A 72,089-nucleotide genomic window follows, 5' to 3' on the forward strand; every position below is an offset into this window, starting at 1 on the left:
TCTGGAGCTTTAAAAATTCATAACTTCTAAAAAAATTGAGATAAAGTCTCGTTCTTGGTCTCATTTTCAACCTCAGACCTTCCACTACAATTTTTGTTTGTGTTTGATAGAGTTCCGATCAAAAATTTCCAAGATATCGTTCTATATAGACAGAAGGAGATTTTTTGGGAAATTCAATTTTTGAATCTGGAGCTTTAAAAATTCATAACTTCTAGAAAAATTGAGATAAAGTCTCGTTCTTGGTCTCATTTTCAACCTCAGACCTTCCGCTACAATTTTTGTTTGTGTTCGATAGAGTTCCGATCAACAGTTTCCAAGATATCGTTCCATATAGACAGAGGGAGATTTTTGGGAAATTCAATTTTTGAATCTGGAGCTTTAAAAATTCATAACTTCTAAAAAAATTGAGATAAAGTCTCGTTCTTGGTCTCATTTTCAACCTCAGACCTACCGCTACAATTTTTGTTTGTGTTTCATAGAGTTCCGATCAAAAATTTCCAAGATATCGTTCTATATAGACAGAAGGAGATTTTTGGGAAATTCAATTTTTGAATCTGGAGCTTTAAAAATTCATAACTTCTAAAAAAATTGAGATAAAGTCTCGTTCTTGGTCTCATTTTCAACCTCAGACCTTCCGCTACAATTTTTGTTTGTGTTCGATAGAGTTCCGATCAACAGTTTCCAAGATATCGTTCCATATAGACAGAGGGAGATTTTTGGGAAATTCAATTTTTGAATCTGGAGCTTTAAAAATTCATAACTTCTAGAAAAATTGAGATAAAGTCTCGTTCTTGGTCTCATTTTCAACCTCAGACCTTCTGCTACAATTTTTGTTTGTGTTCAATAGAGTTCCGATCAACAGTTTCCAAGATATCGCTCCTGAAACTCCAAATCATCAAAAATCGCATAAAACCTGCATCATTATGAAATTTTCCCACAACTGACTAAGCAACAAGTTCAATAATAATAAACAAGCTGCACTCAACATCAGCCGACCCTGACGCAATATTAAAGAGGCTTGAACTTGGGCCGAGGTCACAACAAACCGTTTTTATTAAAACTCCTTTTCAATCCCCATGCCAGCAAAATAAAGGGTCTTAAACTTAACTGTGATTTTAAAACGCCATTACCCAATACAACCTCGGCAACGCCGTTACAGCATATGTGGAACTTGTTAGAGAGAACAAAGGTACCTAACCTAAGCCAATGTCTCCAGAGTCTGCAGAGCGTGTCGTCGTCGTTCCCGTTCGCGGAAACTTTAAACTCTTCCTCTTACTTTTGCTTCTGCTTCTGCTTCTGCTTCTGCTTCTGATTTTTACTTCTCCTGGTTATGCCTTCTGCTTTCTGCCTTCTGTCTTATGCTCACTGCCGGATTCTAATACAAGAGATCATGGACCGGTTGTACTGAGTAGATATTTCCTTTACAACTCCCCCTACTCGAACATGAACTTGATTCCAATTCTCAGCTCAACAACTCAAACTTGTTTACAATCATTTCCTCATTCCGATTACAACTCGGCGTTTTATCTTAATCCAGTTATTGTCGGTCTTTATTTCGTGGTGGGACAGTTTCTAGATATATTGGAACTGAGTCTGGACCTTGAATGACCTTGCGATATTTTTATAACGATTATTTTAAACTCAAATTTTTAAATACTGATTCCGCGACTTCGTAGACGTGTCGATATCTCGGAAACTATGGATCGGAACTCAATCAAACATAAATGAAAATTGATCCTCAAACCTCCAGCTTTAATTTGAGCCCGATAACGAGCCTTTGTCTAAATTTTTATAGAAGTTATGAATTTTTTAAGTTTCAATTCACCCGTGTAAAAAAAACTCGTTCCAAAAAAGTTCCGCATATGGAACTTCTAAACATGAGACAGATTAGAACTTCGAATGGAACTTTTTTGGAACATTAGTAATTTTGATGGTAAAAAAAAAGTTGTTATGAGCAAATTTAGAGTCCAAAAAGGACGTTCTTGGAACTTTTTTGGAATTTTTTATGGACGTTTTTTTTAGTTCTATAAAAAATTCAAAAGTAGTGATTTTTGAACTATTTTGGCTTGTTTCTGGAACGTCTTTATTCTACAAAAGATGCAAAAGAAGTGATTTTTGAAAGTTTTTGGAACGCCTTTTTTAGTCCATAAAAAGTCAAAAGTGGTGATTCTGGAACTTTTTTGGAATGTTTTTGGAACATCTACTTTAGTTCTATATTAGGTTGTAAAGTAATGATTTTTGAACCATTTTTGAATGTTTTTGGAACGTCTTTTTTAGCTTTCGAAAAAGGCCAAAAGTGGTGATTATGGAACTTTTTTTGAATGTCCATTTAAAATTCCAAAAATTTCTAAGAACGTTCTTTTTTTACTCTAAATTCACTCATAAAAACTTTTTATTTATCATCAAAATGACTAACGTTCCAAAAAAGTTCCATTCGAAGTTCTAATCTGTCTCATGTTTAGAAGTTCCACATGCAGAACTCTTTTGGAATCTTTTTGGAACAAATTTTTTTTACACGGGCAATAAAAAATGAAATTTCCCAAAAATCTTCCTCTATCTTTATGAATCGATATCTCGAAAACTATTGATCGGAACTCTATCAACCAAAAACAAAAATTGTTCCTTGAACCTTCTCCTTAAATTTGAGCCCAACAACGAGCCTTAATCTCAATTTTCCTAGAAGTTATGAATTTTGAAAGCTTTCATTCCGGATTCAAAAATTGCATTTCCCAAAAAAATGTCTCTTTCTATATGAATCTATATAGATTGATTTCTCGAAAACTATCGATTGGCTTGATCGAACATAAACCAAAGTCGATCCTTGAACCTTCGACTTTGAAATGAGCCCAATAACGAGCCTTTATCTTAATTTTTCTAGAAGTTATAAATTTTTAAAGTTTGATCGAAAATAAAATTGGAATTTTTCCAAAAATCATCCACTATCTATATGAATTGATTTAGATCGATATCTCAGAAACTATTGATCGAGTCTTGAAGATACATTTACAAAAATTGTTCCTTGAACCTTCTCCTTAAATTTGAGCCCAACAACGAGCCTTAATATCGATTTTCTTAGAAGTTATGAATTTTTGTTCCCATTTCCAGATTCAAAAATTGAATTCCCCAAAAATCTACCTCTATCTATATGGATCTATATAGTTCGATATCTCGCAAACTATCAGTTCAGCCAATCAGATGTAAATCGATTCCGAAACATCTCACAAGATCGATTTTTTACTAATAGTCTTAAAGATGCATCGTCAAGTTTAATTTATACGTCATCAAAAATCGTCATCTCGACATCTACTGGTCGAGAACAGATGGACAGTATAATTGATTCAAAGCTGAATAAATATCATCCAGGATAATATTGACACATATATTACAAAAGAGAGTTGACTCTTTAGTACACAAAAACTTATTTTTAAACCAGCGATAAATATTTTTGTTGTTTTGATGATAAAAATCAGTATAAATAGTCAATGTTTTTTCTAACAATCGATACTTTGGATTTACTTGACAAGATCGAGCACTCGACTATAGGATACTCTCGAGTAAGTTATAAATATTTATCATTATTATTATTAATTAAGAACAAAATTTTAAATTTTATTAAAATCTATCCCTATCTGTATAGATCGATATCTCGAAAACTATTGATCGAAACTCAATTGATTATGAGCCAAAATTGATCTTTGAACCTTAAGCTTAAAAATGAAACCAAGAACGGAACTTTATCTCAATTTTTCTAGGAGTTATAAATTATTTAGTTTCAGATTCGAAAATTGAATTTCCCAAAAATTGCCCGCTACTTATATGAATCTACATAGATCGATATCTCGAAAACTATCGATCGAAACTCAATTAATTATGAACCAAAATTGATCTTTGAACGCTAAGCTTAAAAATGGAACTAAGAACGGAACTTTATCTCAATTTTTTTAGGAGTTATAAATTTTTTAGTTTCAGATCCGAAAATTGAATTTCCCAAAAATTGCTCGCTACTTATATGAATCTATATAGATCGATATCTCGAAAACTATTGATCGAAACTCAATTAATTATGAACTAAAATTGATCTTTGAACCCTAAGCTTAAAAATGGAACTAAGCACGGAACTTTATCTCAATTTTTCTAGGAGTTATAAATTATTTAGTTTCAGATTCAAAAATTGAATTTCCCAAAAATTGCCCGTTATTTATATTAATCTACATAGATCGATATCTCGAAAACTATTGATCGAAACTCAATTAATTATAAACCAAAATTGATCTTTGAACCCTAAGCTTAAAAATGGAACTAAGAACGGAAGTTTATCTCAATTTTTCTAGGAGTTATAAATTATTTAGTTTCAGATCCGAAAATTGAATTTCCCAAAAATTGCCCGTTATTTATATGAATCTATATAGATCGATATCTCGAAAACTATTGATCGAAACTCAATTGATTATGAATCAAAATTGATCTTTGAACCCTAAGCTTAAAAATGGAACTAAGAACGGAAGTTTATCTCAATTTTTCTAGGAGTTATAAATTATTTAGTTTCAGATTCAAAAATTGAATTTCCCAAAAATTGCCCGTTATTTATATGAATCTACATTGATCGATATCTCGAAAACTCTTGATCGAAACTCAATTAATTATGAACCAAAATTGATCTTTGAACCCTAAGCTTAAAAATGAAACCAAGAACGGAACTTTATCTCAATTTTTCTAGGAGTTATAAGTTATTTAGTTTCAGATTCGAAAATTGAATTTCCCAAAAATTGCCTGCTACTTATATGAATCTACATAGATCGATATCTCGAAAACTATTGATCGAAACTCAATTAATTATGAACCAAAATTGATCTTTGAACCCTAAGCTTAAAAATGAAACCAAGAACGGAACTTTATCTCAATTTTTCTAGGAGTTATAAATTTTTTAGTTTCAGATTCAAAAATTGAATTTCCCAAAAATTGCCCGCTACTTATATGAATCTACATAGATCGATATCTCGAAAACTATTGACCGTAACTTAATTAACCAAAAAGGAAAATTGTTTCCTTGAACCCTAAGCTTCAATTTGAGCCCAATCACGACCTTTAGTCTCCATTAGTTCCGTAGTTAAAAATAGTTAAATCTTACAAAAAATTAACACTTCAAATACTCAAATTCCGAACTTATAATTTCAGTAAATCATTAATAAATATTGAAAAAAACCATGTCTAAAATATTTATTATAATTCTACTCATTACTCTCCTGGCTATTGGTTCTGATGCACTCGGGCGAAGTGGATACGTAAGTATAAATAAAGTTATCAATTCATTATTCGTTTTTTGTTTTTTCAAACATATCTCGTTTTCGCCGTACGCATTTTCGGTATATAGGGGAGGGTGGGGCAGAGCGGCCCCCCTAAGCCAATTATTATTTTTTGTGGCTTTCAACCATAAGATCACTTTACTTTTGTCCTATTTCGAACAAATTTATGGACATCTTGCCAAAATTCTGAAATTTTTTTTTTTTTTGTGGGGCAGAGCGGCCCCCCTTCAAAAAGTGATAAAAAAATTTTTTTTTTCGTTTTTTTTTTTTTTAATTGTTTTCATCATTAAGAAAGTATTTCTTTTTCTTGACAACTATTTTTGGTTTTATATTACTCGAAAAAAATTTTTTAAAGCGTAAAAAATCGTTCACTCTCGATTACCTTAATTACTAATTGTTATTTAATAAAAAAAAAAATCAATTCTATAATTTTACTTTATTTAAAAAATTTATCAACTAAAAAAAAAATTTAATTTTTATAAATTTTTAGTGACCAAATTTGCCTCTTACATAAAGAAACGGCCGAAAAATATGAAAAAATAATTTTTTCGGAAGTTTCGGCTGGTCCATTTTGCCCCAGGTGTTATGCGTAGGGCTAGAAATGTGGAATTATAATAATTTTTTTTTAATTTGACGATAAAAATATGAAAAAATCACTTTTTCAAAATTTTGGGCTTGTCCATTTTGCCTCAAATGTCATGCGTAGGGGTAAAAATGCGCAAACAAATCGGATTTATAGTAATTAGTCGAAAAAAAAAAAATTTTTTTTTTGGTCAAAATTTCAGGGGGGCCGCTCTGCCCCACCCTCCCCTACTTTGCTTATAATTTAACTTTTTGTTATTTTAGAATAAAAAATCGACCTGGTAAAAACACTATTGAGACGAAAAATTTTCTTAAAAATCTGGCTGCTGATACTGTAGACTTTGGAATGTTAATTTGGATTAATTTAAAAATCACTCGTGTTTCATTGAAGTGACATTTGCATGTAAACAAAATAAAAATTTAGAATATTATGTATAACATATATGTAATTTTTCTCAGCAATGGAAATAAATTTGAATGTTTTATTTTAAAGTGTAATTTTATTTTTAAAATCTATTACTTTCAAGAAAATTGAGATGAAAAACGCGAGTGGGTTTAAATCAACGATTTGATAGTGAATATTTTTCGTTCACGGTTGATCAAGTTTCGATCAAAAGTTTTCGAGATATCGTTCCATATATGCAGTGAAAGATTTCGGGAAAAACTCAAATTTTATTTTATACGGAACTTTTAAAATTCATAACTTCTAGGAAAATTGAGATTAAGGCTCTCCGTGTAAAAAAAATTTGTTCCAAAAAGATTCCAAAAGAGTTCTGCATGTGGAACTTCTAAACATGAGACAGATTAGAACTTCGAATGGAACTTTTTTGGAACGTTAGTCATTTTGATGGTAAATAAAAAGTTTTTATGAGTGAATTTAGAGTCAAAAAAGAACGTTCTTAGAAATTTTTTGAATTTTAAACGGACATTCAAAAAAAGTTCCATAATCACCACTTTTGGCCTTTTTCGAAAGCTAAAAAAGACGTTCCAAAAACATTCAAAAATGGTTCAAAAATCGTTACTTTACAACCTAATATAGAACTAAAGTAGATGTTCCAAAAACATTCCAGAAAAGTTCCAGAATCACCACTTTTGACTTTTTATGGACTAAAAAAGGCGTTCCAAAAACTTTCAAAAATCACTTCTTTTGCATCTTTTGTAGAATAAAGACGTTCCAGAAACATGACAAAATAGTTCAAAAATCACTACTTTTGAATTTTTTATAGAACTAAAAAAAACGTCCATAAAAAATTCCAAAAAAGTTCCAAGAACGTCCTTTTTTGACTCTAAATTCGCTCATAACAACTTTTTTTTTACCATCAAAATTACTAACGTTCCAAGAAAGTTCCATTCGAAGTTCTAATCTGTCTCATGTTTAGAAGTTCCATATGCGGAACTTTTTTGGAATCTTTTTGGAACGGGTTTTTTTTACACGGGTCGTTGTGAGACTCAAATTGAAGGAGAAGGTTCAAGGAACAATTTTTGTTTTTGGTTGATAGAGTTCCGATCAATAGTTTTCGAGATATCGATTCACATAGATAGAGGAAGATTTTTGGGAAATTTCAAGTTTTATTGAAATGAAACTTCAAAAATTAATAACTTCTTGAAGAATTGACTTCCGTTTTTGGTATCATTTTAAAGCTTAGGGCTTAAGGATTATTTTTGGTGAAAATTAAAAAAATTTTTGATCGATAGTTTTCGAGATATTGGTCTACATAGATAAATATATCATCAAACATTAGCATCGCTGCATCACCGTATCTCCTGATCGGAAACGCATCGATATATTAGTCTTATAAATTCAGAGCTAAAAATAAATCTGTAAAACAATATGAGCCATATTTTTCAAACTCACATCAGTACAGCAGCTTCATTGTTTCGTAATATAAACAAGACATTAAATTTATTTTTAGCGAATGATAAATATTTTTGTTTTTTCTTTGATAAAAATTGCTATAAATATCAAATTTTTTTCAATGATCGATACATTGGAATTATCTGCGAGCTTCAAACACTCCACTTATACTCTCAAGTAAGTAATAAATTATTATTAGTTGATAAAAAATACTTTGATTTTTCTAAAAATTTACCCTACACGGAAAGAAAATTATGGGAAGTTTTGCTATGCATTATGGGAATGGTTCCCATAATGGTATGGGAATAGTACCTATACTACTATAGGAATGGTTCCCATATATTATGGGAACCATCCCCATTATAGTATGAGAATAGTTCCCATACCATTATGGGAACCATTCCCATAATGATATGGGAACCATTCCCATAATGATATGGGAATGGCTCCCATACCATTATGGGAACCATTCCTATAATATTATGGGAACCATTCCTATAATATTATGGGGACCATTCCCATATCATTATGGGAACCATTCCCATAATGGTATGGGAACCATTCCCATAATGGTATGGGAACCATTCCCATAATAGTATGGGAACCATTCCCATAATAGTATGGGAACCATTCCCATAATAGTATGGGAACCATTCCCATAATGGTATGGGAACCATTCCCATAATGGTATGGGAACCATTCCCATAATGGTATGGGAACCATTCCCATAATGGTATGGGAACCATTCCCATAATGGTATGGGAACCATTCCCATAATGGTATGGGAATCATTCCCATAATGGTATGGGAATCATTCCCATACTATTATGGGAATGGTTCCTATATTGGTATAGGAACTATTCCTATAATATTATGGGAACTATTCCCATAATTTTATGGGAACCATCCCTATAATATCATAAAATTTTTTTTTTGCACAATAGTGTAGAAATTTCCCAAAATTTGAATTTTCTTGAATGTTTTGTGCTGACAAAAAATTCTTGTTAAAAATTTTAATGTTTTTTGCGAATACGATTTTTTTTTTCAATGTTTGAATTTTTGTTTTTATGTTTAATAATATTTCTGTGTATTGTAGAAGTGATTACCACATTTCTTTAAATTAATTTTTTCATGATAATATGGGAACCATTCCCATAATATTATAGGAATGGTTCCTATAATAGTATGGGAACTATTCCCATAATATTATGGGAATGATTCCCATAATAGTATAGGAACCATTCCAATTGCATTATGGGAATCATTCCCATAATATTATGGGAATAGTTCCCATACTATTATAGGAACCATTCCCATAATATTATGGAAATGGTTCCTATAATTTATGGGAATGGTTCCTATAAATTATAGGAATTATTCCCATAAATTATAGGAATGATTCCCATAATATTATAGAAAGTATTCCTATAAATTATAAGAACCATTCCTATAATTATAGGAACCATTCCTATAGTGTTATGGGTATCATTCCCATAATTATAGGAACTATTCCTATAATTATGGGAAACATTCCTATAATTATAGGAACCGCTCCCATAATTTATGGTCGTAATTCCTATGATGGTATAGGAAAAAATTTCACAAAATTATGGGAACCGCTGCCATAATTTTTTTTCCGTGTAATCTATATAAATCGATATATCGGATACTATCCATCGAAGCTTGATCAAATAGCAATGAAAATTTTTCCTTGAATTTTTTTCTTTTTTTTGAGCCCAATAACGAGCCTTAATCTCAATTTTTCTAGAAGTAGTAAATTTATAAAATTTCATCTGAAATAAAATTTGAAATTTTTAAAAAATCTCTCTTTATCTATATGAATCCATATCGATCGATATCTGAGAAACTATTGATCGAATCTTAATCAAACATTAATTGAAATTAATCCTTAAACTTTCTTCTTTATTTTGAGCCCGAAATCGAGCCTTAATCTCAATTTTACTAGAAGTTATGAATTTTTTAAGTTTTCATTCCAGATTCAAAATTTGGATTTCTCAAAAATCTCGTTCTATATCTATATAGATTTTTATAGATCGATATCTCGAAAACTATCAATCGAATCTTTATCAAACATAAATGAAAGTTGATCCCTGAACCCTAACCTTTAATTTCAGCCAAATCCTACCCCTTAATCTCAATAATTTCCGTAGTTATTAATTTTTTATAAATAACAAAAAAAAAAATATTAAATATTTGATCTCAATAACTTCGATTTCAGTTAATCGTATATTATCTTTCAAAAATCATCAAATCATGTTCAACTTATTCCTGGTTATGTTATTTATCGCACTTCTGGCCATTGGTTTAGCTGCTAGATGCGGTGATCTGGGTAAACCCGTAAGTATAAATATAAATAAATATATTCGTTAGAAATAATCAATTATCTATTCTCTTACACTGTAAAAAATCCGGAGTGAATTCGGAGTGAAATAAAATCCGAATTCACTCCGCATTTACTCCGCCACTCGGAGTTCTGGAGTTTTTAAAAAAATCACTCCGCGTGCGGAGTGAATTGGGAGTTTTTTTTTAACGGAGTGATCTCGGAGTGACGCGGATTTTATTTCACTCCCAATTCACTCCGGTCCGGAGTTTTAATACTTAAATAAATTTATATTAATTTAGATGAAACTGCTAAACAATATGTGTGTGTGTGTGTGTGTGTGTGTGCGAGTGTGTGTTTGGATGTGTGCAGGTGTTTGTATGCGTGTGTGCAAATGCGCGCATGTGTAAAAATTTGTGCGTGTGTGCAAATTTGTGCGTGTGCGTGTGTGTGCAAATGTGTACGTGTGTACAAATTTGTGCGTGTGTGCAAATGTGTGCGTGTGTGTGCAAATTTGTGCGTGTGTGCGTGTGTGCAAATTTGTGCGTGTGTGCAAATGTGTGCGTGTGTGTGCAAATTTGTGCGTGTGTGCGTGTGTGCAAATTTGTGCGTGTGTGTGCAAATGTGTGCGTGTGTGCAAATGTGTGCGTGTGTGTGCAAATGTGTACGTGTGTGCGTGTGTGCAAATTTGTGCGTGTGTGCAAATGTTTGCGTGTGTGCAAATGTGTGTGTGCGTGTGTGTGCGAGTGCGCGTGTGTGCCTAAATATGTATGTGTGTATGTGTGTGCATATCAGCTGATCAATAATGTAATACGCGAATTTTTACTTCGATTTTATTATGTAGAGTTATATTTTATTAATAATATTTTCAAAACTCCGCTCCGGAGTGAATTTTACTCCGGAGGGATTAAATTAATAAAAAATAATCTACTCCGCGAAAACTCCCCTGTGGAGTGAATTTCACTCCGAGGGGGGTGAATAATTAAAAATTCATTCACTCCACATTCACTCCGGATTTAATCAGCATTCACTCCGCAATTTTTTACAGTGTATGTGAACTGGTTGGATTATTTATAATCATAATATTTCTTTTTTAAGTGTAATGCATACACAGGATCAGGATGTTGCAAGGGCTTTGTTTGTGCCGCAGGAACTTGTGATTTTTCAAGCTCTTCATGGGAATAAATAAATTTGTACCATAAGAGTTTTATGTTTATAATTTAATTATGATGTATTCAAGTAATAATTTAATTGAATAAAAATAAAAACTCGAACTAAAATCTACAAAATATGTGTCATTTTTATTTTTTAACTTTCCTAGTAATTAAGGACATGAATTACATTTTTTTTTTAATTTAATTAAACCAAAAATTCATAACTTTTAGGAAAATTGAAATTATGGATCATCGTTGGGCTCTAAATTGAAGTTTAGGACTTGAGAAACAATTTTTGTCTATGGTTAATCAAGTTTTGTTCGATAGTTTTAGAGATATTGATCTATATCGATAGATATATCATCAAACATTGGCATCGCCGTATTTTCTGATCGGAAACGCATCGATATATTCCCGGGACAAAATGATCAAACCTGATCAGACATGAACAGGCATGAGTCTTCAGGCCTGATCAGGCATGAAAAATGACCACGCCTGACCAGGCCTGATCAGGCATGTTCAGGTCTGATCAGGTATGTTCATGTCTGTTCATGCCCATCCGGGTAAAAAAATTATATATAAAAAATGGCCCTATATAATTATATATAATTATGTATAACTATATTCAATTATACATGTATATAATTATTGCTATAAAAATAAAAAAAATAAAAAATTCGGGCGTGTGCAGGATTTGAACCGAGGACCTTGCGCTCGAAAGTGTAACTCGCTACCCACTGACCTAAGAGATTTAGTTGAAAAGTAAGTTTCGTATGAACTTCAAGTAATAAAAATCTTATACGTGATGGATTCTTGGTCAACAAAATTTTAGATCTATGAGCAGACATGAACAGCCATGAACAGACATGAACATATATGACCAGGCATGGACAGGTATGATCAGGCCTGACATACATGAACAGGCATGGTCAGGTCTGATCATTTTTTCCCGGGTGAGTATTATACATTTAGAGCTGAAAATTAATAATCTGTAAAATAATATGAGCCACATTTTCAACTCGCAGCAGTACAGCAGCTTCAATTTTTCGTAATATAAACAAGACATTAAATTTATTTATTTTTAGCGAATGATAAAAATTTCTGTTTTTTTTTTGATAAAAATTGCTATAAATATAAAATTTTTTTCAATGATCGATACATCGAAATTATCTGCAAACTTTAAGCACTCCACTTATACTCTCAAGTAAGTAATGAATTGTTATTATTATTAATTTTGAAAAAGTACTTGAAATTTTTCGAAAAATCAACTTCAATCTATAGAGATCGATATATCGGAAACTATCCATCGAAAGTTGATCAAATCGCAATAAAAAATTTTCCTTGAACTTTTTTCTTTCATTTGAGCCTAATCCCGTCCCTTAATCTCAATTTTCCTTAAGGTTATAAATGTTCGAAGTTTCATCTAAAGTAAAATTGGAAATTTTTCAACACGGAAAGAAAATTATGAGAAGTTTTCCTATGCCTTATGGGAATGGTTCCCATAATGGTATGGGAATAGTACCTATACTACTATAGGAATGGTTCCCATATATGATGGGAACCATCCCCATAATAGTATGAGAATAGTTCCCATAATGAAATGGGAATGGTTCCCATAATATTATAGGAACCATTCCCATATCATTATGGGAACCATTCCCATAATGGTATGGGAATCATTCCCATATCATTATAGGAACTATTCCCATAATGGTATGGGAACTATTCTCATACTATTATGGGGATGGTTCCCATAATATATGGGAACCATTCCTATAGTAATATAGGTACTATTCCCATACCATTATGGGAACCATTCCCATAATGCATAGGAAAACTTCCCATAATTTTCTTTCCGTGTACGTTCTTTCAATATCAAAATTAAAAATATGCTTAGAAAAATCACAAATTACACGTGATTGTATTAATATTTTTTATTATGGAATTGGTTATTACAGTTTATAAAATTATTTTGAAATTCTGATACTAAATTGAAAAAAAAAAAAAAAAAAATTAGCATAAATATGTTATCGGTTCATTTAGGTACGACTCCCATACCCCCATTCTCCATATGATTTTTTTTTTTTTTTTTTTTTCAAATAATTCTGATTTATGACGGATCCATAATCCAAAATAATAATTAAAAAAAAATCAGTAAATTTTTATTTTTTATAATCGTTATGAAAATATATATTCAATTAAAATTTTGATATTTTCATTTTTTTTTTAAATTATTTTATTTTTAATAAATTTTGAGAAAAAAAGTGTAGGAGACTGTTTTTTTCATCTAACTTGTCGTGTGAAACTATTTGTCAGTATTTTGTATTAAAACTTGAATTTTTTTTTATGCGCCCATTAGCTTTAGGCACTACTTTTCAAAAGCTAAAAGGGCGTATGTCTTGAGATACGCCCTTTTAGCTTAGGGATGCCCAAATTTTGTTCTTTGCAGATCTTTGCGTTTCGAAAAATTTCAAAGCTAATTGCAACAAAAATTTTTTTATAATAATAAAAATAATAATAATTTTTTCACAGTGTTGTACAACGACAGGCCAAGTTAATTACTGGGCACATAAAAATTAAGAAATGGGATAATTATCGTACTAGAAAATATTTTCCATTTATTTTATTCCAGCGATTAAAAGATTCATTTGATTAATTTCGATTTACATACAATTCTATCTATATCAATCGATATCTTCGAACCTATTAGTCGAATCGAAATGAAGTATGAATGAAATTTGAAGAGGAAGGTCTAAGCTTTAAAATGAGAGCGAGAACGAGCCCAAATCTTGATTAGTTTCAAAGTTGTACGATTGCCAATAAACTTCTTGTTTTATCCAAATCCTCAAGGACAAACTTATTTTCAAATCCCATCCAATCGTGTCATTGCACAAGATAATCACTCCAGACTCCGCTAATAACAATGATTATTTACAAATTACTCAAGTATCCACGGTAGTTGGGCGCAGATTTCTCTCATCTGTACCTCGATTGTTTTATTTTTCAACCCACTCTTACTTCTAAACCATTTTAGTAAATTCGTGTTTAGTCTGTCCCTTGACGAGAAAAACTGACTGAGCTACAAAATTATTTCTTCATATTTTCAGTAGTTTTCAAAATTTCCATTAGTGACGATAACATTTTCCTAAATTTTGGAAAAATAAATTTTCTTTTCAATTTTAAATCTTTTTGACTTCTTAATTTATAATTAAAAATCAGATCAAGGCTTTTTTAGATAGAAAATTTTCTGCTCTACAAGAAAAGTCTCTTATCATTTTCTCCTAAATTTGATATTTTCAAAGTTATGGCCGATTTTCCAAAGTACTAATTTCGAAAATTAGAAATCCGAATCCGAAATTCACGGAAAAGTTCCCTAAGTTTTAAACTAGTTGACAAAAATAAATGAAATCGATATTATTGATAGGAAATTTTCCGCTCTACAAAAAAGGTCTCTTATCATTTTCTCCTAAATTTGATATTTTCAAAGTTATGGCCGATTTTCCAAAGTACTAATTTCGAAAATTAGAAATCCGAATCCGAAATTCACGGAAAAGTTCACTAAGTTTTAAAGTAGTTAACAAAAATAAATGAAATCACTATTATAGATAGGAAATTTTCCGCTCTACAAAAAAGGTCTCTTATCATTTTCTCCTAAATTTTATATTTTCAAAGTTATGGCCGATTTTCCAAAGTACTAATTTCGAAAATTAGAAATTCGAATCCCAAATCCACGGAAAAATTCCCTAAGTTTTAAACTAGTTGACAAAAATAAATGAAATCAATATTATTGATAGGAAATTTTCCGCTCTACAAAAAAGGTCTCTTATCATTTTCCTGAAAACCAAATATTTTCCAAGTTACAGCCGATTTTCCAATCTAATAATTTTACCAACTCGAAACTTCGACTTCCCAATTAACCAGTACTTTTTAATTACTTTTGACACCCATCCTAATTATCAAATTACCTTTTCTTTTACAGTAATTGTTAGGAAATTTTCCGCTCTACAAAAAAGGTGTCTTATGATTTTTCCCTAAAATGAATAGTTTAAGAAATATCAGGCGTCAAAGTTAAAAAAACATTGAATTGAAACAGGCTCAAGTCCTTGACCGACCGTGAACTCAAACTAAGAGCGTGATTCCCCCGTTGATTGGCGTTGGCACGCAACACCATAATTCTCTGATTACAGATATTACTATTACTATTGCCATAGCTATTTTTTTAAAAAATAACAATGTCTTTGAAACAAACGGAAATGGAAAATCCAACTAGAGGATCATTATTTTTTATGAGAAACAAAAATAAAAATACAATAATTTACGACGTAACGCTTGAAATTGTCTAAGGGCGAGGGACAAAGGAAATTAATCATTGTCTTTTTTTTGTCATTAATTTAAAAAAACAATCGGATCTGATCCGATAAATTTATTTCCCACAAAAATTTCGTTATCTTCGCTTATAAATGAATTAAAATGGCTCAAGATTTTTTTTGCAACTCGGACATTGGGAAGAAAATTTTGTGGACTACAAAAAAGGTCTGATTGACTTTTTCTCTGAAATTGATTATTTTTGAATTATGACTGATTTTTGTAATCGGAAATTTCTAGGAAAATCAGAATTTTGAAACTGAGATTTTTAATCGGGTGTAAGTTCCAGAAAAATTAGAGAAAATGCATGAACTTGGAGTGTTTTGGATAGGAAATTTAGTCAGCTACAAAAAAGGTATCTTATCAATTTTTCCTAAAATCAATAATTTCCAAGTTATGGCCTATTTTGAATTTATTAATTTTTCCAAATCAAAAATCTAAAAACTCCGTTACTTTGTCATCTTTAATTGGTCATATTTTCAAAAATAATCACAAAAAATCTATAAAAAATGAGTGTTTTGGATAGGAAATTTCCCGCCCTACAAAAAACTATCCCAAAATTTTCCTCCAGAACCTCAACATTTTCCTCAATCTGCACTCTAAGCATTCGGTACCAAAAAAAATCGAATTTCCCCATAAAGAAATTTTGTCAGTCAAGGACGTGAAAGGTCGCTCTAGTTCATCGACCCCGTGTCTATAAACATAACAAACAGGTCTGATTAAACCCGTATGTCGATCAGAATCGCTTAAGACTCGTCTCTAAGACACTAATAATAAAACGATAATTCTAGTTGATCGTTCACGCATCACCGATCAAGTACTCGCTTACAACTAGTAAGTACACTCTCGTTCCAACACTTATTACCAAAAAAAAATAACAAAAACTAGAGAATCCGGTCTCGCTGAATCGAGTTGACAAAATGGCGTCATGACAGTCCTCTAGTAACGCCATCTAGCGGCTCTAATTTAAATCAAAACAATGAATACAGATATTGGGAGTGGGATAGAGGTAAAGTTTGAATCGAAGGTGGAGTTTAAGTCAAATTAAAACGGTAGTGGAATTTTTGCGGTAACAATAAAAATTAATATGAAATAAAATGAAAAAACGGTATTGTAATTAAACCTTTATACGGAAGCGTATTACGCTAGAAGGTATGTAGTGTGTACTTTCTTGAGTATTAAGAATAGTTATAAAAAAAAAAAAAAATATCTGAGGACACTGGTCACGCTTCATGCCAATTTAACTCTGCACGCGCGGGCAATTTCTAACCAACGAGGATTTTAAAACATTTTTTTTCATTTTTTTACTTCCCTGTGCCCGATGAGAAAAAATTTAATAATAACAACAAATTAGTCACGTATTCTAATGACATACCTTATGGTAACGTTATCTACTATTGTTGTTATTAATTTGATTCATTTCAGTAGAGTTATTTTCGGAATTGGGATTTTTTAATTTGGGAAGAAATTGAAGGAAATCTAATGGCTGGAGAAGAAAATTTTGGAGTAGTTTTTTTCAGGGCGGGAAATTCCCTATCCAAAACACTCATTTTTTATGTATTTTTATTGATTATTTTGGAAAATATGATCAATTAACGACGACAAAGAAATGAAATTTTTAGATTTTTGAAATAGAAAAATTAGTAATTTGAAAAAACGGCTGTAACTTGGAAAATATTAATTGTAGGAAAAATTGATAAAAAACATTTTTTGTAGAGCAGAAAATTTTCGATCCAAAACACTCATTTTTGTATATTTTTGATTAATTATTTTGGAAAATATGATCAATTAACGACGACAACGAAATGAAATTTATAGATTTTTGATATGGAAAAATTAGTAGTTTGGAAAAGTGGCCGTAACTTAGAAAATATTAATTTTAGGAAAAATTGATAAGAAACCTTTTTCGTAGAGCGGAAAATTTCCTATTCGAAACACACATTTTTTATATATTTTTACTGATTATTTTGGAATATATGACCAATTAAAGACGACAAAGAAATGAAATTTATAGATTTTTGATATGAAAAAATTAGTAGTTTGGAAAAGTGGCCGTAACTCGGAAAATATTAATTTTAGGAAAAATTAATAAGAAACCTTTGTTGTAAAGCGGAAAATTTCCTATCGATATATATTCTTAAACGTAATTTTTTTACCATAAGTAAATGACTAATCGCACTACGAATATAATCCTCATACCACAGAAATTAAAATATGGAATTATAAATTTGAAAATTAGTTACAATTAAACTAATTACGATTAAGACTCGTCATTAGTCTTATATCATAGATCAGATTTTCCGCTACAATTTTCACAGCAACATTGTCAAATTTCGTATTACAGAACTCGAGATCCTGTGTTACAAAAAAAAATTTGAACGCCTGAATTGTTTCATATATTTTATTTATATTTTTATAATAATAACAAGGAATAATAAAACAATAAAAATATTAAGGGGAAATAAAAAATACGAGTATTGTATGCCCAAGCGAAACGGATCGAGAATGAAGATAGAAAGAAGAATAATCGGTATGAATTTACCGTGAAAATTTCTACAGCCACTAACTCTTGATCCCTCTTTTTTCATATTCCCTTTTATTTTATTCCTCGCGTTGATTTTGTTTTATAATACAGAAAAAAGATATAAATAATATTATTTCATCTTGTGTTTATTTTTTTGTGTAAATAATCAAGGTGAAATATTTATTTTAATCTTGCAGTGATAAAGAATGAGATTCCTTAGAAAAAAGGATGTTTTATTACCATGTTAAAATATACTTCCATATCTCCTTGGTATCAAAAGTTCAATGTCAATATAATTTGGATGGTTTAGAAAAATTTTCAAGTTTTTCCATACCATGATTTTTTATGATTTTTTTTAATTAACCACAAAAAATATAATTATTGGATTAAATGAATGAATTACATGTGTTTTGGATAAGAAATTTTCCGCTCTACGAAAAAGGTTTCTTAACAATTTTTCCTAAAATTAATATTTTTCAAACTACGGCCATTTTTCCAAACTAATAGTTTTTTCAAATCAAAAATTAAAAAAATCCTATTACTTTGCTGTCTTAAATCGATCGTATTTTCCAAAATAATCAGTCAAAATATATAAAAAATGTGTGTTTTGGATAGGAAATTTTCCGCTCTACGAAAAAGGTTTCTTAACAATTTTTCTTAAAATTAATATTTTTCAAACTACGGCCATTTTTCCAAGCTAATAGTTTTTCCAAATAAAAAATAAAAAAAATCAATTACTTTGCTGTGTTAAATCGATCATATTTTCCAAAATAATCAGTCAAAATATATAAAAAATGTGTGTTTTGGATAGGAAATTTTCCGCTCTACGAAAAAGGTTTCCTATCAATTTTTCCTACAGTTAATATTTTCCAAGTTACGGCCGCTTTTCCAAATTACTAATTTTTCCATATTAAAAATCTACAAATTTCATTTCTTTATGGTTTTTAATTGGTCATGTTTTCCAAAATAATCAGTAAAAATATATAAAAAATGTGTGTTTTGGATACGAAATTTTCCGCTCTATAAGAACAGGTTTATATTCATTTTTCCTAAAACTAATATTTTCCGAGTTACGGCCACTTTTCCAAACTAATAATTTTTCTATATCAAAAATAAAAAAAATCCTATTACTTTGCTGTCTTAAATCGATCATATTTTCCAAAATAATCAGTCAAAATATATAAAAAATGTGTGTTTTGGATAGGAAATTTTCCGCTCTACAAAAAAAGTTTCTTAATAATTTTTCCTAAAATTAATATTTCCCAAGTTACGGCCACTTTTCCAATTACTAATTTTTCCATATCAACTATCTAAAAATTTCAATCCTTTATCGTCTTCAATTGGTCATATTTTCCAAAATAATCAATAAAAATATATAAAAAATGTGTGTTTTGGATAGGAATTTTTCCGCACTACAAAAAAGGTACTCTGTCCATTTTCCCTAAAATTAATATTTTCCAAACTACGGCCATTTTTCCAAACCAAAAATAAAAAAAATCAATTATTTTGCTGTCTTCAATTGGTCATATTTTTTAAAATAATTATTAAAAATATATAAAAAATGTGTGTTCTGGATAGGAAATTTTCTGCTCTATAAAAACGATATTATAAATTTTTCCCCTAAGACAGCTAGTTTTAAAGTTATTTTCCATTTTATCCGAAGAATGTTATAATTACAAAAATAATTATATTTTTTCTCTTATAATATGTAATTACTACAGCAAATAAATCTGCATCATGCGTGTGTATATACTTGAGTACCACCTACAATTGCATGCACACTAAGCCAGTATATATTTATAAGTATTATTTAAATGCAAACTCTCATTCTCATTTTCATTTATAATTATCACGATCGTGACCACTCTTTTATATTTTTTATTTCTATTTTCATAATTTCTCCCCTTCACACCTCACTCCAGAGTTTTATTAACTGATAATTAAGTAAATAATAAAAAAAAAAAATTCTTCACTTCCAAATTATATTTTTAGATAAAAAACTACATAAGAATTTTTTTTTTTTTTTTTTCTATATTGGGAAAGAAAATTAACAGTAAGGCGGCACATTATAGACAAGAATATTTATTTATGATCTTTTAAGTTCATCGTCCTCGAGGTGATAAAATTCCTTGAGGAAAATATTCTGTTTAGTCTCTAGTCCGATCCGAGTAGATTCTTGTTTCCAGAACTGGAATCACGATACCTCTGATTTATTACTTTCTAAGTTATGTTTCAATAAGATATTTCTCATTGATTAATTTTCAATGAAATTCGGGTAAAGTTTCCGTTGGATTTTTTTATTTTTGTTGGAAGAATTCATAGCCGGGTAGTAAAAGTGGCTGTAGTGAGAAAAATATTGAGTTTGAGGGAAATTTATAAGAGACCTTTTTTGTAGAGCGGAAAATTTCTGATCAGAGGTGCAAATTTTATGAATTTTAATGAATTAGTTGAGGACTTATGATTAATTAAGTATTCCGTAAATTGGGAATATGAGTTTCAAATTTTCGAAATTAGTACTTTGGAAAATCGGCTGTAACTTGGAAAATATTAATTTAAGGGAAAATTTATAAGAAACCTTTTTTGTAGAGCGGAAAATTTTCTATCGGAATTATGAGTTTCATTTATTTTAGTTCATTAGTTCAGTACTTACGATTAATTAAGTACTCCGTAATTTGGAGATCTAAAATTCTAATCTTCGAAATTAGTACATTGGAAAATTGGCTGTAACTCGGAAAATATTAATTTAAGGGAAAATTTATAAGAAACCTTTTTTGTAGAGCGGAAAATTTTCTATCGGAATTATGAGTTTTATTTATTTTAGTTCATTAGTTTAGAACTTACGATTAATTAAGTACTCCGTAAATTGGAAATTTGGAATATCGGTCATAGCTAAAAAAATATCAATTTTAGAGGAAAATGATAAGAGACCTTTTTTGTAAAGCGGAAAATTTCCTATCAAAATTAACAATTTCGTTGATTTTTGTCCATTAGTTTCCAGCTCATGACTAAAGTATTCCGTAAATTAGAGATTTGAAATTAGAACTTTGGAAAATCGTTCATATCTCAATAAATATGAACTTTAGGAAAAAATGATAAGAGACCTTTTTTGTAGAGCGGAAAATTTCCGGTTGACTACTTAAATTTTATTAATTTCAATCAATTGGTTTCCAACTTATGACTAGTTAAATATTCCGTAAATTGGGGATTAGAAATTCAAATTTCCGAAATTAGAATTTTGGAAAATCGTTGATATCTCAATAAATATGAACTTTAGAAAAAAATGATAAGAGACCTTTTTTGTAGAGCGGAAAATTTCCTATCAGAATCATTAACTTTGTTCATTTTCGTCAATTACTATCCAACTTATGACTATTTATGTATTCCGTAAATTAGAGATTCGAAATTAGAACTTTGGAAAATCGTTCATATCTCAATAAATATAAACTTTAGGAAAAAATGATAAGAGACCTTTTTTGTAGAGCGGAAAATTTCCTATCAGAATCATTAACTTTGTTCATTTTCGTCAATTACTATCCAACTTATGACTATTTAAGTATTCCGTAATTTTGAGAAAAAATCTATAACACCTTTTGTGTGGAACAGAAAATAATTTATATCCGAAAAAAAAAGTAAATATTCCAATACAATATTACAACCGCGAGGCTAAAAATAACTAGCCCATCAACTAGTTTCTTATTCTGGAATCCAGCGGAAATAACTCATTGGTTGTCTTAGGATTAAAAAAAAAAGTAAAACCAGCTCGATGAGCCAACGCACTCGTCTCCCCTTAACTCAGCTCACTTGTGAATTTACATACGCAGATAAACTACACTAGTAAACCTTAACTGGAGCTCATGATTGCTCCCTTACTTACTTGGTCACTATTTTTTTTCTCTTTTAATCCCTTGGTTCAGCTCCTCCTTATTCTTATTTTTATTTTTCAATTCCTTCTTATTTTATTCGCTCATGAACGTGAGCAACGAGCTATGCTGAAGAATCTTGTATCCTCTCGACCGCAAAAGCTGTAGAAAATATTCACTAAGAATTAAAATAAAATTCCTTAACTCTAGCTGGCGCTCAAGCTGATGGTGAAGTTCGAGTTGGAGGTTGAGGTTGAGTCTATGCCAGAGTTGGAGATGTTAGAGATCCTGGAGATTTAAACTCGCATTGTTTCCAGTGTCATTGATTAAACTGATTATTATTTTTATATTTTTTACGGACAAGTTCAATGCACGTATTGAGGATGGCGTAACGAGTAATTATTTTTTTATTGACCTCTTTAGATTTTTTGAGCAACGGGTTTTAGTTAATTGTTACAAAAAATACTATAAGATTTATTTTTATTACGGTTGATACAACTCAGGAACCATAACGGCCTTATTTTTTTTTATTCATGTGAGTTTACTTTAACGGATGTTATATTTGAGCTTATGTAATTCAAAAAATTTTATTTCATATAAGGGTTTTGAAAAGGAAATTTTACGCTCTACAAAAAAGGTATCTTATAATTTTTTTCTAGAATCAATATTTTTTGAGTTATAATTTATTTTGTAAAATAGAAAAAAATATAAAGCAAAATTTTTTAGATTATTGCAGGGCCCAATAGTAATGCCCAGTATAATTTTTTATACTTGAATAAGGCCCAAAAGACAAAATGGAAATTTAAGCCCTAGAAAAACAAGGCCCAGATTGACAAATAAGTCCCAAAATTTTATGAGGCCCAAATTAAAATATAAGTCCCGAAAAACATTTGTTTGAGATACAGGTGCAAGAATCAATATGAAATATAATTACCTGGATTTTAAATAAGGCCCAAAATTGATAAATAATGCCCAAATGGGCCAATGAAATTGAAGCAGTAAACTAAGGCCCTAATTGAATGAAACCCAAAATAAAATATTAAAAATCTAACATAAGGCCCAAATTTAATATAAGATTCAAATTTAAATAAGGCTCAAAATGTATAAGATTTTAAAAATCGATAATGAGGTGTCACAACATCATTTAACATTAATAAGGCCCGTAGTCCACAATACAAACTGATCCCAGAACAAGACCCAAAGTTAAATAATAAGACCCAAAATGATCATGGTTGATTAATTTGTACACTAACAATCCAAATTTATAATAAGTCCCAAAAACCCGGAATAGGGTTTTTAAACTCACCGCCAGGCCCAATCATATCTTAAGTCTCAAAATACATAAGGCCCAAATTTAAATTAAGGCCCAAAATATTCAATATAGGTTATAAAGATCTCCATCCCTGCACAACACTAACAATGGACAAAACCCAAATTCAACGTAAGGCCCAATTTTGAAATAAGGCCCAAAATTATTTTTCTCTTCATAATACAGGAACACGATCGATAAATTATATAACAAGTCCCATTTTCATCATAAGGCCCAAAATGATAGTTTTTAACATTGAATCATAAATCACTTTTTAAGAATAATAATAACAGTAATAACACATGTATATTAATGTTTATACAAACCAGTACTTTTATTTATTCAGCTACAATAATTTATTTGTAAGAGTGAATATCTAGCAAAAAGTTAAATAAAACAAAAAGACTTAAAAGTGACGTGAGACTATTTAAAAGTGATGAAGAATAACTGTACTTAGAACTTACACTCGTACTTACTCGTTTTACTTCTATACAATATATATATACACATATTTGTTGTGCGAGCAAAACAGAAGGTCAGATTACTCAGATCATTTGTAAATGTTTCACACGGTGTCTTGTATTCAATTATAAATCAAAAAAATTATTTCTCTTAAAAAAAAAAAAAAAAAAAAATATTACATATTACATATTTTAATAATTAAATCTAGAGTACGGTATTTTTATTACAAAATTAATTGGATTAATTAAATTATATTTCGTTCCATTATCAAGCCGAACAATAGACGTGATAAATTATAAATATATATTTATATATATTAATTATTCTTTTAAGATTAATATTGATCGCAAGATTTAAGATTAATTATTATTTTAATAAACAAATGGAGATTTATAAATAAATAATTGCGTGAAAAAATCTCACGCTTATAAAGAAATTGTTTTTGTTTTTGTTGTTGTTATTTAATGTTGTTTTTATACTGTTATGTCAGAGTTCGAATCACTTAGATAATTATACTATTATACTTTCTGGAAGTAAAACTTTTTTTTTTAATTAACATAACAGTATCGTTAAGATAAATTACAGGTAGTAATTTTATTATTCAAAAGATTTTTAAAATAATATAACGTAGTTTTTTTTCATTTAATAATAACAGTAGTTTAAAAAAAAAATTTTTCGGTTTTTTGTTCTTATCGTATAAATTTGGGCCTTATCGTGAATTTTGGGCCTCAGTGCCCATTTTTGTTCTTACTGCGGCTATTTGAAATTGCATATCAATTCTGCGCTTTTTAGTTTTGGGCCTTATATGCGGATTATGTCTGAGTGTGGGAATAGGGCCTTATCGCAGATTATGGGACTGATTAGAGTTATTGTGCCTTAAAAATTCATTTCCTTGCAGACTTTAGAACCTCGTATTTGAGTTGGGCCTCATTGTAAATGTTGGGCCTTACTATGCCGTTGATTTCTCTTTATGGGCCCATCCCCGCATTTTTTATTACTAAACATCATTTTTTATTTTCTTCATTTAAAAATAGAAATACTAATTATGGGCCTTATATCATTTATTTGATACTCATCAACTTTTTGGGTCTTGAGTTCTCGAATAGCGGTTTTGTATTTTATTTTTAAATACTGTTATCTAAACATAAGCAAGAAAATTTGGGCCATATTCTGACCATTGGGCCTTATGAGAAGATTTTTTAAATTCTAGTTAAAGTAATTTTAAATTAGTTTTTATTTTCTTTACAGGGTATAATTTTGTATTTTGGGCCTTATGGGTGTGTTTTGGGCCTCAAGTTCAAATCTAATATTCACTTGGTTACACTTTTTAATTGATTATCAAAAAGTAATAATCAGGTCTCATTTTATATTTTGGGCCTGACAACGTTTTCTGGGCCTCATCGAATTTTTGGGCCTTACCACACTTTTTGGGTCTTATGCTTGGATTTTGATGTTTTTTCGCTGCAACAATTTTTAATTTATTAAAAAATTTTATTTAGAGCCTTGTTTTAAATTTTGGGCCTTATACTAAGAAAATTTGAAAAAAAATTCTTCCTGCAAGTAATGAACTACTTGATATTGATAATAAAAATCGAGACAGTGATACCAATAAACCGGAAGTAATGAAAAAGGGGTCAGTAGCGCTAACTGTATTAATTGCATTTCTTATCGTCCAATAAGTATTTAATTAATTCAAGTACAAATGGTAGCAACGTAAATTATTTGATAACAACGTCTACAATAATTCTCAACCAACAATAAGACAACAACATTAATCGGCTATTGCTGCTGATGTTGGTGATGATGAAGATAAAGATGGCGATGATGATGCCAAGGTATGGAACCGTTCCAACGAATGACTCAGATGAATTGCCGTATGGTGGGTGTCTTTATGTCCGATCTATTCTATCATCGGCCATAACACTTAACTCTAACTTCTATGTCCGGAAGTTTTAACTCTCCTAACCTACATTCACCTCACTATATATTATATATAATATAAATATATCACTTTTTTTATATTTGTTTCTATACTTATTTTTATTTACTGCCGGCAATGGAAAAATATTTTAAGTATGAAATTGTTTGATTTATTGGATTACGCTGACGTTAATGTTTTTTTTCATTAAACGGATTCCGATGAAAATGGAATTATTTTTTTAAATTTTATATCGATCGACAGAAAATTTTTTTTGGATAATTTCAAAAATGGAATATTTCGAATTTTTCGAATGATTACGAATTTTTAATGATTTATTAATTGATAGATATTTTACGAATAATTTAAAAACTGCAAAAAGATAAATAATTAGAATTTTTTAACGTATTCGATTTTTTTAATAATTCGAATTTCGTCTCAGTTTTCGAATTATTCGGAAAATTACTAAGAATTAGAATTTTCGAATAATTCCGACTATATATTTGTAAACATTCAAATTTTTCCAAAAGTTCGAATTTTCGAATTATTTGAATTATTTTTCAGCCTGAAAACTTTAGAAACATTATTAATAAATCGAATTTTCGAATAATTTCAACTATTTGCAATTTTTCGAATAATTTCATTTTTTGAATTGTTCAAATTTTCTAATACATAAAAGTCTTTGTCAGTTTCCGAATAGTTCAAATTTTTCGAATATTTCTAATTTTTTGAATAATTCGAATTTTCGAATTTTTTTTCAGTTTACGACATCCAAACATTCACTAATAATCGAATAATTCCAACTGTATATGAACATTCGAATTCTTTGCCAGTTTTCGAATAAGTCGAATTGTCTAAATTATTTGAATACTTCGAATTATTTTTTAGTTTACGACATCCAAACATTCACTAACAAACGAATTTTCGATTTGTAAACATTCGAATTCTTTGCTAGTTTTCGAATAGTTCGAATTTTTCTAAGTTTGAATTTCCGAATAATTTGAATTATTTTTCAGCCTGAAATCTTCAAAAACATTATAAAATAATTCGAATTTTCGAATAATTCCAACTATTTGCAATTTTTCGAATAATTGCATTTTTTGAATTGTTCAAATTTTCTAATACATGAAATTTTTTGTCAGTTTCCGAATAGTTCAAATTTTTCGAATAATTCGAATTTTTCAATTATTCGAATTTTCGAATTATTTTACAGTTTACGACATCTCAAAAATTACTAAAAATTCACATTTTCGAATAATTCCAAGTATTTGCAATTTTTCGAATAATTGCATTTTTTGAATTGTTCAAATTTTCTAATACATTAAATTCTTTGTTAGTTTCCGAATAGTTCAAATTTTTCGAATAATTCGAATTTTCTCAATTATTCGAATTTTCGAATTATTTTACAGTTTACGAAATCTCAAAAATTACTAAAAATTCACATTTTCGAATAATTCCAACTATTCGAAATTTTTCGAATAATTTCATTTTTTGAATTGTTCAAATTTTCTAATACATAAAATTCTTTGTCAGTTTCCGAATAGTTCAAATTTTTCGAATAATTTGAATTTTTCAATTATTCGAATTGTCGAATTTTTTTACAGTTAACGACATTTCAAAATTTACTAAAAATAAGAATTTTCGAATAATTCCAAACTTGATAAATAATTCGATTTTTTCTACGCATTCGACAGTTTTCTAAAAATTAGGGGAGAGTGGGGCCAATGGGCCTCTTAAGAAATAAGGGCTTATATGTAATATAAATGTCAGCCCATTTTGCCCCACTCCCCCCTATAGTATGTCAAATCGAATAGTAATATTCGATCGAATATAAATAATTCACGCGCTTTTGATTAAAAAAAAATTTATTCATATCAATTTTTAATGAAACGATAAATCGATTCCATACATCGAATAATACTATAAGTATACATATATATGTATATATCTATCTATCTAAAGAAATATGGATGTAGGATTAAAGTAGCGGAGATTGGCAGTTTTATAAATTACAATTCACACTTCCGTATACTCTTGAGTAATTCTATTTGATTGGCGTAAAATCACACTTAATCATTATTTTGCCTTTTGCTCTTGCCGTCTACACTTTCCAAGGATCTATCCATCAAATTCATATAGATCATAGATCGAAATTTACTGTATTCTCTCTGTAGTACTCCACTACTCTAGTACTTTACCAGCAGTACAGAGCACGAATGAAATACCCAAACCCAATTTAGCATTATCGAGAGAGAGTCCGAGCAGACTAAAAGGTTTTATGCCGCCTTAGCCTGTAGCTTCTGCTGGTCTCTACTCTGAACTGTGGATTTGATGCCCGATGGGAATAAGTAAGTTAGTAAGTGAGGAATGATAAAATGTTTATATTTAATATTTCCACTGGAGAACCGAGATACGAGTACCGTACGGTTGTGAATTGAATGGTTTAGCTTTGAAATGAGGTTAGGTACGCGGTACGTGGTCTCCTATAACACCGTAACCACCACTGGGTCTTTGTAACGTCAATTGTCTTGTTGTTGTTGTGTATTCCTCCTGTTGCGTTGTTATTATTGTCATTGTTGTTGTTATTGTTGTTGTCATCCATGAGAATAATGTCTTTTATTCACTTTGATTTTTGTTGTTTGCTCAATTATCTATCGATACGTGATGTAATTCACGGTAATTTATTTTAACTTTTCAATTAATTCTGTTGAAGTTACAAATTTTTTTTTTAGATGTCTCGAACTCTAACAATCGATATCTCGAAGTTTTTGATCGATAGATCGATTTTTTAAATCGATATCTTGTGCATAAGCATTCGATACCTCGATATTCAACAGTCGATATCTCGATTTACTTAATCGATATCTCGATATACGACAATCGATGTCTCGAATTCTATGATTTGATACCTCGAAATTCAACAATTATCACGATCAATAATGTCACGAATTCTAACGATCGATATCTCGAAGTTGTTGATCGATAGATCGATTTTTTCAAATCGATGTCTTGTGCATAAGCATTCAATACCTCGAAATTCAACAGTCGATATCTCGATTTACTTAATCGATATCTCAATATAAGACAATCGATATCTCGATTTACTTAATCGATATTTCGATATAAGACAATCGATGTCTCAAATGTTTTGTATATCGATGTCTCGAATTCAAAGATTTGATAACTCGAAATTTAACAATTATTACGATCAATAATGTCTCGAACTCTAACGATCGATACATCGAATCCAACAAATGGTATCTCGATTTTTTCATCTCGATATATCGAATTACAATAATCATTATATCGAATTTCCTATTGATATTTTGAATCTTTTAAATCGATTTTTCGACACTTAACGATCAATATCTCGTATTACTTGATTTATATCTCGAATTATTTTATCATTCTCTTAAATTTCATATCAATGTATCGAATAAAAATAATCGATATATCAAATTAAAATAAATGACATAATATCCATTTATTAAATTTCTACTCAATCACATCACAATAATTTCTATATCCTCAATTAAAGAACAAATTTTTTTTTATCTCAAATTTCTTATAACAAGACGATAATAATTGATTAAAAAAATCGTATAATAGTCGCATTACATCGTCTGAAGATTGCGTTCATACTAGTAATAAAGATGAAAATGCAACAATATTAATATTAATATCAATATTTAAATAGAGAGTATAAATTGGTTCGTGAGCTCAGCTCGTGATTTAACTCTCGCGTGCCTTGTTATTGCTAACATTATTATATTATATCTAGGTCTCTTCTTCATACACACATACATACCTTCACATACTTCCACCCACACAACCACGCACCCACACACTTGCATCCATACTTATATGCTTACACACATATGAGTACCCGCAAGCCGACCCCGACAAAGTATTAACTGTTTTATGATAATCCGCAATGATTATTATTATTAAGTTTTCAATTCTAAGCCCGTGGTTACAAAATTTTCATACATTTGAAGGCCAACTATTTACCCTAAAAACCCGCGAAATTCAAAATTTTTTTTCCTTTTTACTTCAAACTCCCATAACTTTTTAAATTTAAGACTTACGGACTCGCGTCACTAGACATTTTTTGTCGAGAATTAAATGTCCTACAAAATTAGTCCTCACATACAAGACCGTAGATCCCATATTTCAAAAGTAACAGCCCAAAAACTAAAACCCGCGAAATTTTTAAACTTTTAAATTTTAATTATTTCAGTTTTTACTTCAAACTCCCATAACTTTTTAAATTTAAAACTTACGGACTCGCGTTACACGACATTTTTTGTCGAGAATTCAATGCCCTACAAAATTAGTCCTTACACACAAGACCGTAGATCCCATATTTCAAAAGTGACAGCCCTAGAATTAAAACCCGCGAAATTGTTAAACTTTTAAATTTTAATTATTTCAGTTTTTACTCCAAACTCCCCTAACTTTTTAAATTTAAGACTTACGGACTCGTGTTATATGACATTTTTTGTCGAAAATTTTATGCCCTACAAAATTAGTCCTTAGACGCGAGACCGTAGATCCCATATTTTAAAAGTGACAGCCCTAGAACTAAAACCCGCGAAATTGTTAAACTTTTAAATTTTAATTATTTCAGTTTTTACTTCAAACTCTCCTAACTTTTTAAATTTAAGACTTACGGACTCGCGTTATATGACATTTTTTGTCGCAAATTTAATGCCCTCCAAAATTAGTCCTTACACGCGAGACCTTATATTCAATATTTCAAAAGTTATCGTCCGAAAACCGAAACCCGCGAACTTGTAGAGTATCTAACTTATAATTATTTTAAATTTCTCTTTCAAAATCGCATGATTTTTTAAATTTACAAGTTACCGCCCTCTATATTTGAACGATCACAAAAAAATACAGTAAACTTGAGTTTTTTTATTTTGGTAATTTCTCATACTCACAGATGGCAGCAGTGGCTTGTTCGTATTTTGTTTTATCGTCGCTTGTATACATTATTCATTATTATTATTTTCTCATGCACTAAACGAGAACAAAGCAATGAGTAGAATGACGGTAAGTGAATGTTTGTATAATTTTCCTATTATTTAATAGTTAATTATTTAAAAATTACTCTATCATTAATTTAATTATTTAAGAGGATCTCATATATTCGTAATTTTTTTTTTTTAATAATTTACTGTACTGCTAATTATTTACTGTGTGTTCGAGATCTGGAAGCCGGGGAAAAATAAATTTTAATAAAATATCGTTATCATTAGAAACAATGTCATGATTTCTGTAAGTAATTAAAAAATAATTTCACTTTTAATTTTAAACAAAAAATTATCATTGGTTATGTAACAAACATTTTTTTACAGAAGCCTTAATAAAGTGAAATATGTCAGCTAACCCGTCAAATTTATATGGATGGATCATCTGTCAAGTGCCACTGGAAGCCTATCTACGCATCCCCATAAAAAAAATTCTCGTAGGAACGTCTGGGAATCCATAGAAATTCGAGGGAATTAAGGATTTACTTAAGAAACCATGGGAATCTATGGAGAAAAGTATGGATTTATATGGGAATCCATGTAGGGAACTATGGGTACCTAGATCTTCATACAGGAAACAAATGTAGGAAATTGATATAAGATCTGGGGATCTGTATTTTTGTATAGAATCAGAGGATTAAAAAATTTTTAATACTGACCAAATCATTTCATATCATAACCGGTGACAGAAATTTGAATATTATTTCGGGATTTAAGATAGTCCGGTAACTCGCGCCAATTTTCATACTTTTTTTACGGGCCTTTTTTTTTAGAAGGAACAAACGAAAAGTTTTGCATTTTTAGTATGTTTTTATTTACATCTTAAGTAGGGGTGTGCGAATACTCGAGACTTCGAATTATTCGAGACGAATCGAATCGAACAATTCGATTCGAGATTCGCCTCGAAGATTTGAAATGTTCGAATAGTTCGAAATGTTCGAATAGTTCGAAATGTTCGAATAGTTCGAAATGTTCGAATAGTTCGAAAGGTTCGAATAGTTTGGAAGGTTCGAATAGTTTAAAAGGTTCGAATAGTTCGAAAGGTTCGAATAGTTCGAAAGGTTCGAATAGTTCGAAAGATTCGAATAGTTCGAAAGATTCGAATAGTTCGAGAGCTTCGAATAGTTCGAAAGGTTCGAATAGTTTAAAAGGTTCGAGAGGTTCGAATAGTTCAAAAGGTTCGAATAGTTCGAAAGGTTCGAATAGTTCGAGAGGGGGGCATCCGTGCCCCAGGCTCCCCTATTTACCGAAGATTCGGTAAAGTTTCGAAACTATTAAAATCTTTCGAACTATTCGAATCTTCCGAATAATTCGAACCTTTCGAACTATTCGAAGCTCTCGAACTATTCGAAGCTCTCGAACTATTCGAACTTTTCGAACTATTCGAATTCTTCGAACTATTCGAATCTTTCGAACTATTCGATATTCGACTCGAATATCGAATCGAATCTAACTATTCGACTCGATTCGATTCGAACGAGATGTGCACACCTCTAATCTTAAGGTAACAAAAAAAAATTTTTTTTAGGAAATTAAATAATTTATTTTTATTATCGCTTGAAGTTGACGCCTTAAATAAAGCGCGTGGGTGGCTCCGGTGATATCGACTCTTGAGGACATCTGAAATTAAAAATTCTTGATTAGTCTTAATCTATAGACATGTCATCCTCGCAGGAACTAGAATTATGAAATTTTATTAAAAAATAAAAAAATGGCGGACTTTGAAAAAAAAGTTAATTTTTCGCATAAAAAGGGTTGTAAAATGGAACGTTAGGGGTAAAAAAAATACAGCTTAGTACCGACGAGATCTACAAGTGTGTAGAATAACCAGTTTAAGTTTCAGACCAATAGGTTGGATAGAAAAAAATTTAGGACCCGGGTCGATCGTAAAAACGTTCCGAGATAAACGCGTTTAAAGTTTCAGAAATCTTCACGCGCAACTATGAGGCGCTCTCGAAAACTCATTGTAACTCCGTTCCTATTTCGAATTTCAGTTTGAAATCCTCACAGTATATTCTCAATATATTGCACTTTCGAATTAAGGGGCGCCACTAGTGTGACGGCCTAAAAAAAAGATGATTTTTAGGAATTTTTATTAAAAAAACTACTTTACTAATTGTTCAAAAATTTTCAGAGTATATTTATACATGTTTTTAGAAAATACAGGGAAATTTTTGGAAAAAAAAATTAAACATTTTTCAAGTTATGGACGATCTCCGACAGCGCGAAAAAAAGGCCCTCCGCTGCTGCAGTGATTGCGACCTCCGTGGATGAAATCTAAAAAAAAAAATTCTTGTTAAACTAGAAGATATTGTCCGTACTATGACCTACGATCAACGAAAAAAATCAAAAATTGACAAAATGGCGGCGTTTTAAAAAAAAAAGTCGAATTTCACCCAAAATTTTGGTCGTTTTTGGCCTGCCAAAATTCGATTTTTGATCAGATCAAAAAATTGATAGGTCGTTGTATGAAGAACTATATAAAGAACATGTAGAAAAAATTCGGTAGTGATCGGATCATTCGTCTTTGAGTAATCACTGTAGCGAATTCGGAAAATGATGTTTCGAGAGAAACGCGTTCAAAGATAAAATGATCATTTTCACTGTTATTTTTTTATTTATTTTGACGCCAATCGGCTAGACACTAATGAAATATAATATGATAAAAAGATATATATAATTATAAAATCTCAAAAGAAAAATAATACTCTATATGGGTCAGTACATGTCAAATCGACAAATTTTTTACCTGACCCCCTTTGATTTCACTGAAAATTTTCTATCTTTTTCTACCCCCCGAAAGTTATTTTTCAGAATTTTGTCAATGAGAGAAAAAAATTATTTTTTTTTTTAAAATAACAATTTCTTAGACGATAATCACTTGAAATTCTCCAATAAAATTTTATTTTTCAACTTTTGAGGTTTCACGAAGAAATGAAAAAAATTTCATCACAAAGTTATATAGAATCAGCAAAAATTCAACAAAAATTTTTTTATAATCAAGAAAAAAAATTAGAAGCGATTGTCGTCACATCTTTTAATTAACGGGGATCATTGCAGAATTAGTTGAAGTATTTTTAGAGCAAAAAAAAAAAAAAAAAAACGGTCGGACTTTGAGAAAATTACGGTTTTTTCAAAAAAACTAAAATATTTCATATATCTGGGATTCTGAAAATTTTTTCATATTTTTTCTACCCCTAGTAGAAATCAGCTGCAATTTTCTTTGTTCTTCCGAATCCCTTTCTCCGGCAGTGTGTCTTTCAAAGAATGTAAACTGATGACTCAATATAATTATAAAAATTCATATTCTTTGATTGATAGTTTATTTCAAATTTTCACGAATAAAAAACTTTAAATGGATTTTCCCGAAAACGTTATTTTTAAAGTCCGTGAACATCATAACTCAAAATGTACTGAACCGATCCCTTTGAAAATTTGAACATTACTTCTTCACATAAATCAACAGGTAACTACGAAGAGTTTTTTTTTGTTTTTCATTTTTTTCTATTTTTTAATAACAAATTAACCGCGATTTTTTTTAGCTAAAATCGCGTTTTTCACTTCCAAGTGCTGCAAAAAATCGAAAAAAAAAAAAAAAATAAAAAAAACTCTTCGTGGTTACCTCGAGAAATACATCAACTTTGAAATGCATATCAATTTTTTTTTTCCGATGATCCGGTAACGAGTTATGATGTTCACCGCAAAACGACTTTTTTTCGAGGCACCTCCGGAGATTCAACGTCACCGGCTTATTAATCAATATTTTTCGTTGAAAATTTTTTCTGATATCCTTTAAAAGTTGTACAATAATATGTGATTAAGTTTAATGAAATTATATTACTCATCTCGCCGGGAAAAAATCACAAAAATATGCTTTTTTTCGCCTTTAAAACTCTACCCCCCCCCCCTTAATAATGGTGTGGTATGATTAATCCTGAAAATTCAAGAAGGATTTACATGAGTTGGAAGGATTAAAAATGATTAAGAATTTAATTATTTCTAATCCTATAAAATGATTGTGTTTAATCAGGATTATGTGGAAATAATCCACTTGGGAAGTGCGGGTGTTAAAAAATATCAGATAAGAAATTATAAAAATTTTAATTGATGAGCATCAGAAATAGCCTTTGCTCAGAATTTATTCAGAGTAACTGGGCGCCGCTGCCTAGACCAGCTTGATGACCAAATTACAGAGTTACCTTGCCACGGACCGGCCACCTGCGGCCTAGAACTCTGGGTAAACTAAGCTGCTGGTTGGAGGTCCATCTAGGATTTGGGATTCATGCTGGGCAAGGCAACGGGTTCGCAAGGAGTTTGCAAAAATCAACTTCCTTCTGCGTAACAATAGATGATTGTCAACAAAAAAGTTCAACTATGTTCTAAATCATTAGTGATTAAAAAAATGATGATTATTTGGAAAAAAATAATCAAAAAATAGTTGTCAGAAGTGGGATTCGAACCCACGCCCACAAATGTGGACTGCGACCTGAACGCAGCGCCTTAGACCGCTCGGCCATCCTGACTTTTCTGATCTGGCAAAAAGTGAAGATCCTATTTCAATCTAACTACCCCCTACTTGCCAAAATCACCTTCTGGCGCCCAAATTAATATTCGCAATCCTAAAAAAAGGTATAAAACCCGCAAAAAAGCTTCCCTCTGCCTTCGGAAGATGTTTTCTACCTCAACCGCGACCGGTAACTGACCTTCTGTCGGTGAGTTACCGGCCGAGGGGTAAGTAGACACTAGTACAGGTCCTTAATATGCCGAGGGTTAGAACTTAATTCTTTTGTACCGACAGCGAAAAAAGTAAAACAAAAAAAAATTAATTTATTTAAACCAGTAGAAATTAATACGAGTGATTTCCTATTAAATAGTTTACATATATATGTATGTGTTTATATTTGTTTATATATATAACTTTATACGAGTAAAAAATATTTATAAAAAGAAAAGTTGATCATCGATAAATCAACTTTCCCTTCCGCGATTTAATGCGACCTATAACATTCCAATATATATTTTTTTTAATTAATTTATTTTGTCTGATTTTGAAATAAAAAAAAAATATCATTTAAAAAAAAATTTTTTTTTATATCATCGCTTCCGTATATATATATTATATACATGTGTATATATGTCTATAGAATATATGTTTACAAGATCATTGATTTCCGTGTGGCGGATAGAAAGCTTTGTATTGCATAAGTTAAATAAATAAAAAAATTTATCATGAATATATCGGAATTTTTGCGTAATTTTTATATTTTTTTAATTCGAAACGAATACAAGTATAGTAGTGTCATATTTTGCGAATGAAAGAACGTCAGGGAATGAATGGAGATAGATGGGGAAGCTTTTACCGGTTTAAAATGCTTGTCTGTGGTCTCTGGATGGCGTCCTTGTCTCGAGTAGATGCACGTCAACGTGTCCGCTGTCCCGAGTTTAATATACGTCAAATGTATTGTGGTCGCGTACGTCTGATGCTAGAGTCTCTTATCTTGCGACATACATTTGCGTGATAGATTGAAACGCACTGAGTGTGTGCAGACAGTTTTTTAAATAGAATTATGTTTTTTATTCTCTTATGTGACTACAAATGGTTGATTTGTTATTAAAAATAAAAAATACGGAGAAATAGGAAAAAAATTTTTTTGGGCCTTATGAACGTATTTTGGGCCTTATGAAAATTTTTATCGCTGTTTTCGTACAATCTGCCTGTGAAAACTGTAAAATTCTGCGCAAAAATGATGTACTTAGGAGAACTTACGAAAAAACTTTTTGGGCCATATGCTTATTTTTGGGTCTTGTTGTGAATTTTGTAATGATATTACATCTTTTTAATGTTAGAAAATCAAAATTAATTTGTTGTACAAATAATTCGAAATTTTGCTTTGGAATAAATTTTGGGCCTTATTTCAAAGTTGGGCATCATTGTCTAATTGGGTCTTATTATTAATTAAATACTTGTTCAAATTTATATTAAATTTTAATATATAGATAAAAATTAAAATTCGGGCCTTACTGTCCATTTTCAGACAGGCGTACATTTGGGCCTCATTTTGCATGCACAGTGAACAGGTGCACACAATTTTTAAATTGATTTCTGATCTTTAATTTAGACTAAAATTATTATTCAAAATCTATCTAAAAATTTTAAAACTACAAAAATGGGCCTTATCATAAATTCTGATCTTCGTCCAATTGCCCAGCGCTCATACGAACATTTCCTACATATGTAACTTAACAAATTCCCTATACCACAAGAAATATATATGGGCCTTAGCAAAATTTTGGGTCTTACACAAATTTTGGGCCTGGTGCTTTTATCCTGATTCTTGCTGTGAGATTTTTTGCTCTGCACGAATTCTTAACCCCCACCATATTTTGGGCCTTGCTCAACTTTTGGGCCTCACCCGACTTTTGGGCCTTACAAAAAAATGGGGCCCAATCTAAATATAAAATAATAAATTTACTCTCACATAAGACACTGATGTATCTTATTGCGACAATCTTATTTAAACGGACATTAAAAGTTAGCAAGAAGGAAATGCGATTGCATTTAAAAATTACACTCAGTAACGACAGCAGAGAAAGGGATATTTCAACTCACAAGAAACCAACACACAAACCCTGCCGGTGTTTCGCTTCATTCAGTGCGTGAATAACCGTGTTCTTGGACATTTAACTCTCTAAATAGTATTCCCAACAAAATGTTAAAAAATAACAAAATAATAAAATTAAAAATTATAGTGTAAAAATGAATAAACAATTAATATTTATTTTAATAATTAAGACATTAATAAATTTAACTTACAGTAAAAATGAATCAAATATTTTACGTCTAAGTAAACCTAAATCGACGACAATTAAATCATTAATTATTACCACTAGTGTTAAAAATATTCCTAGTGAGGAAACGGAAGTTCTGCGCGACCGTTTATTGGCCTTTAGTAAAAATAATCCAGAGTCCGATTGGAAAAAATACTTGAAAATAAACAACAGTAAAAATGATAGTGACAGTGATGTTGATGTTAATTTTATGAAAGACAAATTAGAATTAAATGCTAATAGCATACAATGGCTAACGGATATTTATGACCCGCTGAGATGGCACCGAATCCCTGGAAAATTGACCCCAGAATGTCTTAGGGACATGGAGTTATTTATCAGTGCGCTCAAGGACGGGAAATTGTGGGCCGCTAAAAGTTAGTTTTTTTTATTTTTATTTTTATATTTAGCAAAGGACTGAAATGAGAGTATTCGAAAGGTTTGCGTGATTGCAACATTTTCAATTGCGATATGTTATATGTAATTTTATTGATATTTTGTAACGAGTAATTAGTAATTTTTTTTTATAAAAAGTTGTTTTTATTGATTTTGCAATTTTTTCAAACGCCTAGGGAGTGCCTGGGTAGGTCAGGTTGATACCGTACTTTGAAGAAAAAATTGACAAAAAAGTTGGGCCTTAGCTGGATTTTTGGGCCTTGTTATTATTAAAACAATAATTTTTGTAGTCTCAATTCGGTAATTTTTAACTTTGTAAAGTTATTTTGGTTTTGGGCCTTATTTGCTATTTGGGTCTTAGATGAAATTTGGGGCCTTGCTTGTAGCGGGGTGATTAAGCGCCTTAGAAATATGTTTTGCGTCATATTTTATTATTCTTAAATTTTTAATACTGTAAAATTTGGGCCTCATATAACTTTGGGCCGTAGTTGGAATTTTAGGATTTTTTATTGTAGAGAACGAGTGATTTGTAATTGAAATTTCGTCATTTTTAAGTTTGTGAACAAAATTATCTTTGGGCCTTATTTTGTATTTGGGACTTGAATTTTTGTCCTTGTCTGAATGCGACTGATTCAGGGCATTAAAAATATGTGTTTATGACATAATTCATTTTTACAATTTTTTATTAAAATTTGAATTTGGGCCTCATATTTTGTTGGGGCTTACATATAAATTTTAGCCCAGATTACTATTATCAATTTATAAGTTTTAAAAGCAATTATACCTTTTTTCTGGCTTCTAATCCAATATCCTCAAATTCAATTATTCTGTCATTCTGGGCCTTGTAATTGAATTCTGGGCCTCATGCCACGCTGTCTCTAACAGAAACTTTGGGCCTTATTTTATGACAAAGACCATAGTAATACTTTTTACGGGGAAGTTAACCGACAACATGGATATTTTTGGGCCTTATATTATCTTGTGGGCCTTACTCGATAAATTTCGGCAACAGTACTAAAGCCTGAAATAAATAAACAATAGAATGCAGGTCAACGTCAGTAAGCTAATGAATATGTAGATAGATAATTTGCTTGATCGCACTGCGACAGGACGACCGTTAGACCGTTAATAACTTTTCGTAATAAGAGAAAATGCTGTTTCACTTGGTGGTACTGCTGGCACCCAATAATATAATAACCAGCATAAGCATTTACTGCATTAAATGAAATACTCACATTGGCCAATGTAACTCGACCACCGTGTCAGCTGGTGCATACATATATGTATACACTTTAAATGCACTTTCTACTTCGTTATGCACTTTACATAACTGGCAATGAACCTTCGATCAAACTATCATCTTTATCTCAATTTTAAATTTCTTTTTTCATCATTTATTATTATGGGCCTTATGATATTTTATCTTTTATATTTTATATTTAGTAACTATATGCGGTGCCGACTCGTCAGAAGTGTATTTCATGGATTATGAGTGGAAAAAATTTGGGCCTTATATTATTTTAGGGCCTGTGCACCGTGATTTTGGGCCTTGCAAAAATTATATTGCACCCAGATTAGTTATTTTGTTTCATCAAAAATTTCTATTTAGCTGCCATTTTATAAGGGCCTTATTTTTGAGTCCAGTACAAGTGGGCCTTAGAATCGAATGGACCAAATATTTTATTTACTTCTCCTTTAGCAAGATTTAAAATAATATTCGTAAATACAAATTTCAGACTGTTTGATGGGTCCTTTATTTAAATTGAGCCTTTTATTTATTTTCGGGCCTTATATTGATCTGAATAATAAAATTTGAACGGACGACAATTAAAACATTAATGTAGTCTGGTAATAATTCCATGCATTGTTTAAAAATATTGGGTCTTGTAATAATCTGGGCCTTATTTTTAAAAAATGGGCCTTATGGCTCATCATCGTATGAAAATCGGTTTTTAGTTCAGATCACAATATTAATAAAAAATCTTTTTGGGCCTGATTATTAATTTTTGGGCCTTATCCAACTTATTACTATTTCTAGTGCTTGATGCCAGTGGACGTTACAATTCACAATTTCACTTTGGAAACGGATTTTGGCTCGGTTCCAGTTCACTATGCAAGGAATTAAATACTACAGAAGAAGATGGAATCAATCCAATAAATCCAATTATTTCAAATGATGAATTACCGCCATATTTAATTAAATTTCATGTTGTAAGAATGGGCCTATCGTTTCCTCGTAATATTGAACCATCGGTAAGTCATTCAAAACAATTTATGCCCTTCTTTATCGACTCCTACTAAATTATCGTTCATCAGGTCCACTCTTGCCGAGCCCTCTGCATTCTCGGCCGTCAGACCCTTACCGTTCCTCCCACTAAATTGAATGTCAGGCCCTTACCGACCTCTCTAAATTACTGGCTGAAACTCTTATTTACCGACACGGTTCCTATTTTATCAGCCTTCAGGTCCACTTGTAGGCCTAGGCCAGTCCTCAGTGACCTTGTAGTCCCACTTAACCGACACCTGGCCCTGCATAGGCGATCCCTGCTCTGTTTTACCGGCACCCGGTGACGAATCTGTTTTACCGACAGTTTAATGTTTTTTATTCAAAATTTGTAGACCCGTCAAATATTTTTGGGATTATGTCTGCCTGCAACATGTGACCGTTTTTCACTGGGTTCAATGCTCCGGACGAGCGTAGAAAGGGTCGAAAAACAAGGTAATGGGACTCATGGTTCACATGGGCCTAAGATAACAATCGTTACTGTGAAACCTGTGCCTGCTAGTGATTACTCGGTATGGAACGATTCAAAGCTTTACATTCTTGGGTAAGAGATAAAAATAAATATTAATAAGATATTATTATTATTGATTGCAATTTTTATTTTAAATATGACCTAGTATCATAATAAGTACTTATTTATTTCTTAAGTTTAATATGTCGCAAGTTTGTTGCATGTTATGTGTGTAATTCGAGGGACAAGATGATATTGTGTAAGAAACAGTGTCGCGTACTCTTATGTAGTATGACGACCGAGATGAATTACTTGCAATAAATTATACGGTTGGATTTTATTTATGTCCATGCACGATTTAATTATAAAATTTAATTAAGCGAAGATTATTCAGAATTTATGTGAAATTGGGACTTATGATTTTAATTTTTTTACCCAGTATGATTTCATATAAAAGTGGCAATTTAATTTTCGATGGGACGCTAAAATTAGTTTTGGGCCTCATAGGTATTAATGGGCCTTACTTGTAATTTTGGGCCTTGCGTAAAATTTTCAACTTGGTGAAATATAGTCATGACTCATGAGTAATAAAGATCGGTCATTAAAATTTAAAATGGGCCTTTATAATTTTTTGGGCCTTACTTATATTCGGGAATTTATTACACATATTAACATTTTTTGTGTTATCATAATCATGAAATAATTTAATTTCTAAATATACTTTGACCTTATATTTAGAACCTTCTCTTCCTTTTTGGGACTTGTCTCTATTTTTGGGCCTCATTTAAATGTTTAAGCCTTTTTTTACTACATCAAGGCTTCAAATACTAAACAACTTATTTTCCAACTTGTTCTATATTTTGGGTCTGAATTTTATTTTGGGCCCTATTAGAAAATTAAATCAACCGTTTCGAGGGTCAACAGATTATCCATGACTCCAGTATCCAGACCTGATAATTAGTGTCTCATTACATTTTGGGCCGTATCATTTCAAATTTTGGGACCAATTTAATTTTTATTCGCCTCCTAACATTACACCAAACGAACAAAAATGGTGAAAGACCTTATACTAAATATTGGGCCCTATCGTAATCTTTGGACCTTGTAATAAAATTTTGGGCCTTATTCTGAAATTTTGGGCCTTATCAATAATTTTTGGGCCTTATTAGTCCCTTAGAAAAATCATTCTCCTTTTCTCAATAAAAAGCATAAAATTTTGTGTTAACGTTCAATAAGAATTTTTGCTGACCATCAAATGAAAGTGAACACTAAAATAATCCATACATGGATGACGTAACACATAGAAAGCATTTAACTGTAAACACTCACGTGAAAGTTCACTCCTCGTTACATTCCATTACCCTCGGACTCGTTCATCCTAATATAAAAACAATGAAAACCCTAATTAATTAAACAATAATAATAATTAAAAAAAAACAATTCAATAAATTTCCAACTCTCTGCTTAATTGCCTCTAATTAATTTCTCAACAACCTTTCATTCGACTTATGATTCTCAATGTACTCGCGTTCTTTATTTTATTTCATCAGAACAGATTGCAATAAAATAATAATAAAAATTCAATGAATTGAAAGGGGCGTAGTATTAAAAAATTTTCAGGTAAAAAAAGTTTCCACTTGAAAAAACTCTAATCGATTTGCGATAACGCCTCTATTGCATTCTGGCTTATGTTTTTTATCTTTTATTTTTTTTATGAATGTACAGTGTAGAATGTGGAGTAAAGCGAACTCTGAGTGTTAAAAATGTTGGAGTGGAGGTATGAGTAGATAGAGATGTATGACGAACGTATCATCAGCAAAAGAGGGATTCCAACAGAAATTCGAGCCAAATCCGATTATATAGATTATTGTTACAGTATAATATTTTATGGTATTACCGAATATAAAATTTAAAGATAAAAAATTTTTTCATTATATTTTTTTACAGTAAAAAAAAAATAGTAATTTTTTTGACGTTTTTTTGTCGACAATAATTTAATACTGTAAAATATTTGGTCTCTAAAAACAAAGTAATGTATTTTCAGTGAATTCCGTTACTGATTGAACTAGAAAAATTTTATCACTGGTTGAATCAGTGAAATTCTATTCCTTATACAATCAGTGAAATTCAAGCACTTTAAGTCAGTGAAATTGCATCATTGATAAAAGCACAGAAATTGTATCACTGATTGAATTGTTGGAATTTTAATACTGATCAAATCACTAAAATTCTATCACTGGTTGAATCAGTGAAAAAAAAATTCACTGACTGATTCGAAGAAATTCTATTAGCGATCAAATCAGTGAAATTCTATTACTAATCGACTCAGTGAAATTATATCTCTAATTGAATCAGTAAACTTTTATTACTGATTAAATCATTGAAATTCTATCCCTGACTAAATCAGTGAAATTCTACAATTGGTTGAATCAGTGGAATTCCGTTACTTACTAAATCAGTGAAATGACATCACTGTTTAAATCTGAGAAATTCTATTACTGATTGAATCTGTGCAAATCTATCACTGATTGAATCAGTGAAAAAAACACCGATTGAATCAGTGAAAAAACACTGATTGAATTGAAGAAATTCTATTAGTGATCGAGTAGTAAAATTCTATCTCTGATTGAATCAGTAAAATTTTATTACTGATTAAATCAGTGAAATTCTAACCCTGATTAAATCAGTGAAGTTCTGTCACTGATTTAAGCAGAAAAACTTTACCACTGATTCAATAAGTAGACTTTTATCACTGGTTAAGTCAGTAAAATTCCGCCACTGACTTAATCAGTGAAATGACATCACTGCTTAAATCTGAGAAATCCTATCACTGATTCAATCAGTGAAATTCTATCATTAACAGAATTAGTTAAATTCTATTACTGATTAAACCAGTAAAAATCACTGTGTGCTTCCGTGAAAAAGTAAAAAAGTAACAAGTAGAATGAACTGATTGCGCGATTAAAAAAATAATCACTGATGAATCCAGTTAAATTCATTGAAATTATTGAAAAAAAAATGACTGTCAGTATCAGTGAAACATTGCATCTAACAAAATTACTGCTTGTGACGAATTCCTTTTTAGAGAGTGTGACATCAGAAGTTTCCTTTACCGATAACTATATTTTTAAATTCTGTGGACGATACATTATCAATATGAAGAATCTTAATTATGATGATTATCGTTTCAGTGGAGTAGGAGGAGTAATTGCGGTACTAATGTTAATAGCTACTGTGTACGATTATCGTCGGCTTACTACAGACCCAGACGTTGAAGCAATAGCTCCAGGCAGTAACAATAATAATAATGAACGTACTTCTACATACATCAAGAAAAATTTTTCCGATGAACAACAAGTTACTGTTGTACAAGATAACGGAAATTACATCGAGAAAATTCAAAAACATAGACATTTTCATTTAGATGACAATATTAATAAAAAAAAACGTAGAGGTAAAAAAATTTAATAAAATTTACAAATACATTTTTTCAATTTTGAAATTTTACTCCATTTTCAATAAATTTTTTTTTCAAAACTCACTTTGAATTTCAGTTTAAAATTTTAATTTTAAAATTTTTCAAAAATTTTGATTTGAAATTTTTCCTTAAAATTTATTTAAAAATTTTGTTTTTGATTTTTTGAAAAATTTCAATTTTAACAATAAAAAAAAATTATGTTTGAGGTTTTTGGATGAAATGTCTCTTATCATTCAGCCCAATAGAAAACGGGTCGAAAATACTCAGCACAGACCCAGCGGCCCGAGACAATCTGACCTGTTTGCACGGTCTGAGAGTACTGTCTCTCGGTTGGGTCATACTAGTCCACACTTACCTACAAGTATTTTCCATAGCCGGTAAGTATACATGAACATATATATCACTATCAACTAAACACACTCGCAGTCGGTAAACGAAACCCATAAATAACACAACTTACACATGATAATTCATTATACTTAGAAAGTTTAACATTCCACCTTTCACTTTCGTATTATTTCAGAGAACAAGACCTTACGCACCGTTACTGAAAGGAATTTTATGTTCCAGACAATTAGCAATGCTACTTTTTCCGTTGACACTTTTTTTTTCATAAGGTAAATTTTTCAAAAAAAAAAAAATTTGATTTTTCGTAATTTTTTTTCTATTTTTCAGTGGATTATTAGTGACGATTCTGTTTTATCGATCGATGGGATCCTTAAAAAATGACAATCATAATTTTCTAAGATCTAGTTTCACTAAATTTTTTATTATGATTCTCTACAGATTTGTCAGGTAAAATTTTTTTTTTCTACTGCCGATAATTTTTATTCCAACCAAATCCTCAAGCTCTGTTGATAAAACGGATCTTTAACTTACGGACGGTAAAAAAATTTGAGCCCTTCTGTTTTACCGGCAGTTTTAATTCGCAGTCGATATGAAATTTTTTTACAGTTTTGGAAGATCTCCAGTCGGCAAAGAAACTTTTTCTGAGTAAAAAAAACTAACGGTAAAAAAATTTGAGCCCTTCTGTCTTACCGGCAGTTTTAATTCGCAGTCGATACGAAATTTTTTTTTACGGGTTTGGAAGATCTCCAGTCGGCAATTAAATTTTTTTGTGAGTGAAAAATTAACGGTAAAAAAAATTTAAGCCTTTCTGTTTTACCGGTGGTTTTAACTCGCAGTCGATATGAAATTTTTTTACGGATTCGGAAGATCTCCAGTCGGCAATTAAATTTTTTTGTGAGTGAAAAATTAATGGTAAAAAAATTTGAGCCCTTCTATTTTACCGGCAGTTCTAACTCGCAGTCGATATGAAATTTCTTTAACGGGTTCGGAAGATCTCCAGTCGGCAATTAATTTTTTTGTGAGTAAAAAAATTTAAGCCGTTCTATTTTACCGGCAGTTCTAACTCGCAGTCGATATGAAATTTCTTTAACGGGTTTGAAAGATCTCCAGTCGGCAAAGAAATTTTTTTGTGAGTAAAAAAAATCAAAAAAAATAAATCTCGATCGGTAAAAAAATCTTTCTCAGCCGATAAAAAATTTTTAATATCTTGTTGACATTTCCCTGGAAATAAAAATCATATTTACCCCAAACTACGTTAATTTTCCGTAATTGTGACGACCTGACTGATTTTTGTTTTAAATTAGATTAACACCAGCCTACCTCTTTGTCTTGGGAATAAATGAACTGGCAATAAAACAAGCCCAGGCAACAACAGTATTCTCCCCGGTGATAATAGACCAAGTGACTTGCGAAAAATTTTGGTGGCGTAATGCTCTCTACCTAAATTCACTTTACCCACGCTCTGAAATGGTAAGAATCAATTACTTGTTTTACTTCTAAACCCTCCTCTTTACTGTTCCCTTCTCCGAGTCCCTCGCCCTCGTGAAATGTTAGAGTTTAATTAAACTTCTACTAATTTTTTTTTTAATCAAAAAAATTCAATTTACATTTATATATATAAAGAGAGAATTTCACGCCCTCTCACACGAGTACCCACACGATATATATATTTACAAAATTTTTTAATGTTCATATATATTTAAAAATGCATATGTAAATATATATGGAACGTGTAAAAATTAAAAAAATAATTGTATCCATTGGCAGTAATTTTCTATTACGATTGTTCTCTAAATTTCTATAAGTTCAAATATATTTATATATATATATATACAAATATATATAGAAAGAGAATAAACCGCATTGAAATTGATTTCCAATAATTAATTCTACCGTACGAGAATACAGTAACCACGAGTACAGATTGCAAGCGACGAGAAATTACTCAAGAGCTAAAGAAATCTATACCGAGTAGTGTCTGGATTTGAAGGGCATCTAGTTACCTCATTTGTACTTTAATATAACTTCTTTTTTTTCAATTATTCTATCCAATTTAATTGGGTTATTTATTTTTAGTGCATGCTGTGGAGCTGGTACATGGCCAATGACACTCAGTTCTACGTACTGGGAATTCTATTGCTCCTGCTGAGCGTTAAATATTTTAAGGCTGTCTCAGTTGCGGTTGTACTATTGATTGTTTCCTCTTGGTTTACTACTTTTACCGTCGCTTATACTAATGATTATATTGCTAGGTAAGTAAATTTGTCATTTTTGGAATTTAATTTGTCTAGAATTTACGCGACAGACCCGGACTGGGTCCGGAAAATCTTCCTGATGACTAAAAATTTGTTTTGACTCATAATTTTTAATTAAATCTTCTTTACCGACCAAGTAAAATTTTTTACTGTCGACAAAATTTTCTGTGTACAGACGGTAATAATTACATGTTGACACGAAAATTTTTACTAACTACTGTTCTCGTTATCGACCAAAAAAAACTTACCGACAGTCGATTTTTTTACCGGCCGTAATTAAGGGTTTAATTTCAAGACCTTGGCATGAAAGTAATTTTTACCGACAGCTGTAATTTTTACTGACAGATTAAAGTTTCTATACCGGCTGTTATCCTTTTTTACCGACACTGGAATTTATAACCAGCCGTAATGAATCTTTTGTTTACTATATATTGATGTAAAAATAACTTTTACCACAAATTGTAATTTTTACCGGCAAAAAAAATTTCCATACTGACTGCAATTATTTGTTTTACTGACAATCAAATTTATCACTGACCGTAATTGATGTGTCATGTACCAGATATTGTCTTGAAGTAAATTTTACTGACAATCATAATTTTTACCGGCAGAAAAGATTTTCCGTACTGACTGTGGTAATATTTTGCACCGACACTTAAAATTCGTTCCAGTTGTAATAAATATTTTAATTACACGTCATTGATCCAACAATAATTGCTACCGGCAATTTTAACATTTACTGACAGATGTACTTTTTACTGACCGTCGTAGTTTTTACTGACAGTTGTAGTTTTTATTGACAGTTGTAGTTGTTACTGAGAGTTCTAATTTTTATCGTCGGTTGTGATTTTTTACTGACGGATGTAGTTTTTACTGACAGTTGTAATTTCTACCAACCAATGTAATTTTTATCGACAGCTGTAATTTTTACCAAGCGTTGTAGTTTTTACTGACAGTTGTACTTTTTACCGATCGTCGTTGTTCTTACTGACAGTTGTAGTTGTTACTGAGAGTTGTAATTTTTACCGTCGGTTGTGATATTTCACTGATGATTGTAATTTTTACTGACAGTTGTACTTTTTACCGACCGTCGTTGTTTTTACTGACAGTTGTGGTTGTTACTGAGAGTTGTAATTTTTACCGTCGGTTGTGATTTTTTTACTGACAGTTGTAATTTTTACCGAGCGTTGTAGTTTTCACTGATGATTGTAATTTTTACTGACAGTTGTAATTTTTACTGACAGTTGTACTTTTTGCCGAGCGTCGTAGTTTTTACTGACAGTTGTAATTTTTACCGAGCGTTGTAGTTTTCACTGATGGTTTTAATTTTTACTGTCGCTTGTAATTTTTACTGACAGTTGTAATTTTTACTGACAGTTGTAATTTTTACTGACAGTTGTAATTTTTACTGACAGTTGTAATTTTTACTGACAGTTGTACTTTTTGCCGAGCGTCGTAGTTTTTACTGACAGTTGTAATTTTTACCGAGCGTTGTAGTTTTCACTGATGGTTTTAATTTTTACTGCCGCTTGTAATTTTTCTGACAGTTGTAATTTTTACTGACAGTTGTACTTTTTACCGAGCGTCGTAGTTTTTACTGACAGTTGTAATTTATACCGAGCGTCGTAGTTTTTACTGACAGTTGTAATTTTTACCGAGCGTCGTAGTTTTTACTGACAGTTGTAATTTTCACCGACAAGCCTAATTCTTACCGGCATCAAAATTTTTAATACTGACCCGATAACTGTGTCATCGACCCTAGCTTCATTTTTACCCACAAAAAAAACTAACGACAGTCCAATTTTCTTTACTGACCGGTAAAATTTTTTACCGACCGAATCGTTTTTTCTCAGAATACAGGAACCATTTGCACTATTTGATGAATTATATGACAAGCCATGGCTCCGTGCTGGTCCCTACTTTGTTGGCACGATAACCGGGTGGCTTTTGTTCAAAACTAACTGCAAGCTTCACACTCCCGGCGTAAGTACAAACCCTCAAAGGAAAAATGAAAGCTCCCAATTAGACAACTAGAGATGAAATTCCCATAATATTAAACAATAAATATATTATCTGCAGTGGGTTAAATTTATCGGGTGGATTATTTCAAGCGGAATAATGATGGCAGTTGTGTACGGCCTCTATCCTGGTGATATGACCGTAACAGTGAGTTCAGCTTACGCAGCACTGGGTCATACTGCATGGGCAATTGCTGTTTCATTTATTGTCATACAATGTTGCACTGGTTCTGCCGCTATTGTCAATAGTTTTTTATCATTACGACTTATTTATCCCATGTCACGGCTCACATACTGCGCGTATCTTGTCCATCCTGTTATCATGATGATCACCAGCATGCAAATGGATGGACCGCTACATATTCACAACGGCCTTGTTGTAAGTTTTATTTTGGTAAAAAAAAAATTACCGACTGAGTGAAATTTCTTTATCGATTTTTTTTTATAATATTTAAATTACGTTATTTTTTTATCAGCAGCAATGAGTTCTAGGGATTTATAATTTTTTTTATGAAAATTGGGCACCAAAATTCGGGAATTCAAATTCATTATTTTAGGGACTGCATTTATTGTGTCATTTAATGATGATCGATCATTTTTTTTTCTACTGATCGTAGAATTTTCGATCGGTCTAAGAATTCTATGCTAGTCTTAGAATTTTTTATCGATCCTACAATTTTTATACTGGCTCTAGAATTTCGACTAGTGTTAAGATTTCTACCGATCCTAGAATTTTGCAAAGGTCTTAGAATTTTGACAGGTCTTAGATTTTTTACCGGTCTTAGAATTCTTACCTTGTCCTAGAATTTTTTACTGATTCTAGAATTCTATGCTAGTCCTATAATTTTCTAACGATCTTAGAATTTTTTACTGACCCTAGAATTTTTACTGGTCTTAGAATCTTTACCGCTGCCAGAATTTTCAACTAGTCTTAGAATTTTTACCGATTCTAGAATTCTATTCCAGTCCTAGAATTTTCTACCGATCCTAGATTTTTTTACTGACCCTATAATTTTTACCACTGCTAGAATTTTCAACTAGTCCTAGAATTTCCTATCGATTCTAGAATTCTATGCCAGTCCTATAATTTTCTAACGATCTTAGAATTTTTTACTGACCCTAGAATTTTTACTGGTCTTAGAATCTTTACCGCTGCCAGAATTTTCAACTAGTCTTAGAATTTTTACCGATTCTAGAATTCTATTCCAGTCCTAGAATTTTCTACCGATCCTAGATTTTTTTACTGACCCTATAATTTTTACCACTGCTAGAATTTTCAACTAGTCCTAGAATTTTTCACCCATTCTAGAATTCTATGCCAGTCCTAGAATTTTCTAACGATCTTAGAATTTCTTACTGACCCTAGAATTTTTTACTGACCCTAGAATTTTGACTGATTATAGAATTTTTACCTAGTCCTAGAATTTTTTTACTGATTCCGAATTTTTGTGCTTGCCCTAAAATTTTTTACCAATCTTAGAATACTTTCGGTCCCAGAATGTTTTACTGTCCCTGAATTTTTACCAGTCTTAGAATTTTTGACTAGACCTAATATGTTTTGACTGTCCTAGAATTTCTTTCCGTTCCTAGAATTTTAACTGGTCTTAGAATTTTCACCGAGATTACATTTTTTTTTACCAATCAAAAGTTTTTTTGAACTGAAAAAAATCTATTTTACCTAAAAAAAAATATTTTTTTAGCTGACTGTCTACTTCGGAAATCTAGTGTCTTCATATTTAATGTCATTCTGCATCTCGCTGGCTCTAGAGGCGCCGGTAGTAAATCTACTTAAAATAGCATTTGCTTCAAATAAAAGGCCGACGAATCGATAAAATTAATTTAATACTCAGCAATATCAAATTTAATTTCATATTTATAATTATTATTTTAAATATATTTTAATTATTATTATTATTGTTATTATTATTATTATTATTAATATTATTGTAATGCAATTTATGTACCTGTAATAAATAAATTTTTTATAAAAATAAAACAAAGTTGATATTTGATTGAATGACATATATATTTCTTTTCAATTTATATGATTGATATTAAATAAAATATAAATATATATATAAACCGGAAATTAAATTCCAATCGTTGGAAATAATAATAATCATTATTATTATTACAAGTATATATTTATTGAATCAATAAGAAAGGGATACAAAAATAGAATTTTATTGAATATATATATATATATATATATATATATATATATATATATATATATATATATATTTTTTTTAATTTAAAGAAATATAAAAAAATATCGTACACTAAAAAATTCCAAGCTGTCATATTTATTTTTTAATATTTTACAAACATATATTTATATATAAATATATACTAAAAAATATATATGATGTGGGTACTCATTTTAAAGAGCATCAAATTCTATGTCTCATGATATATATATATATATATATTTTTTTTTTTTTTGATTGATTAAATGTCAGTTTTTTTTTGCCAATGACAGCCGTGAAAATTGATTGATCAAAAAACCACTTGATAATTGAAAATAAACGTTTCCTTATGATAATTTCCCTTTGTGATAAAATATATGATAAATGAAAGTGAGCTTCGAAGGTGAGTGAGGTCAACTGTAATAAATTTACCAAGAATCAATTTTTTTTTATTAACTCGGCTATAAATTCGGATATCTCAAGAAGTTGCTAATGAAATTCGGTTGATAAATTGTAAAAATTATTGTCGGGTGTCTGAACTTTGTAATCAGGCCAAGTTTATTTCTGGATCTTCATTTCTTAAGCAGCTACAAATTTTCAAAATTTATCAAATTATTTTTTTCACATTTATAATTTCAATCTCGAGTTTCTGTCTATAGATAGATATCTCGGAAATCATTGATCGGAACCCTATCAACTAAAAACGGAAGTTGTTTTTGGAACCTTAACCTTCAATTTGAGCCCAATGTCGAGCCTTAATCTCAATTTTTCTAGAAGTTATGAATTTCTAAAGCTTCTCTCTCAGATTCAAAAATTCAATGGTTCAAAAATCTCCCTCTATTTATATAGATCTATATAAATCGATATCTCGAAAGCTATTGATCGGAACTTTATTAACCAAAAACAAAAGTTGTTCCTTGAACCTTCACCTTGAAATTGAGCCCAATAACGAGCCTTAATCTCAATTTTTCTAGAAGTTATGAATTTCTAAAGCTTCACTTTCAGATTCAAAAATTCAATAGTTCAAAAATCTTCCTCTATTTATATAGATCTATATAAATCGATATCTCGAAAGTTATTGATCGGAACTTTATTAACCAAAAACAAAAGTTGTTCCTTGAACCTTCACCTTCAAATTGAGCCCAACTATGAACCTTAATCTCAATTTTCTTAGAAGTTACGAATTTTCAAATTCCAGATTCAAAAATTGAATTTCCCAAAAATATCCCGTGTAAAAAAAACTCGTTCCAAAAAGATTCCAAAAAAGTTCCGCATATGGAACTTCTAAACATGAGACAGATTAGAACTTCGAATGGAACTTTTTTGGAACGTTAGTAATTTTGATGGTAAAAAAAAAGTTGTTATGAGCAAATTTAGAGTCAAAAAAGGACGTTCTTGGAACTTTTTTGGAATTTTTTATGGACGCTTTTTTTTAGTTCTATAAAAAATTCAAAAGTAGTGATTTTTGAACTATTTTGGCATGTTTCTGGAACGTCTTTATTCTACAAAAGATGCAAAAGAAGTGATTTTTGAAAGTTTTTGGAACGCCTTTTTTAGTCCATAAAAAGTCAAAAGTGGTGATTCTGGAACTTTCTTGGAATGTTTTTGGAACATCTACTTTAGTTCTATATTAAGTTGTAAAGTAACGATTTTTGAACCGTTTTTGAATGTTTTTGGAACGTCTTTTTTAGCTTTCGAAAAAGGCCAAAAGTGGTGATTATGGAACTTTTTTTGAATGTCCATTTAAAATTCCAAAAATTTCTAAGAACGTTCTTTTTTGACTCTAAATTCACTCATAAAAACTTTTTATTTACCATCAAAATGACTAACGTTCCAAAAAAGTTCCATTCAAAGTTCTAATCTGTCTCATGTTTAGAAGTTCCACATGCAGAACTTTTTTGAAATCTTTTTGGAACAAATCTTTTTTACACGGGATATCTGTCTGGATATCATGAGATATCTCTCTGTATATATGGATCTAAATAAATCGATATCTCGAAAGCTATTGATCGGAACTCTATTAACCAAAAACAAAAGTTGTTCCTTGAACCTTCACCTTGAAATTGAGCCCAACTACGAGCCTTAATCTCAATTTCCCTCGAAGTTATGAATTTCCAAATTCCAGATTAATAAATTAGACTTCCCAAAAATTGTCCTCCATCTATATGAATCTAAATAGATCGATATCTCGAAAACTACTAATCGAAACTCAATCAACCAAAAATAAAAATTGTATCGGAATGTTCAAGCTTCAAAATGAGCCCAACCCCGACCCTTAAACCTAATTAGGTTTCGAGTTACGAATTTTCAAAGCTTAAAATTATAAAACCCTCTAACCAAAAACTACTTAATTAGCAATTATGATAATAAATTAGCAATTTTAATGGAATGATAGATAAATTAATAACAATTTAGGGATGAAAGGATACATTATGGTAGATTGGATGAGGCGGTTAGCTACGAGAATGTCTGAAATCAGTGCCCAGATGGTTGGGATGCAATATAATAGCTAGTTCAGCTCAACACATTCCCGAGCACATAACGCCTCTTCTCCCATTGAACCAACACTCGCGCAACCCGACAACGGCTGTGCCGGGTGATAAGTGGGTGGCCCGTGGGTGGCAGCAGTCGGGTCCCAGTCGCACGGGTGAGTTAACAAACACCAAACACTCACTCGTTAATTCTATTGTTATTATTTATTTATAACTCGGATCCTATTGCTGCGATTATTTGACATCTAATTAATATTTCATTACTCATGTTTACTCTCTCTAAAATATATATCATGTTGTTTATTCAAATCTAATTTAAATATGACCTTTGGCCTTCGGAAATTTCGAAATTTTCAACCCCGATAAAAACCCGAGTCAAAATTGAAAAGGTGATTTGAGCCTCCAAATTCTACACGAGGGTAAGAAGCTTCCAATCATTTTTTTAGGATATGAAGATCCATGGATTTAAAAGGTGATTTGAACCTAAACGTGGTAACTTTGTCCGCTTTTACCAAGTTTAGGTTCAAATCATATTTTTAAAAAAGTAAAATGAGCCTCCAGAGCCTAAATTTATAGATCGAGAATAAGACTCTCATCGGATCGCGGACAATTGGTAAAGAAACAGAAGGGAAAAGGGGGCCACTAATTAGAAATGGCTGCCATGATCGAAAAAAATTTGAAATTTTGAAATTCCAAAAATAATTTCTTCGTAATAAACGTTTTGTTGGAAGTTAAAAAATAATAAAATTTAAAATATTTATAATAATAGCGAAAGTTATACTAGTAGGCGTTCGAATAGAATAGTAGGGGAGGGTGGGGCAGAGCGGCCCCCCTGAAATTTTGACCAAAAAAAAAATTTTTTTTTTTTCGACTAATTACTATAAATCCGATATGTTTGCGCATTTTTACCCCTACGCATGACATTTGGGGCAAAATGGACAAGCCCAAAATTTTGAAAAAGTGATTTTTTCATATTTTTATCGTCAAATTAAAAAAAAATTATTATAATTCCACATTTCTAGCCCTACGCATAACACCTGGGGCAAAATGGACCTGCCGAAACTTCCGAAAAAATTATTTTTTCTTTTTTTTCGGCCGTTTCTCTATGTAAGAGGCAAATTTGGTCACTAAAAATTTATAAAAATTAATTTTTTTTTTTTAGTTGATAAATTTTTGAAATAAAGTAAAATTATAGAATTGATTTTTTTTTTATTAAATAACAATTAGTAATTAAGGTAATCGAGAGTGAACGATTTTTTACGCTTTAAAAAATTTTTTTCGAGTAATATAAAACCAAAAATAGTTGTCAAGAAAAAGAAATACTTTCTTAATGATAAAAACAATTTAAAAAAAAAAAAAAACGAAAAAAAAAAATTTTTTATCACTTTTTGGAGGGGGGGCCGCTCTGCCCCACAAAAAAAAAAAAAATTTTCAGAATTTTGGCAAAATGTCCATAAATTTGTTCGAAATAGGGCAAAAGTAAAGTAATCTTATGGTTGAAAGCCACAAAAAATAATAATTGGCTTAGGGGGGCCGCTCTGCCCCACCCTCCCCTACTAAGTCATTCGAAATTCGAATTGAATAATTAGAACCTTTGAGTTATTAGTATATGATTAATTAATTATTTTATGTGAAAACTAAATACAAACGATGTATTGGAAAACTGAAACTGCCAAAGAATTTGAAAAAAACTGCTCAAAACTAATCTGCTGCCGCCGGGATTCGAATCCACGACCTTACGAATATGAAGCAGAACCACTGCCGCACTGCTACTCGGACGCTCACGATCGGTTGGAAAAATCTTTATGTATTTAGAACGCAGATATTATTATAACAATAATATCATGCTAAAGAATTGAGCTCATTCGAAGTTACATGTTAAAAGTATGGTAGGCCTTGGAGGGTTAAAATACCATTTTAAAAAGGTTATTAAGTTCTCCATACGCTACGCTTAGGACATCGAGGACTTAAATAACATATTACATTCAGCGGCAAGTCCAACATCAAAAGAACTGAGGCTTTGGAGGCTCAAACTACTGTTTTAATTTTGACTCAGAACTGTTTATAAATCATTTTCGATGTCTCGAATTTTCGAAGTTGAATATAAAATATTTATATTTTCAAGCCTGAAAAAACTAATGTAATACAAAGTATTATCGAGTGAAAAATATGTAAATTAATGTTTTCAAGCTCTTTGATCTCGAAAACAGCGGGAAGTTGTGGGCCTGCCCGACTAGAAAAAAAGTTGTAAGACCTATTAGTATCCAATTAGGTTCCCGATATGGCCCGCGGGGTCAACCGATGTACAGATTTTTTTTTTATGTTAAAAGTTCTCGGAGCACTCAAAAATTTTTAGCATGGTATTACGGAAAATAAGCTTTTAAACAATAAAGAGAAATAAAAAATCAAAAATGGTTATCATCGAAAAATTTTCGATTTTTTAAAAAAATCTGAAAACAAACAATGAAGATAGGTTGCAATATTTTTTTTGTATTTGTTGTCGAATAGTACATTCAAAACCAAAAATTTTGAAAAACAAAAAAAAAAACGTCCCAATCAGTCAAATTTTGGAAAAGTTATGGCTATTTAAGGGGGGGGTAGGGTTTTAAAGGCGAAAAAAAAGCATATTTTTGTGATTTTTTCCCGGCGAGATGAGTAATATAATTTCATTAAACTTAATCACATATTATTGTACAACTTTTAAAGAATATCAGAAAAAATTTTCAACGAAAAATATTTATTAATAAGCCGGTGACGTTGAATCTTCGGAGGTGCCTCGAAAAAAAAGTCGTTTTGCGGTGAACATCATAACTCGTTACCGGATCATCGGAAAAAAAAAAATTGATATGCATTTTAAAGTTGATGTATTTTTCGAGGTAACCACGAAGAGTTTTTTTTTTTTTTTTTTTTTCGATTTTTTGCAGCACTTGGAAGTGAAAAACGCGATTTTAGCTCAAAAAATCGCGGTTAATTTGTTATTAAAAAATAGAAAAAAATGAAAAACAAAAAAAAACTCTTCGTAGTTACCTGTTGATTTGTGTGAAGAAGTAATGTTCAAATTTTCAAAGGGATCGGTTCAGTACATTTTGAGTTATGATGTTCACGGACTTTAAAAATAACGTTTTCGGGAAAATCCATTTAAAGTTTTTTATTCGTGAAAATTTGAAATAAACTATCAATCAAAGAATATTAATTTTTATACTTATATTGAGTCATCAGTTTACATTCTTTGAAAGACACACAGCCGAAGAAAGGGATTCGGAAGAACAAAGAAAATTGCAGCTGATTTCTACTAGGGGTATGTAGGGGCAGGTCGGGCAGGTATAAAAATCAGGTATCACGGCCGGTCATCTGAAACGCTGTACCTCCGTTAGTTTTACTCGGATTGATTTAAAATTTGTACACAATATTCTCGACATATTGTTCATTCAGAAAAAAAATAAAAATAAAAATAAAAAAAAAAATTTTACAACCCTACCCCCCCTTAAAAACAAGGCATTTTTTTCAAAAAATCATAACTATTTTTGGTTGGTTGAAAAAATTTGAAAAAATCATGAGAAACGTTTTTGATGGGGTAGAAAAAAAATAAAATTTTCAGCCAAATAAAAAGGGTCGGGTTCCGAAAGTGGTCGATTTGGCTCCATATATAAACCAATATCTCAAAAAGTATTGATTGGAATCCTTTCAATCAAAAATAAAACTTGTTCCTTGGGCCCTCACCCTTAATTTGAGCCTAATGAAGAGACTTAATCTCAATTTTCCTAGAAGTTACGAATTTTCAAATTCCCTGCTCCCGATCTTCAACTTATCCCCAATTCTGTTCCTTAATTGAAATATCTCCAGAACATTAATTTCAAAAACAAAAATATTTATTTTTTTTTTATTCATAAAAATATAACTCGTTATCAAAAACTGATATCTCGAAACAACAATCGCCGAAACTGAATCAACCGAAAATATAAATTTATACTTAAGCCCAATCGTGTTTTTTTTTATCCAAAATAATGTCTCGCAATTATTTTTTAAGGAAACAACAATATTATTGATTTTGACTTTTTTATTTATGTCTGAGTCTTAAAATAATTTTTTAACAGGTGATAAGTAAAGACACAAGTGTTTTTCGTAAATAAGACCAAATGCAGTCTTTTATCTCTGCTAGTTCGGAAAATTACTCAAGCGTTTATTTATTTGATTATTAAAAATGAAATTGAATACTTATTTATTTAATAGAAATTAAAATAATCTTCTGTATTATTTAATAATAATAATTAATTAATAATTATTTAATATAAAAACTTGAACAAGTTTTTTTTTTAATATAAAACTAACAAGTCTTAAAATTTTAGGATAATTAATATCCTCCTTTGATTCGATTTTATTGAAATTTCGTATTTATTTTTACTTTTAATCACTTTTTGATAAAATTAGAGTTCAGGTTATAAATTTAAGGTGACACAAATTCATCAGTTAATGACGATCCACAATCGTTAGCCGATCAATTTAATGCGCATGTGTAATCTAGAGAATTTTTAACTTCCCGCTAAGAAAATTGTAAATTTTCAAAAATTCGGGAAGTTATTGGTTTCGGTCCGATTTACGAAAATCGAATTTCCATCAGATGTCGACGTTTCGAGGTCCTAGGAAGCTATCCTGACTAATTTCACGATGATGTCCGAGTGTATGTATGTGTGTACGTACGTACGTATGTATGTATGTAAATATTCATAACTCTTGAACGGATAAACCGATTTTGATCGTTGAGGTGTCATTCGACGCGGCTTGTTAATGTCTTGAAGCCGTAAAAATTTGAACTTAATCGGTAGGGTGCGTTTAGAGATATTTCAAAAATAAAATTTTTTCAAAATGTTTTATTTGGATAACTTTTAATTTGCTCGATGGATTAATTTCAAAATCTAATCAGCTCTGAAACTCTATAAGTCGCGTCGAATGTCACCTCAACCATCAAAATCGGTTCATTCGTTCAAGAGAAACCGTTGACGAAAGAATTCAAAAAAAATTTTTTCCTTGGTTTTTTTGAAATTTCTCAAAAACGGCTAAATAAATCAATTTAAAAATTTGATCAGCTTCAGAACTTGATAAAACGCGTCGATTGCCACCTCAACCATCAAAATCGGTTAATTCGTTCGCGAGATATCGTGGGAGAAGGAAATGCTAAAAAATGGTTTTTTACAAAACAATGGCATACAAAAGTATTTGCGAGCTCCAAGAGCTCGAAAATGTATTTACAATAATGTTGTACACAGCGGGAAGTTTTGGGGCTGGCCCGCAGGGTCAACTGACAGACCTATTTTTTGCTAGTGATGCAGCTTTAGGTAAAGGTGAGTTCACCCCGGTAACCTATCTTTAACATTTTGGTAACTTGGATTATAGAGTAGGGATATATCATGCCTATTTTCGTCGAATTTCGGGGTAGAAGGGATGCACATATGCTTTAAGAAAGTTTAAACACTGCATCCGACCAATCAGAAGTGATGAGTGTTTAATGAAAAAGTTTATGAGGCCGAGGTTAGGAATTTCACGGCGTTTATTTTGACCATGTATTATTTTCCAACGTCAACATTTATTAATCATTAACATATTAATCACAAGTAAATTCTTCACCAAAGTTACCTGTCGCAGTAATATTTTATGATTAGAAATAAAATAATTACCTGTGATTAATTGGTATGTCACATTTTTCGCTATCAGAATTATCATTATCCAAATCTATTTTTCAAAACTTTATTTCTTATTAAGTAACCAAGACATACCGTCAGAATTCGCTTTTGATTTTGTATTATCTTTTCTGCATAACATGCGCTCGGCAAACTTCTCGAAACTACAGCTGACAACAGAGTTACTGGACTGTATGAAGATCAATCCGCGCATGCGCAACTTCTCTTTTACTGTATAGAGCTCATTACAGCCCAATTGTCACTAGCCCGCACTGATAGAAAATTTATATTGACTCAAGAAATATTTTCTTGAGCCAAGAATTTATTTCTGAAGAAAACCAATTGTCTTGCTTCAAGAAATTCTTGTCTTGATTTAGATTTTCTTGGCTCTATAGATTTTGTATCTTCGATGGATAACTCTCGTGTCTTGACCCGAAACTATATTATCTTCAATCGATACTATCGAATTCTTCAAGCAAAACCACTTGTCTTCAACTAAAAATGTCGTATTATTATTTTAAGAACTTTAAATTTTTGGTTCAAGTAATAATTCCTTGATAGAAGATGTTTTTAAAGTAATGAAAAAAAAAATTTTTTTAAAATAAATTTCTACTTTAACATATCTGTGCAAGAAATTCTTGAGTGAAATATGTCAGAATTTTGTTTCAAAACAGAAAAGGCTCCATCGAAAAATCAAATTCTCAAACAAAGAATTTTTTTTATCTATCCGAGAATTTCAATTTTTTGGTTCAAGGACTTATTTCTTGAATTAAAACAATTGAAAATGTTGAAACAAGAACCACATTTTGAAGAAAAAATTTTTCTTGAATCAAGATAGTTTTTCTATCAGTGCGTAAATGCATTATTTACCGATTGAGTTTTTTTTTCTGCACGTAAAAATTCGCATACGTCCGCCGAGAATGAAAAAGCTCCTTCCTTGCGACAGATGTAAGTTTTCATCTAGACTTCCATTTAAGTTTTTTTATTTAGCTCATGCGTCCTATTCACGCTTAATCATGCCTAAAATCCAAACCCCAAATGGCCGTTTACCGACTGGTGAAAAATTATTTGTCAGAACGCACTAAAGATGTCTACTATCCCGGCCATTGTGACGTAATAAAAATAAACGTAACTATCTTTCGGGCTCTAACTGAATATTGGGTAATTACAACTCCCTGCAGCCGAGAATGTGATGCCGAATGTTTTTAACGTGGAGTTAAAACTTTGACTTATTGAATTTGAATATCCATTGAATTAAATCTACATTCCTATAATTTTCTCATATTCTTAATATTTTAAGTTTTTTTTCACCATTTCAGTAAACAACTATTTAGACTTCGCTTTTTAGGCGATGAATAAAATATAAAGAGCGCACATCAGTTGAATAAAATTATGGGCGCAACATGTAGGTTAAGTCATAATCCGTCATCCGCGATGTGTTTAACCACATCGCGCTGAAACACTACCCTAACGGTCCCAAATTACGGTAAATTACGGTGGTTTTACCGTAATTTACGGTGGATTTATCGTAATTTACGGTGGATTTACCGTAAATTACGGAAATACGGTAATCCACCGTAAATTACGGTAAATTACGGTAAACCCACCGTAAATTACGGTGGATTTACCGTAATTTACGGTGGATTTACCATAATTTACGGTGGTTTTACCGTAATTTACGGTAGATTTGCCGTAATTTACGGTAGATTTACCGTAATTTACGGTAGATTTACCGTAATTTACGGTGGATTTACCGTAAAATACGGGAATACGGTAATCCACCGTAAATTACGGTAATTCGGTAATCTACCCGAATTTTTTACGGTAGATTTATCGTATTCGACGGTAAATTTACGGTATACCCGCCGTAATTTACGGTAATCCACCGTAAAGTACCGATTTACCGTAATTTACGGTGGGTTTACCGTAATTTACGGTAAATCTACTCGAATTTTACGGCATTCTGCGGTAAAATTACCGTAAATTTACGGTAAATCAGGTCTGCTAGGGATATGAATAACTTACCCTAATAACTTTTATTTACCCGGGAAAAAATAATTTTGCCTAATTTTATATAACTACATATAAGTTTATATCAGTCATGTCTGATCAGATCCAATCATATATAAACTTATGCACGACTATACATGAATTTATCTTAGCCTTGTCAGACCAGATCTAATTATATATAGGCCTATATCTAATTATAAAATTATATATAAGTTTATATCAGTTAGTTATGAATTTTTTTTTGTGTTAAACTATGGTTTTTTCCACATGCACTTGAAAAAAAAAATCTGGCTCCGAAATGAAGCACCCTAATGATCATACATAGGCAGATATAATTCAGGTCTGATCTAATTATACATCGACCTATATATATAGCTTTATACATAGTTCGAGACGTAATGTATTGGTCAGACATGATCAGATTAAATTATATATAACATGCATAATTACATATGGAGCTAGATGTGATTATATATAATCATATATAATTATATATAATTAGGCAAAATCATTTCTTCCCGGATAATGCTTCCTGCAATCAAAAGAGTTGTCAGAAACGGGCCTAACGGGCCTCGGCTCTATACTATCCCTGCTGCAAACATTACTCACCTTGACCGCCTTGGCGCGAGGTTCGCAAGGTACATAAATAACACATTTGTCTCTGGTTATTCAAAAAAAATTAATTATAATTTATTCACACCAAATATTTTCATTAATCAGATAAATAAATATTTTTTTGTTATTTTTCGCCAGACTGATTATAAAAGGGGATGTGATTTAAATTTTTTGTTTAATCGATACTGTGGGTTAAGTTGAATACATCAGCATTGAAATTACTCATCAAGTAAGTAGTAATAATTATTATTATTAAACAATATTTTTAACTTCCCGCTAAGAAAATTGTAAATTTTCAAAAATTGGGAACATTTTGTTTTCACCTCGATTTGCGAAAATCGAAATTTCATCAGATGTCGAGGTTTTGAGATCCTAAGAAGCTATTCTATTTTCAGAATCATGTCCGAGTGTGTGTATGTATGTATGTATGTGTGTGTGTGTGTGTGTGTGTATGTGTGTGTGTGTGTGTATGTGTGTGTGTGTGTGTGTGTGTGTGTGTGTGTGTGTGTGTGTGTGTGTGTGTGTGTGTGTGTGTGTGTGTGTGTGTGTGTGTGTGTGTGTGTGTGTGTGTGTGTGTGTGTGTGTGTGTGTGTGTGTCTGTATGTATGTGTGTGTGCGTGTGGGTTTGTGTGTGTGTATGTGTGTGTGTGTGTGTGTGTGTGTGTGTGTGTGTGTGTGTGTGTGTGTGTGTGTGTGTATGTGTATGTGTATGTGTGTATGTGTATGTGTATGTGTATGTGTGTGTGTGTGTGTGTGTGTGTGTGTGTGTGTGTATGTGCGTGTGTGTGTGTGTGTGTGTGTGTGTGTCTGTATGTATGTGTGTGTATGTGTATGTGTATGTGTATGTGTGTGTGTGTGTGTGTGTGTGTGTGTGTGTGTGTGTGTGTGTGTGTGTGTGTGTGTGTGTGTGTGTGTGTGTGTGTGTGTGTGTGTGTGTGTGTGTGTGTGTGTGTGTGTGTGTGTGTGTGTGTCTGTATGTATGTGTGTGTATGTGTGTGTGTATGTGTGTGTGTGTGTGTGTGTGTGTGTGTGTGTGTATGTGTGTATGTGTGCGCGCGCGCGTGTGTGTGTGTGTGTATGTGTGTGTGTGTATATGTGTGTGTATGTGTGTATGTATGTGTGTGACCGGTCTATAACTTTTTAACTAATGAACCGATTTGGATGGTTAAGGCGGCAATCGAAAGAACTTGTTGGCCATCAACTTTTCTGAAAATTTCAGGTCATTTGATCAAGTAGACCCGAAAATATTGGCGAATTACGAAAAAAAAATTTTTTTTTTTTTAGTTTTTTATCGATTTCTTAGATACGACTTAAACAATCGACTTCAAAATCTAATCAGCTCTAGAACTTAACTAAGCTTTAAAATGACACCGAGAACGAGACATTATTTCAATTATTCTAGAAGTTATGAATTTTTAATTTTCTTCGCACATTCAAAACTTCAATTTCCCAACAATCTTTCTCTGTTTGGATCAATATAGATCGACACTTTGGAAACAAATGATTGAAATTTGATAAAAAATAAGTGAAAAATGTTCCCTGAACCCTAACCTTTAATTTGAGTTCAATCACGGATCTAAATTTTAATTAGTTCAAAAGTTATGAATTTTCAAATTTTAACAATCGAATTTTTCCCATCAAATTTCAATTTTTTCACATTTCTATTTATTTAGATCGATAACTCAAAATCAATAATTTAATCTTAATTAACCAAAAATGAAAATTTATCAAGGCTCCTTTAATTTGAGCCTAATGACGGACCTTATTCACGATAGCTACAGAAGTTGTAATTTTTCAAAAATTTACTTTTGAAAAAATTTAATTGTCAATAATTTTTAATTTCAGTTTATTATAAATTACTCTTACAAAAATGACGTACAAGGTATTTATGACTGTATTTATATCGTTTCTTGCGATATCGATTGTTGTAGCAGAAACTTCAGGACGGGACTTCAACGGTAAGGCCCTCTGTGTAAGTAAATGATATTATCTAAAGTGGTCCCAGTAAGAGAATGCACCTCGGAAATTGCCCCAACCACCGAACATTTATGAATTGCGCATGCGCACAGAAAAGTGGGAGAACATTTAACACATAAAACACCCAGAGTGGGAGTAAAAACCGACGACACCCGAGGTGCATTCTCTTGTTGGGATGACAATAAATAAAATTTCAATTACTTATTATATTTTGTTTGCAGGAAGGATTAACGGGAGTAAAAGAAGTTTGGGATATAACCAACCAAGGCGCTGCAAGTGTGTCCAGAGGTGACTTATTCGGAGGACTACAAGAGGTGAATAAAACGAATTTTTTAATTAATTCTTTTTTAATTTTTGATACACGAATGATTATTTGTGAGGTACCGCTACACGGAAAGAAAATTATGGCGGCGGTTCCCATAATTTTGTGAAATTTTTTCCTATACCATCATAGGAATTACGACCATAAAATATGGGAGCGGTTCCTATAATTATAGGAATGTTTCCCAAAATTATAGGAATAGTTCCTATAATTATGGGAATGATACCCATAACACTATAGGAATGGTTCCTATAATTTATAGGAACCATTCCCATGAATTATAGGAACCATTCCCATAATATTATGGGAATGGTTCCTATAATAGTATGGGAACTATTCCCATAATATTATGGGAATGATTCCCATAATGCAATTGGAATGGTTCCTATACCATTATGGGAATCATTTCCATAATATTATGGGAATAGTTCCCATACTATTATAGGAACCATTCCTATAATATTATGGGAATGGTTCCCATATTATCATGAAAAAATTATTTTAAAGAAGTGTGGTAATCACTTCTACAATACACAGAAATATTATTAAACATAAAAACAAAAATTCAAACATTGAAAAATAAAAATCGTATTTGGCAAAAAAACATTAAAATTTTTAACAAGAATTTTTTGTCAGCACAAAACATTTAAGAAAATTCAAATTTTGGGAAATTTCTACACTATTGTGCAAAAAAAAAATTTTATGATATTATAGGGATGGTTCCCATAACATTATGGGAATGGTTCCCATGATATTATAGGAATAGTTCCTATACCAATATGGGAACCACTCCCATAATAGTATGGGAATGATTCCTATACCATTATGGGAATGGTTCCTATAATGATATGGGAATGGTTCCCATGATATTATAGGAATAGTTCCTATACCAATATGGGAACCATTCCCATAATAGTATGGGAATGATTCCTATACCATTATGGGAATGGTTCCTATAATGATATGGGAATGGTTCCCATAATATTATAGGAACCATTCCCATAATGGTATGGAAACGATTCTCATATTATTATGGGGATGGTTCCCATAATATATGGGACACACACACACACACACACACACATACATACACACACACAAACCCACACGCACACACACATACACAAACACACACACACACACACACACACACACACACACACACACACACACACACACACACACACACACACACACACACACACACACACACATACACACACAAACCCACACGCACACACACACATACACAAACACACACACACACACACACACACACACACACACACACACACACACACACACACACACACAAATTCGTGAAAAAAGAGCACAATTTTTCGCACCTTTAAAAAAAATGTCAAACAGAAGCCATTTTATAGCTAAAAATATGTGCAGCCCTACTTCTAGACGGTTACCGATGATTCTTTGACAGCTGATATTTTGCCGTACAGATTTGGTCATTAATACCTGGTACACTAAAGTATAGCAGTGCTACGTATAGTGCACCAGGCATTAATGACCACATCTGTATAGATATTTTGTCATGGTTGTTTTGTCAACTGATTCTTATTTTTCCAGTTATTTTGTCGCGTGGATATATAATTTGTCGTGAGGATGTTTTGTCCACGGATATTTCATCGCGTGGTTGTTTTGTCCGCGGATATTTTGTTACGGAACCTTATTATTATTATTGTTTTTTTTTTTTTTTCTAGGGATTCCATCGAGGTCTCGGAGAAATTGTTAAATTCGCCGAAGCGGAGACTGGGGCTTTCACCGTCGTAGGTGGAACAGGATATCATGTATAAGTAAATTCCGCTGAAATCTGGAGATTTATTTCAAATAATTATAAATCTTAATCATTTCATAACCAACTGATTAAATAAGAATTCATTTTTAATCCGAACTGTCGGAACTTAAATTTATATTATGAATAAATTATGAAATAAAACAGATAAATATACTGATACACAGAAAAAAAGCTTGACTTGGCCCAAGATAATTTTTGCCTTCATTTTTTTATTCTTGGGCTGAGTAATTGGGTTTTTTTAATCCGAGAAAATTTTCTTCGACTAATATTATAAAAATATTGTGCCAAGAATAAATAAATTTTAATTCAAGTTAAATAATCTTGATTCAAGAATAATTATTTCAAATCAAATTTATTTTGTTTTCAACCAAGTAAAAAAAACTATCAAAACAAGATACTTTTCTGTCTTCCCGGGAAAAAATGATCATACCTGTCCATGCCTGTTCATGATCAGGCATGAGCGTATTTAACGCTTCAGACATGACCAGGCATGAACAGGCATGGTCAGGTATGAACAGGCATGATCATGTCTAATTTCAGGCCTAATCATACATGAACAGGCATGATCAGGCCTGAGTGTATTCAACGCTTCAGACATGAACAGACATGACCAGGCATGGACAGGTATGATCAGGCATGAGCGTATTTAACGCTTCAAACATGAACAGGCATGAACAGACATGAACATATATGACCAGGCATGGACAGGTATGATCAGGCCTGAGTGTATTCAACGCTTCAGATATGAACAGACATGACCAGGCATGGACAGGTATGATCAGGCATGAGCGTATTTAACGCTTCAAACATGAACAGGCATGAACAGACATGAACATATATGACCAGGCATGGACAGGTATGATCAGGCCTGAGTGTATTCAACGCTTCAGATATGAACAGACATGAACAGACATGACCAGGCATGGACAGGTATGATCAGGCATGAGCGTATTTAACGCTTCAAACATGAACAAGCATGAACAGACATGAACATATATGACCAGGCATGGGCAGGTATGATCAGGCCTGAGTGTATTCAACGCTTTAGACATGAACAGACATGAACAGACATGACCAGGCATGGACAGGTATGATCAGGCATGAGCGTATTTAACGCTTCAGACATGAACAGGCATGAACAGACATGACCAGGCATGGACAGGTATGATCAGGCATGAGCGTATTTAACGCTTCAGACATGAACAGGCATGAACAGACATGAACATATATGACCAGGCATGGACAGGTATGATCAGGCCTGAGTGTATTCAATGCTTCAGACATGAACAGACATGAACAGGCATGGACAGGTATGATCAGGCCTGATCATGTCTAATTTCAGGCCTAATCATACATGAACAGGCATGGTCAGGTCTGATCATTTTTTCCCGGGAAGATATCCTTTTTTTCTTATAAGAAATTTTAGAAAATCAATCAACCAACAAGCCTTCATCTTTTTTTTTCTAGAAGTTATAAAATTTTAAAGTTCCCGCCTCTAGATTCCGAATAGAATTTTCTAAACATTTCCTATATCTATACGAATCTATATAGATCGATATCTCGGACACTATTGACCGAAGCTAGAAGAAATTTGTAAGGAAATTAATCCTCGAACCCTAGCATTCAATTTGAGCCCGATCACGAGCCTAAATCTCGATTTTCCTAGAAGTTACGAATTTTTAAATTTCCTGCCTTCGATCTTCAATTTCACCATACTCCCGTTCTTTAATTAAAATATTCTCATCAGAACTTTAATTTAAACAAAAAAATTTCACTATAAATTGCCGTTAAGAAACAGATAAAAAATTTACTTTTTTATTATTCATGAAAATAACTCGTTATCAAATTCTGATATCTCAAAACAACAATCGCCGAAACTGAGTCAACCGAAAATATAAATTTACACTTAAGCCCAATCGTGTTTTTTTTTATCCAAAATAATTTCACGCAATTATTTTTTAAGGAAACAACAATATTATTGATTTTGACTTTTTTATTTATGTCTGAGTCTTAAAATAATTTTGACAGATGATAAGTAAAGACACAAGTGTTTTTCGTCAACGAGACCAGAGGCAGTCTCTTATCTCTGCTAGTTGTTTTATGAAGATAAAAATTTCCCATACAGAGTTTGAAAACCGGCCCTTGGATGGCCCATCGCTGGGTGAAGTATGATGATTAACGGCCAGTCAATAACAACTTTTAATGACCCATGAACGACTGAATATACAACCCGCATGGAAAAGCTATATATTGTTAAAAGTATATAAAAAAATATATGGTGAATATGTGATAAATATATAGCGGCAAAAATATCTATATTGAAAAATATATGTTTTTTACATACATTGGATTATATATTTATCATAATATATTTACTTGTATATAATGTTTTGTGTTTTTCTATATATATTATCTCATATAATGTTCAATATATTCTTGTCATATATGGATAGTATATATATAATTTATAAGTATAATATAATAAATTTGATATATATATCCATATATTTTGACTCATATAATTAGTGGTATATGGTCTCTATATAATTGATTATATATGAAAGAATTTATATGATTAAATATATGGTTCGCGGTATATTGGAATTATATTTTCCAGTATATTAAAACTTATATTTTTCGCAATATATTGAAAATTTTATTTTTTAATATACTTTTTCAATTTCTACACAATTCCACAAAAAAAAGTCAAATTTATTATTTTTTCTCCTTCTTTTCATTGACCTTACCCATATGAAAATAACATATATGGTCAAAAGATATGTAAAAATATATGATAAATATCAGAAAATATATGTGGCGAATTTAACTATATTTTCTGATATATATTTTTTTTTATATTAAAAAATATAATACTCATCATATACGAGTCCGCATATGTTTAGCATGTATAATATATATAAGTCAATCATATATTTTTATCATATATGAAAATATATATTTCTATCATATACGAAAAATATATTTTGATCATATATAAAAACATATATTTATATTGTGTATGGAAAAAAAAAGTTTCTTATTCGTATGACCAACTCCCATTAAATTAGATCTAAATTTTAATATACTCTTTAAATTGCAGTTTAAATTTTCATAATTAGTTAATTTGATGCGAATATATATACCCATAAACATATATATACACCGAATAAAATATATGCTTAAATATAACAAAAAAAATATATGGTGCCATATATAATATAAATTATATGCTACCATATATTTCATTTCATATAAAAATTTTATATTTTGTAAATATAAAAAAAAATATATCAATATAATATATTATAATGTAAATGTAAATTTATATATAGCTTAAAATATAAAAAGCATATAAGTTTCATATATGCAATACATATATTTACTACTGTATATAATTTTATATTAAATCAGCGAAAATCTCTATATGACTTTTTATAATATACAATATAATATATCATATATTGTTTTGTTGCAAACATATATGATTTTATATATTTTAACCATATCTTGTTTTTTCATACGGGTATATTTACTGGCAATAATCTAAGAAAAGTAAGAAAAGTGCCATATATTTTACAATATATTGGAAACCATATATTTTGCAATATATTGGAGAACATATATAAAAAATATAAAAAATACTATATATTAATTAATATACTGCTTTCAATATAATATATCAATACAAAAAAGATATATTAAAATATATATATAAAACATACATAAAAAGTCATATATTGATAAATATATCGATAATATATTCTAACAATATATTTTTTTTCAATATATTATCATATATTAATACGGCATAAATATAAATATTATTTGATAAATTGTACAATATATCACATTATAATATTCATATATTCTATCATATATGTTTTCATATTGTGCATGATATTTCTCTACTATAGGAGTTCTGCTTACTATATAGTATGATACCCGATGGCACTAGTTATCTAAGGTACTATTGTCAACATCATAATTTCATTGACATAAAAAACAATATAAACCAACATTCTTTAAATCTGAAGCGGTGAAAACCACAGCAGTCATTAAGACTACAGTCATTAAACTGCAGTCATTAACACTTGACACTATATTTGTCGACTGAAAGCAAATATCAATTAATGTAGTGTTTTGATAATGTACATATATCATTATTAATTTTAATTAAAAATGATTCACAGTTGCCTTGAAAATTATTATTTAAATGTGTGCGCATTTAAATTCAAATAATTATTAAAAACTCTGTACAATTATTAATACACGCGATACATAAAAACTTTCAAAATTCTTATTTACAATTTTTTAATTTAATCTATATTAGTTTTGTGAGCATTACTGCAAGTAAGTACAATTTTATTTTTTTAATAATAATTTTTCCACGGTGCCACGACAACATATCCAGGGACAAAATAACCACACGACAAAATATCCTTAAGAAAAATTTATAAGCCCGATGAAAAAAGATTTTATACAATTGTATAAAATTATATACAAAAAATGGCCCGATCCAATTGTATACAACTATATAGAAATTGTATACAATTCTATACAAATTGTATACAAGTCTATATACTTATATACAATTTTTAACAAATTATATACAATTCTATATAATTATATACAATTCTATATAATTGCAATATGTAGAATTGTATATAATTATATAGAATTGTATACAATTTCTATACAAATTGTATACAAGTCTATATAATTATATACAATTTTATACAAATCATATACAATTCTATACAAATTGGATACAAGTCTATATAATTATCTACAATTTTATATAATTATATACAATTCTATATAATTGCGATATGTAGAATTGTATATAATTATATAGAATTGTATACAATTTCTATAGAATTGTATACAAGTCTATATAATTATATACAATTTTATACAAATCATATACAATTCTATATAATTGTATATAATTCTATATAATTGCAATATGTAGAATTGTATATAATTACATAGAATTGTATACAATTTCTATATAATTATATACAATTCTATACAAATTGTATACAAGTCTATATAATTATCTACAATTTTATATAATTATATACAATTCTATATAGTTGCGATATGTAGAATTGTATATAATTATATAGAATTGTATACAATTTCTATACAAATTGTATATAATTGGATCGGGCCATTTTTTCTATCCAATTATATATAGTCTATATATAATTATATATAGTCCATATATAATTGATATATAATTCTATACAATTGTATAAAATCTTTTTTCATCGGGAGGTTATGGCCTTCAAGTTAGGCTCCACCCATTTTTACTATAAAATTTCTTCTGTATGAGAAAAAAATCAATTAAATTGAAATAATAGTAGTTTATCTATCGAGTGCGATCGTGTTTAAGACGCGAGTGTGAAGATTAGTACCCGAGCCGAAGGCGAGGGTACCAACACACGAGTACCTGCACACGCCCGAATTTTTTATTTTTTTAATTTTTATAGCAATAATTATATACATGTATAATTGAATATAGTTATACATAATTATATATAATTATATAGGGCCATTTTTTATATATAATTTTTTTACCCGGATGGGCATGAACAGACACGAACATACCTGATCAGACCTGAACATGCCTGATCATGCCTGATCAGGCATGGTCATTTTTCATGCCTGATCAGGCCTGAAGACTCATGCCTGTTCATGTTTGATCAGGTCTGATCATTTTTTCCCGGGAAGGTTCAAAAGTAATCATGTAGTAAATTCATAAAACATAGAAATAACGGGAATGTAAATCCTGACTGATTATTTTTACATTTTGTTAGTTGTTTATTTTTATTTGATACTGTCACATGAGCGATTGAAGTGTGCGATTTTTTATTTTCCAACATTTTTTTTTTATTTTGTTAATTAAAAATTATAATTTTTAATATTACAGATTTGTGACCACTACATATTTCATTCAACGAAAATGTATACAAAAGCATTAATTTCCTTTTCAATATTTAGTTACATTTTTCTATTTATCCCAACTGCTGAGACTTTAACGATACATTATGAGGACGGTGGAAAAGTGATCCATTATGACAGCGAAAAGATACCGGTGACTCCGTTTGAAATGGCCTTATTCAAGATTCTATTTATGGATAAAAGTGACAATTTACCTGAAGAAATACTGAAGAGTACCGATTCACCTGAAAATATTCCTACGCCAGACGGACTCACTTCGTATATA

At 30.8% G+C, this 72,089-nt stretch overlaps 1 protein-coding gene, 4 long non-coding RNA genes and 1 other non-coding gene across 7 annotated transcripts; 4 read left to right on the forward strand and 2 right to left on the reverse strand.

The window, feature by feature from the left end:
• The first annotated feature begins 3,539 nt into the window (after nt 1-3,539).
• Nucleotides 3,540-11,370, forward strand: LOC130677771 (uncharacterized). The gene is made up of 4 exons (XR_008991700.1): nt 3,540-3,554; nt 7,799-7,917; nt 9,980-10,098; nt 11,180-11,370. It is a non-coding gene; the product is annotated as an uncharacterized LOC130677771 (long non-coding RNA).
• Nucleotides 11,371-11,923: 553 nt separating this feature from the next.
• LOC130677712 (uncharacterized) lies at nt 11,924-14,077 on the forward strand. Of its 2 annotated transcripts, XR_008991696.1 has the most exons (4): nt 11,924-11,997; nt 12,068-12,188; nt 12,261-12,439; nt 13,768-14,077. It is a non-coding gene; the product is annotated as an uncharacterized LOC130677712 (long non-coding RNA). The 2 variants fall into 2 exon arrangements; XR_008991695.1 differs by having other exon boundaries at nt 11,938-12,188.
• Nucleotides 14,078-30,654: 16,577 nt separating this feature from the next.
• LOC130677504 (uncharacterized) lies at nt 30,655-31,838 on the forward strand. Its single transcript, XR_008991624.1, has 3 exons — nt 30,655-30,731; nt 30,888-30,956; nt 31,037-31,838. It is a non-coding gene; the product is annotated as an uncharacterized LOC130677504 (long non-coding RNA).
• A 1,007-nt stretch (nt 31,839-32,845) lies between these two features.
• Nucleotides 32,846-59,495, reverse strand: LOC130677505 (uncharacterized). Its single transcript, XR_008991625.1, has 3 exons — nt 59,121-59,495; nt 41,998-42,046; nt 32,846-32,986 (listed from the first exon to the last, which is right to left on the reverse strand). It is a non-coding gene; the product is annotated as an uncharacterized LOC130677505 (long non-coding RNA).
• Nucleotides 35,149-35,232, reverse strand: Trnal-cag (transfer RNA leucine (anticodon CAG)). The gene has a single exon. It is a non-coding gene; the product is annotated as a tRNA-Leu (tRNA).
• Nucleotides 37,357-50,755, forward strand: LOC130677503 (nose resistant to fluoxetine protein 6-like). Its single transcript, XM_057484271.1, has 12 exons — nt 37,357-37,914; nt 39,972-40,186; nt 40,553-40,761; nt 43,860-44,122; nt 44,353-44,523; nt 44,670-44,763; nt 44,822-44,941; nt 45,799-45,964; nt 46,571-46,746; nt 48,603-48,732; nt 48,829-49,146; nt 50,468-50,755. Exons 1-12 carry the CDS (start codon nt 37,467-37,469, stop codon nt 50,597-50,599), a joined length of 2,442 nt encoding a protein of 813 aa, XP_057340254.1. The 5' UTR covers nt 37,357-37,466; the 3' UTR covers nt 50,600-50,755.
• Nucleotides 59,496-72,089: the final 12,594 nt, after the last annotated feature.

The sequence above is a fragment of the Microplitis mediator genome, chromosome 11, assembly GCF_029852145.1.
Source record: "Microplitis mediator isolate UGA2020A chromosome 11, iyMicMedi2.1, whole genome shotgun sequence".
In the NCBI taxonomy this organism is placed as follows: Eukaryota; Metazoa; Arthropoda; class Insecta; order Hymenoptera; family Braconidae; genus Microplitis; species Microplitis mediator.

What these genes read in the sequence shown, in the direction of transcription:
- LOC130677503 (XM_057484271.1), top strand. Translation starts at nt 37,467, where the DNA reads ATGAATAAACAATTAATATTTATTTTAATAATTAAGACATTAATAAAT. An exon ending in CTCGTAATATTGAACCATCG is followed by an intron (nt 40,187 to 40,552) that starts GTAAGTCATTCA and finishes CAAAATTTGTAG; the next exon opens with ACCCGTCAAATATTTTTGGG. An exon ending in ACTAATGATTATATTGCTAG is followed by an intron (nt 46,747 to 48,602) that starts GTAAGTAAATTT and finishes GTTTTTTCTCAG; the next exon opens with AATACAGGAACCATTTGCAC.